The following is a 66,297-nucleotide window of genomic DNA, read 5'->3' on the forward strand; positions in this document are numbered from 1 at the left end:
CTCTCTCTCTCTCTCTCTCTCTCTCTCTCTCTCTCTCTCTCTCTTTCCCCCTCTCTCCCCCTCTCAAACAAGGGCCCTGCCAGGGTGAGATTGGCACAAGAGAAATGGAGACAGCTAATTCTCAGGGGGTCGTCTTTGGCAGGATCCCCTATTGAGCCCTCATGCTCCTCTGTGCCCGTCGCCGCCGAGGCCCAGGAGTGCCATCTGCAAACTGTGATTCATAAGCCCTCTGTCAGTCTGCCATCTACCCTGACATCATAAAATAACAAGAAGCCGCATTGTAATAAAGAGCCGAGGTTTGCAGCCTCCCAATTAAAGACCTCTAATTTATGGCTGCCGCAGCTGAGGCTTTATTTATTAGTAAACAGCTGCATTGGTTACACTTTTCCCTCCAAATGCACCAACTGGCCCCTCAGATAACCCATTAATCCTCAATAATCATCTGGGTCCTTTATGGAACCCGGGATGGATGGGTCTCAATGTCTAAGAAGGTGATTAAAAACGAATGAGTAACCTTGCCAGTCAGCTGGAGGAAGCTGTCCTCTCATAAGAACCTAGAATATGGAGGCAGCAGGATCAGGTTCAAACTGCAACTGTGCCTTGGTGGGGTGGCCTTGGGCAAGTCCCTTCTGTAGCCTCAGTACCTTCATCGGTGAAAATTGAGGGGTCCCAACTAGATGGCCTCTAAGGTGCCTCCCAGCACTCAGAGAGAGACAGAGAGACAGACAGAGACAGACAGAAAGATACAGAGAGAAAGAGAGAAAAGAGAGACAGAGAGAGAGGAAGAGAGATGGAGACAGAGACAGAGATGGGGAGCAGGCAGAGTGGTAGATTGATGACAGATGAATGGATGGATAGACACATATAGAGATGGACAGATGAAGGGAGAGGGACTTAGGTAGATAAATAGATGGGTATTGAGGTGAATATATGAATAAATAGACAGACAGACAGACAGAAAGACAGACAGACAGATAGATAGATAGATAGATAGATAGATAGATAGATAGATAGATAGATAGATAGATAGATAGATAGATAGTTAAAAAGATAGAGATATATGTTCTACAATCTAAAATTATACTCAGGAATTAAACATGAGGGGAGAGGTAATTATTTTGTATTTATTTTGAATCTAATTGTCTGTGTCTATGTTCTTTCCATATCTTCCTCCAACCCCACCCCAATAGAGAATAAATTTCTTGAGCCAAGGCTTGGTTCATCTGTAATCTTTGCACACCTGGCCCCCAGCTCAATGGCTGGCTCATGGTAGATGCTTGAGACATGGCTGTTGAATTGAATTGAAGGGAAATGAAGGGGACATGGAAGTTTGGAAAGATGGTTTTGCCTTTCTCCATCTTCCTCAAGTATGTTCACGAAAGTTCTCTGTGATTGGATATTGCCCAATTATTTGGCAAAGTCTCATTAAGTGGAGTTTGTCTAAAGAAAGACATGGTGCTTCTTGTGTGCCCCAGCACTGTGTCAAGCATTGAGGAAGCAAATAGAAGCAGACAAGACAGGGCCTATTCTCAAGGAGCTGACATTTCAGTGAGAAGCACAACACATAAAGGGGCTGGGAAGGGGTGGTGTGTGTAGGCCACAGGGGCTGGAATTGGCCAGAAGTAGACTGGGGGCCTGGCCTGGGGCAAGACAAGGTGAAGCTCACCTATCTGGACCCGGGTTCTCCACAGCAGAGGCCAGGCTCCACTGGGATAGGTATAAGCATGATGGGCAAGGTTCAGAGAGTTTAGTTGGAAATGGTTGGGAAGTGGAGTAAAGGCCAGTTTGTCATTCCATGTCAGGTGAAGATTCACTCCTCAGCATGTAAGGGACTAGCTGCAAATCTTCATTGGTAGAATCTCCCTTATCAGAGTCTTCTCCACAATGAAAAACAAAGTTCTTGGGGTTTGGGATAGGGTTTGAGGGGAAGGGAGATGGATTCTAAAAACTGGCCCTAGTAAAATCACTGTGCAGGTTGAGCTTATAATCTTAAGAAAGTCATGGGTATTTTTTGGAGGTGGCCAGCCTATCAGCTTGGTCTTGAGGTGAGATAATGTGGAAAAGGCCCTCCTGAGTTATTCAAAGTAGCATTGATATTGTGAACTGACCAACGCAGTATCACAGAATTGCTTTCTCTCAAGTCTAATGGCCACAACCCTGGTTCAGGACCTCACCTTTCACCAGAGAATACCTTCTGGTTGTCCTTTGGCCTCAAGGCTCTTCTGACTGTGCTCAGTCCTCCCCTTGACTGCTACGGGGATTTTTCTAAAACACAGGTCTGCTCATGAGCCCCAGTGACTCCCTATTACCTTCAGGATCAAATACCAAATGCTCATTTCAACCTTTAAAGTTCTTCATGACCTGACCCTTTCCTACCTTTCCAGCCTCTTTACACTTTACTCCCCTCCAGTCCCTTGCTGATCCATGTGCATTCTCCTCTTGGCAGATACCCATACAGCACACTCCACCTCCTCTCTCAATGTCTTTGGCCTGGCTGACCCTATCTCCTTGGCTTCCCTCAAGACTCAGCTTGAGACCCACCTTCTTCCAGAGACCCTATTTGTTTGCTAATACCTTGGCCTTTCAGCTTGCTTTCTGTCTATATTTGTAGGTACTAGATGGTTACTCATGGTCGCCTGCAGTAGATGGTGATATCCGCAAGGTGGTGGGCTGTTTTTGCCTTTCCTTATATACCCGGTTCTTAGCTCAGTGTTTGCCACACAATAAGTACTTATTGAAAGCTTGTTGACTGAGTAATGGGTAGACCCATAGAATTTGAAATTCACAAGGAACCTCTTTCTGCAGCCATCTGTTCCAACCCACATCTGGAAGGAATTCCCAAAATACTGGATATGACAAGTGGTCATTCTTTGGCCACTTGGAGACCTCAGCTGAAGAAGGGTCTACCCTTGCTTGAGGCAGCCTAGACAGTATTTCATTGTTAGGAAGTTTTGACTGACAGCAAGCCTGGATTGGGTTCTTCAGAGCTTGTACTCATAGTACCCAGTTCTGCCCCCTGGGATCAAGCTGAGTAAGTTTTGTTGTTCAGTCCTTTTAATCATGTCCAACTCTTTGTGACCCCATTTTGGGTTTTCTTGATAAGGATATTGGAGTGGTTGGCCATTTCCTTCTCCAGCTCATTTTACAGATGAGGAAACTGAGGCAAACAAAGTTAAGTGACTGACCCAGGGTCACATTGCTAATAAGTGTCTGAGGACAGACTTGAACTCAGGAAAATGAGTCTTCCTGCCTCCAGGCCTGGAAGTCCATCCACTCCAGCACCACCTCGCTGCCTTCCTTCACATGGCAGCCTTGCAAATCCATTGACAACATTCATTTCCCACTCTCCAAACTTCTCATTCCCAAGTTAAGCAAACCCAGTCCCTTCAACTGATCCTTATATGATGAGGTTTTTCCCCATCTTTGGTGCCCTCAAAAGGATACTCCCCAGCTCATGATGCCCTTTAATTGTATCCAGAACCAAACACAATATTGTAGATGTGGCCTGACTAAAGCAGAGGACAATGGGGACAGCACCTGGCTATTCCTGAAGGCAATGTAGCTTCAGTATAGACCAATATTATATTTGTTTTTTATCTTTCCTCCTCCACACCTTGACAGTCACATTGCTGACTCATAACAAGCTTGTAGTCCACTAAAACCCTCAGATCTTTTTCTGAACAACTGCTATCTAACTATGCAACCCCCATTTTGTAGTTTTGGTGTTGGAAGCTGCCAGGGTCTGAAGAGGATGCCCATATCAGATGAAGGAACTGGGAATGTTTAGCTTGAAGAAGAGGATACTCAGCCACAGTGTGTGAATTGACTTCAAGGTCTCTTATTAGGAGGAGGAATTCATCTTGTTTGTTTAACTTCAGGGGACAGGACTTGGAGAGGCAGAGATGCAGAAGAGGCAGTCTGCTAGCCTTGGGAGGCAGGAAGATCAGCCTCTGACACTTGACAGCTGTCTGACCCTGGCCAAATCACTGCACTCTCACTGCCTCAGTTTCCCCATTAGTAAAATGGGAATAATAATATCTAAAGTAAATTTTCTACTGTAATAGAATAATTCTCAGAGCAGGGAGGAGGGGCACAGAGGAATTTTAGGCAATATAAAGGAAACACTCTTTAAAAACTCATTTCAAAAACCAACAAGAATGGCTAAAGTACCAACCATTCTATGTGGTCATGAGGCCCAGTGAGACATATATCCAGAACAGTGGCCAATGTTAAGGTGCTTTGCAAACATCGGTTCTCGTTTCAAGGGAAGACAAGTTTGGCTCCATATGAGGGCACATTTCTAACAGAAAAGGGCAAGATAAGCTGCTTCAGGAGGCAGTGGGTTCCTCAGGCTGGAGGCTTGCAAAGTCAGGCAGCTAGGTCCTTAATGGATGGACGATGAACTTGGAATCAGAGCAGAATTCCAATTCAGCTTCAGACACATCCTAGCTGTGTGAATTACTTAACATCTCTCGGCCTCAGTCTCCTCACCTCTGAAATGGAAACAGTAACAGAATCCTCTCTCCAGGATGGCTGTGAAGAACAAAGAAGTTCATATACGTAAAGGGATTTATAAAACACAAAGACGTGGATGAACATTGATTTCTCTAGGTAAGCCGAATGATTCTCCAAATATGGGGAGTGAATTCTGGTCTGGGCCTGGTTGGACCAGATGACCTGTGACCTTCTATAATTCTGTGAAATTCTAGAACCAACCAGCATGCCACATTCTTCTTTGGTCTGTGCAGAACACCTGAGATTGAATCCTGACCCTGCCATCCCCTTGCTCACTTTCACTCAGCCTTCTCACCTTTCTGATTTCAGTTTTTCCTTCTGTGTAAAATGATACAGAAGGACCAGATGACTGACCTCCAAGTCCCACCAAGTTCAAAATCTCTAATCCTGTAATCCCTGATGTACTTTCTAGCTGTGTGACCCTGGGCAGATCACTTGACCTTGCTGTGATGGGGGCAGCTCTTAAAGCAGAGAAGGTGTTTACCTCCGGTGGTAGAAGGTACGGGCCACTGCCAATTAAATCCCACTTCTGGTCCATGCCCTTTTCCTTCTGCTTCCTTTACCCAGGCACCCACCATTTCTCCTAATACTGACAAGTTTGTCTCGAAGAGAACCATTCTAGGAGTTGTGTGAAATGACAGGAGATGAGCTGCTTCCCACCCCTAGACAGTGATATTTTGGAAGCCCCAGGAAGTTCCTGGTGCTGGCAATGGTGGCTCAGGACTGGCTGCTGGGCCTTGACAGCCCCTCCTTTTGTAACAGATGGGCATTAAGTTGGCTTGCCACATGTACTGAGTCAGACTATTAAAAAAAAAAGAAAAAGCCTAAATATATCAATTTTTATATCTATGTATATACATACACACATAGATGTATATGTGTCTTTGTGTGCACATATACATATGAATATATGACCACTACATAGATGTATATGGGTGTCTAAAATGTATATTTACATACATAGTTATATATGTGTGAATATGTTCATATATACACAGAGTATATAAATCCATACACATAGGAAACAACTGAATTCATCCTGCTGAGAGAGAGGAGAGCTCCCTGTAAATACTGCCGGCTTTAAAAATCCAATATTGCATTTGATTCATTAAGGTATTTTGTCCATCAGCTCATTAGAGTCTATTAACATAATTGTCCTTTATTAACAAATGGGTTCTTCTCTCTGGCATAAGAGCAAAACTCAAATGTCAGTAAAATACTTTGATAAACACAATCCCTCCCTCACCCTCTGCTCCCCGCTTGGCCCCTCAGTGAGCACACATAGGAAGACACATGTACAGGGGTGTGCACATACACACCCAGAGAGAAGTATTTCTGCAAAGGGATCACATCAAAAATTGCTTTGTTGATATATGGAGCAAAAGGGGGAATATATGTATTTAAAGATAAGTTCTATCATAACTGCAGATCTGCTTTCAAAAAGAGAGAGTCCTTGAGTACAAAATCTCCAAGACTGTAAATCATCATATTTATATTTTCTTGATATATAGAGGTATCAGACTGTCTAATATTTGAAGTGGAGAAATAAGATATCTTTGGCCAAATGCTTTAGAAAACGGAATTCTTCTTAAAGAAAATCACATGTACTTTACCTATTTTTACTCAATTTATTGAAAAGATGTTAGAACCTTTTTTTCTTTCCCACTATTTTTTAAATCTTTTTTTCTGCTTTATCTAATTTCCCTTCTCCTCTTCCTCTCCTCCCCCTTCCCCATCCTTTCTTTCCTAGGTGACATTGTTCTCCTCACCAAACCTGTAACTTTAACAGAGGGTGACAGGGTGACCTTGACGACAGATGTTCCGATGGCAACAGATGGCATTGGCAAACCCGAGAAGCGGCTGTACGCCGTCTCTGAGCCACCTGTGCACGGTCAGACCGAGCACATCAATTATCCCAGCCTGCCCATTTCCACATGCAGCCAGTTGGATGGAGGGGCCCAGAAGGTTTTCCCTGTGCATGACAACAGCCAGGAGGCCAGTAAGGATGCACTCAGGTGAGAAGGGTCTTCTTCCCTTCCTCCCCGCCCAGTCCCTGATGTATGAGAAGATCTGCAGGAGTCAAAGAGGTTACTGCTGGCTTCTCCAACTCCAACTGCCGAGCAGCAGGAGGAGGAATGAATGACTTCTGAGATGGTAACAAGGCTTGTTTCAGAGCAGAAAGGACTATCACATTATTCCTTAAGTTATAAGGATCTTGTTGGAATGTCTGCTTAATGACTTGGGATTGAGCCAGTATAGATGCCACTGTAGGGCTGAATACCTAAGTAATCTGGGCATATCGGATGTGAAGTGCTGTATTCACTCCCACGTCCTGGCCCATCCTTACCCAATCACTGGTCTTGTTCATCGATTCCAAGACCCATGGATTGGAACAAGAATAAATAAAGGGAGAGTAAAACACTCAGTCATATTAACAAATGTCACCATTAGACGATAATAAGAATAGAATAAGAATGATAGGTATTGTTAATTATTACAATCCTATTAGCAAATGTTACCATTGTCTACATTCACTAATATAACTTTAACAATAATAATCCCTATTATTCTTCTTAATAAAATCTAGACCAGTCATTTCAGCAGTGTTGGAAACCATTCTTATTACTATCAATCAGCAACTCATCTATTACCTAGAATCTTGGAGAATTGTCTAATACACTGAGATACTCAGTGACTAACCTAGGATCACACAAATACTATGTATCACAGGTGATATGTCACCCCACATTTTCTAAATCCAAGACTGGCTCATTATGGACCATGCCACATTGTCTCTCTTTGTTCTCATAACATGAATGAATGACTCACTCAAGGTTTCACAGTTATTTGGTGCCAGAGGCAGGATGTGAGCCAGGATATGGCAGATTCCAAGGTTGTTCTTCTATCCATTGTACCACACTTCCTCTCTTCAGTCCCATTAATATGTGACTTGTCTATGGTCACATAACCAATATGTATGAGTAGCGACTTGATTCTGGATCTTTCTGATTCCAAGACTGGTGCACAACTCATTCCATCAGCTCTCTCAGTTATTCCACAATACAATGGAGTCCCCGTTCTGGATCAGAAAGCCCAGTTCTATGTCTTGTTTACCACAACTTACTTTTTGCCTCTGATGAGTCACTTCCCCTCTCTGAGACTCAGTTTCCTCCTCTTAAAAGTGGGTGTAATAATACTATATGGTCTCACTGGGTCATTGTAGAAAAGCATGCTATTCAGGAAGAATGATTTGGCTCACCATTTTTTCTAGCCAGACTGATCCCTCCAGAATTCCCAGCTCCAATGGCAGTCCTATTCTTTCTTAGCAAAGCCATCTGCAATCTTCAGAAGGGAGGTCACATGTAAGTTCCACCTCCAATTGCTTTTGCATTAATAAGACAAAGCTTTCCAAGTAGGATCGTTCAGCCTCCCTTCTCTGAAGAAAGAGGGAGTATTGTATGAAATCGTCAGTAGACCTAAATCCAGATGGCAGTGTCATTTCTCAGAAAAAAACATATGCTAGCTATTAGGACACTTAAGCATAATGGTTTTATATCCCTCCAGTGGGCAAAGAAGCCATACAACAGGTTTGAGTCTAGGAATCTGGAGGAAAGAAAAAAAAAAGATGGTTTTACCTTCCAAAATTGTGCTTCCCCAAAGAAATGGAAAATTCACTTGATAGAACATGGAGTAATGTTCGCTCCAGCAGGATGTAAATTGCTGCCTGGTTCCACCTAGTAACAAGACTGGGGCTGGATTTATAACCCATTTGTAGTAGCATTATTTTATATAATGCTACTGAGTTTAGGACCAGTGTGTGCATATATGTGTATGCATGTTTTAATTTTGCTTTTAACTTTATTTACACTTATTTTAAAACAAAGAAGGCAATATAACAATTTTTTTTTCTTGGTGTGATTAGCCATGAGTCATTTCCTAAGAAATGAGTTTAATTAACCAGGGGAAGAATGTAGCAATAAATCATCCGAAGGGCTTGATTCTAAGTGGGGTTAAAAACATTTATTTAAAGCCACCATTAAATAAATCACAAACCTTAAGTTCTCAATTAAGAGAGGGGATCTTTATAATTTCCTAAAACACTGGAAAAGCTGGAAGGGGTAGAAGAGAAGAACTGGTAAGTTCCAGATAAACTGGCTTACTGTTCCCTGCACATAACATTCTATTTCTCACCTCCATGACTTTGCCTTGGCTGTCCCCCATGCCTGGAATGCCCTCCTTTCTCACCTCTACCTCTTGGAACCCCTAGCTTTCTACGAAGTTGAGCCCAGGGACTGCCTCCTACATTAGGGCTTTTTCTGAGTCCCCTGTCCCATCCCAGTGATTAATGCTTTACTTTCCACTGAAATGACTACTTATTTTGCATATATTTTATATCTGAAATTCATTAGGTTTCCTCTTTATAGGGGTGGTTTTCTAGTAAAGATGTAAAAGGGTTTCTTGGAGTCATAGGATAGCCAGAAGGAACTTCAGTGACCATGTAGGTCCTTCCTTCATTTTATAGATGAAGAAACTGGGAGTCAGAAAGGTTAATTCACTTGCTCAAGATTGAGCATAAATAAATATCAACAAATATCAAAGGTGGGATTTCAACTCCTAAAACAAACAAGTGCAGAAACTGTTTTTCTGTTTGTAGCCTTTGTATTCCTAGGCCTGAAGTCAGGAAGACCTGAATTCAAATCTAGCTTCAGATACTTACTGGCTGAAGGACCTTGGGCAAGTCACTTAATCCTGTTTGTCTCAGTTTCCTCATCTGTGAAATGAGCTGGAGAAGGAAATGACAAATTACTCCAGTATCTTTGCCAAGAAAACCTCAGATGGGGCCACAAAGAGTCAGACACAACTGAAAATTACTAAACAACAATCACATATTGTTTAGAACACTAGTTGACAAGTAATTAATGCTTGGTGAACTAAAATGAATTGAAGTGAATAGAATAGAATGGAAGAAACAAGTAGATTTGTTTGGGGAAGAGGTGGTATGTGTTATTGTAGGAATGGAAATTTCACTGGCCGGCATATTGAATGATCTATTCTTGAATTTCCTACTAACTAGCTCTGTGACCTTGGACATTTCACAAACTTCAGTTTTCTCATCAATAAAAGAAATCAGCATCATGGCATCATGGCATCTAAGAACTGGGAAGGTCGACAGAAGTCCACATGTCCCTTTTAGGCCCTTAACCCAAAGAAATGCCTGGTATGATGCACCCAACGAGGGCTAGTCCAACCTTAGCTCAAGGGTATGTAGTGAGGGGAAACCATGACCTCAAAGACAACCCACTGTACTTTTGGACCTTTCTAATTATTAGGGAGTTGCATCTATTGCTCTTGTAATTGCCCTTTGGGACCAAACCAAGACAAGCCTAGCGCTCCTTCCACAATGGGTCATTAAGATGTTGCTTGACTTTCTCCTCTTGTCTGTTATTCACTTATAATTCTTTCTGCCTTAACACATTAAGCCCTAGGTAGGGCTTAGGAAGCTGTCCCTCACTACTGCTGCAGCCACCTAGTTCTTGAGGTCCTTACTCCTTTTGTCTCCCAGACTGAGTCTTTAAGAACTCTGCAGTATGACTAATCCTCTCCTCCTAACTCAAAATGTAAGATTATCCTAAATTACTCTCAGGGCAGAGAAAGGAATGCTGGTCCCTCTGAACTACAAATCTCAAGATACCAATCAGATCTCAAACCCCTATTACCTCTGTAGCTCTCTGCCTTTTTCAAAACAGTGGTGAGATTCTGTCTCAAAAGTTTAGCTAACATTTAGGTAATACATCCACTTACCATTATATTATTCAGCTACTTTATTATCCATGTCATAAAAGGAAGTAAGGTTAGCCTGGGATATCCTGGTCTTGATGAAACCATGCTGACCTCTACAGCCTCCACATCCTCTTCATATTGTGCGTTAATCATCTCTTCTATGTTGAATTATTCTCCCCTCCCTCTCCCCACCAGCACTGAAGATCATTGGCCTAAAGTTTGCATGGTCTGCTGTTTTCCATTTTTGGAAAATCAGGACAATAATAGCCATCCTCCCACCTTGTGTTCCCTCCTCAGGACTCCATGGTCTTTTTATATTTCACAGAAGCAATCATGTCTGAGAGTTGACTTTGTTATTTTTGTCATTTGTTGTTTTTCCCAATACCTGAGGATGTAATTAATCTGGGCTAGAGCACTTCATGAAGAGCAATAATGTGTTCTCTTACTATCACCTTCCATGATTCCCAGTTAGTCATTTTTGTGCTAGAATTTCCAAGGCAAAAGTTATCCATTCTTTTCAGCAAAGAAAACAAAAGGGGAATAAAAAGTTGACTTCTTTGTCTTCTTTTGGCTGTCAGTTACCATCATTCCCAATCCAGCCCAAGTGGGAACACAATGGCGCCTATTTCTCCCTCAATTGCCCTGCATTCCAAATGCTTTCACCTGTGCTTCCCTGTCCCGGTTCTTCCATTTCCTCATATAAGCATACTTACTTATTATCCAGTGCTCCCGCATCCTACTTTTTCCTATCCTGTTTCTTTTGAATTATATTAATAATAATAGCTTTTACAGATGGTTAAAAAAATACTCTAAGAAATAAAATGACATATTCAAGGGCATATAGCTGAGGTTCAGATGCAGGGACTCTTCCTACTAGTCCGTATTGTCCCCACAGGTATCCCTATTGACGATTCATAGAATTTTTAAGGGGCTATTAATGAGCATTTATGGTTCCTATTTTATATATGAGTAACTCTCAATTACAAAGACTCTTTTAAAAGTAGTTGAACAGATAATATCCACCCACCCACCCATAAAGATACCCCTGGCTTGTCTTTTAGTCAAGAACTGGTTTACCAATAAAATCATAGGATGAGGAGCTAGGAGCTAATCTATCCTACTTCCTCATTTGGCAGATAAAGAAACTGAGCTCCAGAGAGGGGAACTAGGGGATTTGTCAAAGGTCACGCAGGTAGTAAAGGGTAATCTGTTACATGACCAGCCTTCATAGTTGTCCCTGGCAATTGATTTACTCCTTTGTACTTTGTAGGAATGAATGAGACCTAGAGTTCACCTCTGTCTGTCCCTGGAAATTCCAATGGGATTAGCTATGAAGCACCTTGTACAGAAGTCTGTTTATGACATTGTAACAAAAGTGATGCAATGCCTTTATGTCATTTACTAACTTTGTGGTGAAATGTAAATATGAATTATTATTATATTTATTAGCATATAAGTATTTTATTATTAATGAAAAATCTTAAAATTTGGTACAAATATAAAATGTTATTACTAGTGGTAGTATCATTAATTGCTCTATCAAAACACTTTTGCATATCTCATACTTTCCTAAACAAACCGTATAAGGGAAGTTTTATGAATGAAAGTTTTATGGGCCCTTTGTTATTAATGAGAAGACTGAAACTCAGAGAATTGAATCAATTTGTCCAAGGTAACACAGTTTTCATAAGCCAAGATTTGAACTCCAAACCTCTCATCTGACTCTCGGCAAACTATTCTTTCCATTATATCAAGCCCAATCACAGTCTTCTATCGCCATAGACAATGGATGGTACAATGAGGAAATGGGTTCTTAAATAGTATTACCCCCTGTTCCACTTCTAACCAACCAATTAATTAACTTAAAAAACAATCACAACAAAACATTTCCTTTATCTATGATGTGCCAGGCACAAAGGGGGAAACTGCAGTTGACACAAGTTAACCAATTTGTCCAACAACCCACAGATGCCATGTAGCAAGGCCCATGTTCCTACTCACATCTTCTGTCTCTAGGACAGGATTCTTTTTTTTGTTTGTTTTTTGCTTTTTGAAGGGGGAAGGTAGGGCAGCTGGGGTTAAGTGACTTGCCCAAGGTCATACAGCTAGTTTTCTGTTTGTTTTTTAAGTGTTTGAGGCCATATTTGAACTCAGGTCCTCCTGACTCCAGGGTCAGTTCTCTACTCACTGTGCCACCTAGCTGCCCCAGGATTCTTTCTAATATTCCATGACATTGACACTGGATTGAAGTAAATTATATTTAATGATGCATGTTTTGGGAGGACTCTTTTGGGGCTTCCCTGCATCCTGTCAAGACACCAGTTTGGCCACTTTTTTGTACATGATTCATCAAGGACTGGTATCACAGATCATGAAAATATCATATCTTAGAGTTCCTATTCCTAGACTAAGTATGGCTAAGTCTTGCAAGATTTCCTCATTATTCCCATTCTATGCCTCCTTAAGAGAGTGTTAGCCTTCCCTGGCCCCTTTCCAAGTTCTCCACATCTCTCTAAAATTGCCCTTTTGAAAATCTTTTTTTCCTTTTGTGTTTGCCTTGGGTCACTTATTTTTATTCCCAAGGCCAAATTCTCAGGCCCCTGCACACCCTGAAGTTCTCTGCAGTGCACAGAAGGGTCTACTTTAAAGTTAAATGAAATTCTATGTGCTGGAGAAAGCCCCAGTGAACAGGAGAATTGGTTGGTTAGGTTTCTTATTAAGTTTGAGCAGCAAACAATTGTTCTATAAAATAAGGGTGATGGGTTAGGAAGTTTAAAAGTCCCTTCAAGCTGTGTGACTCTCAGTGCTCTAAATTCCTTCCCAGCTTTTATATTCTCTGTTCTAAGGTCCCTACCACTTCTAATGTTCTAGGTCCTTGGTGAGGAAGAGGGTGGCATCCTGTACAGGTAAATATATTCAGTATGGAGTTGTAGGAGCTAGGTTCACACCCCACTTTTGATGCTTACTATCTGTTTGACTTTAGGCAAGCCATTTGATTTCCCCAGGTCTCAGTTTCCTGACTTGTAAATTAAAGAGGTTGGACAAGATGCATTACCAGAGCCCTTTCAGCTCCAATGTTCTTAGGGCCCTTTCTACTCTAATATTTCATTGCTTTATATGTTCTTTCCATCATGGATATACTGCACTCCATAGCATTACATTCTACATTTGAAAGTCCTTTCTAGTCCTAAGTTCTTTCTATGTACCTACCACACAGGTTGCTGGGAGGATCCAATTAGAAAACACAGGGGAAATCCTCTGCAGAACTTCAAACACTCTACAAGTGCTAGCACTGATCAGTTATTTTATGTTCTAATCTGCTTTGAGCTCTGATGACCTGGGATTCTAGCAAGGTCCTCAGCTCTGTCCTGAAGTGCTAACATTACATATGTATTTTTCATTGTCCCCATGCTATCATCATTCATTCAATGAGTATTTATTAAGTTTGAAGTCAGCCCCACATTCAAGGATCTTAAATTTCCATGTAGAAAACAAGTCTGTGGGGGCAGAACCAAGATGACAGAGTAAAATCAGGAATTTGGCTGAGCTCCCACTCCAACCACCTCCAATACCTGTAAAATATGACTTTAAACAAATTTTAGAGCTACAGAACCCACAAAGTGACAGAGATAAACAAATCTCCTTGAAGGCAACCTGGCAGGGTGACAGGAAGTGTATATGGCACCAGAATGGGAGATGAGCACAGTCCCACATGAGCTGCACAGGCCCAGATGCAAGGCGGCCCCTATCAGCAGCACAGAATGGCCTGAGCAGTCTTCAGGAGAGTGAATCACCAGCAGCTGTGGTGGTTTCCAGACTTCTCAACCCACAAACACCACACAGAAAGTAAAAGTTCAGAAGGGAACTCTGTTGGAACTGGGGGGAGAAGAGTACAGTCCACCCCTGCCCCTGGGTGAGAGTTGGCAGAGGTGCAGTGGCTGTAGCTGCTGCCATGTGGCTGCCTCCAGAGCTCCTGGGCTGCAGATTGAAGGGAGACTAAAAGACCATTCAGAGGGTAATTGCTCTTGCTTTGACCTGCTTGGATCTGGGTTGCAGTCTTGGATGGTGGACCTGGGGTGTGTAACCAGTGTGCCAGAGCTTGTAGTGGCTGTAGAGAGGGCACCATCCTCAGACCTCTGACAACTGTGAAAACCCCAGCAATTTTGGACACAGCTCTCTCCACACTGGAAGCAGAATTCTACTGTGGCAAAGAGCTCAAAAGTCAAGTAATTGGCTGGCAAGATGAACAAACAGAAAAAGCACAATCAGACCATAGAATCCTTTTGTGGGGACAAAAAGCATCACAACATGAAACCAGAAGAAGTCAAAACTCCTACATCAAAAGCTTCCAAGAAAAGTATGAATTGGTTACAGGCCGTGGAGGAGCTCAAGAAGGATTTTGAAACTCAAATAAGAGAAGTGGAGGAAAATTTGGAAAGAGAAATGAGAATGATACAAGAAGATAATGAAAAGTGAGTCGACAGTCTGCTAAAGGATGCCACCCCAAAATACTGAAGAAAGTGACACCTTAAAAATAGACTAACTCAAATGGAAAAAGAGGCCCAAAAAGCCAATGAGGAGAAGAATACCTTAAAATGCTGAATTGCCCAGATGGAAAAAGAATTTCAAAAACTCACTGAAAAGAATAATTCCTTCAAAATTGAAATGGAGCAAGTGGAAGTTAATGACTTTATGAGAAATCAAGCTACTTTAAAACAGATCCAAACAAGTGAAAAAATTGAAGACAATGTGAAATATCTCATTGGAAAAACCACTGACCTAGAAAATAAATCCAGGAGAGATAATTTAAAAATTATTGAATTACTTGAAAGCCATGATCAAAAAAAAAGCCTAGACACCATTTTTCAAGAAATTATCAAGCAAAATTATCCTGATATTGTAGAATCAGAGTGCAAAATAGAAAATGGAAGAATTCATTGATTGCCTCTTGAAAAGGATCTCCAAAAGAAAACTCCTAGGAATATTATAGCCAAATTCCAGAGTTCCCAGGCCAAGGAGAAAATATTATAATCCATCAGGAAAAAAAAAAACACAATTTGAGCATTGTGGGAGCACAATTAGGATAACACAAGATCTAACAGCTTCAACATTAAGGGATCAAAAGGCTTGGAATATGATATTCTGGAGGCCAAAGGAGCTAGGAGTAAAACCAGGAATCACCTACCCAGCAAAACTGAGTATAATTCTTCAGGGTAAAATATGATCATTCAATGAAATAGAGAACTTTCAGGTAATCTTGTTGAAAAAACCAGAACTGAACAGAAAATTTGACTTTCAAATACAAGAAGCAAGAGAAGCATGAGAAGATAAACAGGAAAAAGAAATCATAAGGAACTTACTAAAGTTGAACTATTTACATTCCTACATGGAAAAACATAATTGAAACTCATGAGACTTTTTACAGCATGAGGATAGTTGAAGAAAATATATATGTATTTTATATATGTATATATGTGAATATATACATATATGTGTGTAGGAGGGTATATGTGTATATAAATACATATGTGAGTGTGTGTATATGTGTGTCCATGTATACATAGACAGAGGGCATAGGATCAGTTAAATAGGAAGGGATGATATCTAAAAAATAAAATTAAGAGGTCAGAGAGGAATATAATGGGAGAAAGAGGAAGGGAGTCATAGAATTGGGTAAATTATCTCATGTAAAATAGGCAAGAGAAAACTGTTACAATGGAGGGGAAGAACAGGAAGGTGAAAGGGAATGGGTCAACCTTACTCTCATTGAATATATCTTAAGGAGGGAATAACATACATACTCAAGTGGGTATTTTACCCTACAGGAAAGTAGGGGAGAAGGGTATAAGAGGGGCAGATGATGGAAGGCAGGGCAGATTGAGGGAGAGGGTAGTTAGAAGGAAACACTTTTGAAAAGGAACAGGGTCAAAGTAGAAAATAGAATAAGCGGGGGACAGGATAGGATGGAGGGAAATATAATTAGTCTTTCACAATATAACAACTATGGAAATGTTTTGCATAACTACACATGTACAACCTATATTCAATTGCTTGTCTTCCCAGTGAGGGTGGGTGAGGAGGGAAGAAGGGAAAGAATCTAGAAATAAAAGTTTTAAAAACACATGTTAAAAAATTGTTTTTTACATGCAACTCGGAAAAAAGGTATACAGGGGTATAGAAATCCATCCTGCCCTACTAGAAAGTTGGGGGGGGGGGAGTGGGAGAGAATATAAGAGAGAACAGATTGGGGAAAGGGTATTCAGTTGGCTCGATATCTTGGGGTGGGGGTAGGGGAAAGATGGGGAGAAAATTTGTAACACAAAATATTGTGGAAATAAATGTTGAAAACTAAAAATAAATAAATAAAAGATTAAAAAAGAGAAAACAATCTGTGCTTGGATAAGCAAAGACCAAACACAGAGACTGGAGTTAACATAATATTCTGGTGTGGGAGGGCAGCTGTTGGGAAGACAAAAAAAGGTCTTAAATAAGAGATGTTTCTTAAACCAACTCATAGCACTTACTGAGGTCTTCCTAAGAGCCTCTTCTAGGCACTGCAGAGGATACAAAAATAGGACAAGTGGTAGTAGTGGCTGAACTTACAGTCAGACACACCTGACCTTAAATCTTCCCTCAGATATTTACCAACTGGGTGACCCTGGGCATGAACTTCACCTCTGTGGAACTTCCATCCATTGCCTCTTGGGCAAAACAAAATCAATGTAAACTACTTTACATATGACAGATGCTTTCAAATGCTCACATTTAGCTGTTAAGTGCATCACAGCTCTTCTTTTCTCTATGATGAACATCTTCACTTACCTCAACCAGTTTTCACAAATGGTCAACACTAGATCCCTAAACAGAAGGATTGTCCTTGTGTCCTTCAAGAGTCAGTTCAAACCCTACCTTCTGCAAGATGTTTTTTTCCCAGTCTTCATTCCTCCTCCCTTTATCCTGTAGTCCCAATGCTAGTTCCTTCCCTCTGAATTGACCTTCAAATGATAAATGTGTGTATATGTGTATATATATACACATACATATATGTATACATGTAATTATTTGTATACACACATGTATATGCACACATGTCAGAGTATATATCTATATCTGTTTATATATACATATACATATATAAAATATATAAATCTCTATATATCTATCTCTGTATATCTATTCTGTCTTGGATATAGTATTCATCTGTGTATTTTCTCCCCCAGTGGAATGTGAGTTGCTTGAGGACAGAGCCTCTTTAACCTTTCTTTCTACCACAGGCCTCTGGAACAATGCTTAGCACAATATAAGTGCATTAAGTACAGGTTGACTTGTGTCTCCTCCAAAGGAAAATGCTTTTGGGTCACTAGAGGCACCAACTCCGCATCCAAATGTCCCCATCCAAATAATTCAGAGCAGTGGAGGAAATCAAAGTTTCGAATTTTTTCTCACATGTGGAGTCTTTAGTTTCTTGTGGGTCCCCTACCTTTGGGGTCACATCCAGAACTCCCTTCTTCTCAAGAGCTTAGCATTCCTTTCACATCCCACTTCTCTCTCAGGAATGATGGATCCTAAATTGGGTGTGTAGGGATTCTCAGCTGAGACTCTGTGGGTTAGTGCTCATTCACATCCTGTGGTTCTACTTCAAGGTAACTGTTAGTGGCTTCCATGAATTGGGCAAAATTCTGCATGCATAGGCTTTTGCCACTAACATACCACATCCAGGACCCAATGTGATGATGATCTGCTCTGTTCAAAAGGGGCTAAAACACAGACTACATGCTACTACATAGGTGGTGTATGTGTGTGTGTTTGTGTGTGTATGTGAGTGTGTGTTTTAATGTGCAGGTCAGCAGAAAAGAGTGGCTTCACAAGAGTCCAAGTTCACTAGTTTATCACCAGTGCATCCACACCATCACAAGCCAATTATTTCATCTCTAATCAAAAATTTCAAATCATAATTCCAAAGAAATTTTCACCACCCTGTGACATCACCAAATTAATGGGAGAATTTCCCTTATACACCCTCTATAAGAAATTATGATACCTCTAACACTCCAGCTGTGTAATGAACAGGATAGAATACAGTGGAAATATCACCTGCCTGGTCTCAGACATGTCTCTCATAATGCAAGCAAAATTCCCCTGAATTTTCTTGGCCATCATAACGCACTATTGACTAATAATGAGTTTGCAGTCCATTAAAATATATGGAGCATGGCACTTGGAGTCAGGAAGACCTGAGTGCAAATTCAGGGGGTGGCTAGGCAGCACAGTGAGTAAGAGACCTGGCCCAGAGTGGGGGAGACCCAGGTTCCGGCCTCAGATACTGAACACCCACACAAAAAAACTGGCCGTGTGACCTTGGGCAAGTTACTTAACCCCAATTGCTTTAAAAAATAAATTCTGCCTAAGACACTCCTAACTATGTGACTCTGAGCAAGTCACTTTACCTTTGTCTGCTTCAGTTTCCTCAAGTGTAAAATTGGGACAAAAATAACAGCTAGTTCTTTGGATTGTTGTGAGGATCCGATGATCGCAGAGCACTCTGCAACCCTTAGCACACAGTGTAAAAGCTAGCTATGATGATAAAGATGATGATGGTGATGGCTCACTGGGTACTAAGTAATCAGCAGCACATGAGCTTCTGGACACTGACTATTCCTTTTTTTTCTTTGACTTCCATTGCCTAGCACTGTATGGGTAAATATGTATATATATACACACACATATAAGAGTATATATCTATATCTGTATATAGACATACATATACACACATATAAAATACATAAATCTTTCTCTATATATCCATATAGGTCTATCTAGCTACATATAGATATATAGCCCTCCAGGCTCAGAATCCTACCTATAGTTTGGATGTCCCTCCAAACCACAAGGGGAAATGGATATGCTATTAATAGAGAGGCACCTGACTGGTGCTCCAGTGAGTCATGACCACTCCAGATGAAACTCTTCAGATAAAGTAAACAGTTGGGAATTTAATTGAAGAAGAGAAGGCTTTCTGAACTAGATGGCATTGAGCTGGGTCTTGATGTATTGGGCATGAGTCATTCTCTCTCCAAGTTGACCTTCTTCATACCAGTCTTCCCTTGACATGCTTGTGCCATATTGTCCCCAAACCAAAGACCCCTGGAGTTAGTGACCATCTCATCTAAACCAAACCTTAACAAAAATCTCCTATCCAAATTGCCCAAGTCATCACTGAGTTTCTGCTTGAAGACCTGGGGTGAAAGGGTGCCCACCACCCAAAGCCAACCCGCCCTACTTTTGGACAGCTCTCATTGTTTGGATTTTTTTCTTCCTGAGCTAAAATCTGACTCTGCAACTTTCACTTCTGGCTCTTAATTTTGCCCTCTGACCAAATTAGGTCAGTCCTTATTTAATTCATGGGCCATTTTTTGTCCTTTTTATTGACTCACTTTTCTCATCTCTAAGATGAGGAGGTTGGACTGGATAATGTCTGAGGGCTGTTCACTTGGCATTTCTCATATTCTGTCTCATATTGTCATTTACATTTTTATGAGTATGTCTTTTAAAGGTCCTTTGAGCTCCAAAATGCTATGATTCTACATTGTTGAAAGGCAATTTGGCCAAAAGGAAGAATCCCTTGATTTGCAAAGAGCAGAAGAGGTTGTTGGCTCTTATTCCACTCTGAAATTGATAAATGACTTCTGTGAGTTTAGACTTTCTGTTTCAGGCATAAGGTATATGCCACTCCTGTTCTTGTAACTTCGAATCTTCACAATTGTCATTGGGGTAGGATGACCAGGGCTTCTTCCCAGTGTGTGGAAATTTATAGGACACTGATAGATTTTTGCATCTCCAGTTGCATGCAAAGCTCTCTTTGGTAGCATGGAAACAACTGGATTCGCCATTAGTGAGCAAGAAAAATTAGGTAAAATAGGAATCTTCAAGATGGCTTCCTTTTCCTAAACCCTCCCAGCAGCTGTACTCAGCTTTCTACCTCGTCCAGACAGAACTTCATTACTTCCCAATCAGGATCCCAGGGTCTTTGCCAATATCACCGCCAATTATATTTTAGCTGTCACACTTCCTCCTATCACACTTTATACCACTCAGAACCTGATAATGCACTGACTACTCACTGATGTTAATTTGAGACTGGAGTGGAAACTAGAGCAACTTGGTCCCATGGTGTTCAAACTAACAAGACATCTTTGATGTGCAGCTATCAGAAAAGAGCCCGAATTAAGATTCACGTGTAGCTAAATACTGTTGGAATTGTTTTTGCTTCCTTTAAATTCCTTTAAGGCCTTTGGAATACGTTTGAGAATTCTCTCCCAGTCTTTGGAATGATCAAAAGCTTTAGAATTCTCTTAGGTGCTTTGGAATTCCCTGAAGGCTTTTGGAATGCTCCTAGGAATTTAGGAATTCTCCCAGGGGCTTTGGAATTCTCAGGGGTAGGGGTTGGTGTAGGAATGCTTTCCAAAGCTGTAGTCCTCTCTCAGGGACCTAGGAATTCTCCCAGGGGCTTTGCTTCCCTATTCCAACCACAAAACTTTCCAGTAGAAATTTTCCATCTTGCTCTGTGAAACACAGTCTCATATCGCCCCCTTCCAGTAGTACCAGACAGGTCAGCTCTCCAGGCTTCTGATCATCTGTGTGTGTATGGGGAGGGGGAAGGGGGGTAATAGAGATTTGGGGATATTTCTTTCAAATGCACTGTCCCTTTAAAAATGTATTTGATTCCACCCTACTATATTCAGACCCCAGATTGCCCAGATTACATGTATATTAGTTTAACAAATGACCAAATGCCCCTGAATTTGGAGGGACTGCAAGTTTCCCACATCAGCTCCTTCCCTGTAATCACTGACCTCTTCAGATAACATCTAATCCGCTGCTATGCAGGGGTATTATTAAAGTAGCCCCACCAAGTATGCTGGCACTGCCTCTCACCTCCCCCACTGGGGCCCTTCCCCTGCTCATGCTCAGCCCCTCCATCCCTGGAAGACAGCAAAGCAATTATGTGGGAAGCATCTGCAGGATAGGCAGCCAGTCCCCTGCATCAATCCCTCATTTGGCAACCTGGCTCAGCTGATGGAAAGGGGGGTGTGTGTGTGTGTGTGTGTGTGTGTGTGTGTGTGTGTGTGTGTGTGTGTGTGCGTGTGTGTGTGTGTGTGTCTGAATGTGTCAGAGGGATATAACAGGGGGAGCGAGAGAGAGAGAGAGAGAGAGAGAGAGAGAGACTTGCCTCCTCTCCAGTGACAAAGGGGCTGGTACTGAAGGGTTAAACCTGCTGCCTTCCAAACCATTTTCCCCCAAAGCTGCGGCCCCCTAAATTAATTTCGGCTGGTAATCTAGATGGGGTTAAATAACTCCTCATTATTCTGTAACACAGCTGAGCCTTCTCCAAATGTTTGTTTTGTTTTGTAACCGGTACCTTCTGGTATATTCCGGTGCCAGGACTCGGAGCCCCTGTTATATTTCATTCTCACTATTTTGGGAATGGAGCTTCTGGCTCCAGGTGATTTAATAAATTGCTTTTTTTTGTGTGTTCCTTTTAACTTACCCATCTGCTCAACACATGCGTGGCTTGCAATCTGTCGGCAGTTTGCAGAAAGACAAACTGTCAGAGCGGCATTCTTTCTGACAACTTTGTTCCCAATTAGATTAGTGGTAATTTTAACAGATTTCAGGGCAATAGAGAAAGAGGTGACATGTTATTAAAGCATCAATTTTGACAGACCTCAAGCGCATATGACTTCGATGGAAATGATTTTAAATACTTTAATTAAAACTCAAGGAAGATTTCCCCTCACCACTACCCCTCCCTTTAAGCTGCTAAGTGATTGCAAAACAAATTTAAAGGGAAAGAGAGGAGCAGAGTTTGCTAAATGGACTCGGCCATGCCAGGGAGGCCAGCACACAAGCAGGGCCGCCATCATCTATGGCTCTAACATGCAGGCTGGCTTAATTATTCATAACTTCCTCCCTGTAGCAGATGCCGTCCAAAACATGGAATACAGTATTCAGAGATTGGAACACTCCCTGTGAGATTCACAATGCAGCCTGCATTTTGAAACCCTCAGAAATTTTCCAGAGTGTGTTTAACACGTTAAATATATTCAGAAGGTGGGGTGGAGGGGAGAGGAGAGAATCCTTCTTTTTTTCTTTACCCCTCCTCCTCTTGACTCTGTTTTTTTTTTTTTTTCATATGTTCCAAAGCAGCTGCTGCCCTCCACCCCCACCCTCCATCCCTCGCCCTGTCTGGTCCGATAGGCCTGGAGCGTATGTGCAGCTGTACAGCCCCGGCTGGCGTAATCAGAGATTCCTGTACCTCAGGTCACTTTGCAGGCAGACAGCCCACTAGAAGGATGTCCCATCTATTATTTAAGTGGGTTGCAATACTCAAAATTCATTAGGGGCCATGCTTTCTTTATCTATGGAATCTGTGACAGGCCAGGATCGGCTCTAGGCAGGGAAGCTCCGTTGAAAGGCCCATGTAGATATACGCCCGGGTAGATTTCCCTCATGAATTTGACAATTTCGTTGATTTATTTAACCATAAATTTCACCAATGCTTTAACGATTTCCATTTGTTCTCAGACAACACTGTGCATTTTATTATTGGAATCTCTAATACATTAATTAAGTCTTAATATTCCCAGCACATAATTGCAGAAAATTCTTTTAACTCACAGATTTCTTAGTCACTTGGGAAGTCTCTGTCATCTTGTACATGGCCTATTGAGATGAAAGTGGCCTACTATTTGAGAATTATAGAAATCACTTAACAGTGAAAGAGATTCCTGTTCTGCTTGGAGGATAGTATTTTTTAAAATGTGTTTTTTAAAAAATAGTCTTTAAGAAGTAATTATAGACAAATGCATATATAATATATATTATGTGTATATATTGTATATAATGCATTATAGGCATATATGATGAGATATACACAAATATATGCATTAGACATATGCATGTATGTATATATACATATATGTACATATATATCATTTTCATAGCTGTTTTCATGACTATGCAAAGAAGATACTAATTAAACCTTTCCTGTCTCCAATTCAGATAAGATGATCAACATTTCCAGGAGAAAATAAAAATTGTCCAGCAATCTTTCTAAGTATTAGGAGCCTGTCCTTTTCTTTTTTAAGCCAGAGATTTGGAGGGATCTGTTTTCATTTTTTCCCTGGAGGCTCTTTAAAGTGCCTAATGGGCTTAGTTGAATTCAACAAATGAAATTCTTGGTTTTCTTAGAATCTCAGCATTCTGAGTAGCAAGAGACCTTAGAATACAGTATCAATCAAAGAACAAATATTTATTAAGCATTTACTGTCTACCAGACACTGTTATACTCTGGGGATGGAAGAAGAATGAAACAGCTTCTCTCAATCTCCATTCTAATGAGAGAGACATATAAAAATGAATAAATAAAAATAAACATAAAATATATTAAGCATAAATATAAAGTTAATAATACAAATATATGCAAAATAGTTCAAAATAACACTAGCTCTGTGACCCTGGGTGAGTCTCAACCCTGATTACCTCAGTTTTTTCATCTGGAAAATGAGCTGATGAAGGAAATGCAAACCACCAGTCCAATATCTTTGCCAAGAAAACCCCAAATGAGGTCAGAAGAAGTAAGTTATGACTGAAACAATGGGACAATAACACAATTTAGGAGACAAGACACTAGCAGGTTGGGGATCAGGAAAAGCTTCCTGAAGAAGACAATGTTTGAGCTATGTCTTAAAGGAAGACAGGGATTCTTTGAGGCTGAAATAAGGAGACAGACATGTGGGAGAGTAATATTCTAGAGTCTTATTATACAGACTGGTAGCCCAGAAGGGGTCTTTGAATATTAGAATATGTGATGTAAGAAAGTGGGAAGACTTAAAATGTAAAATTTCAGATTATAGAATGTCATTATTAGAACATGAAATTTTAGAGACTGAAGGGAGGTAGAGAGATAGATTATAGATTACTAGTATCGAAAGGACCTTGGAACAGAGAATGTTAGAGGCCTAGAATGTTAGATCTAGAAAGGATGTTAGAAAATGACACTTTAGAACACAGGGTATTAGTTCTGGAGAAGACTGCAAAGGTTAGCTACATATAATGACATTTTTTTAGACGAGAAATTTGAGACCAAAAGGTTAAGAGACCGGTGCAGTCCCTAAAAGGTGGGTGGTGCCTTCATCACACAGAGCACAGTAGTCCATTAAGTAACATCACCTGCGTCATTACCAACATACTGATTTTACCTGAAAGGGTATGAAGTGGGCCAGAGTCTGTTGACACAGACAGATGGGAGTAACGCATATTTATCCTACAGGTCTAATGGCTGTGCTCAGCATTTGCTTTTCTTTTCTGCCCCAGACAAAATTAACTGCAACAGCTTAGGTGAACAGGAAAACTTAAAAGGACCAAAGGCATTTATGGTAGAGCTGAGTGTGATTTCTAAAACTAAATGAAATAAATCAAAACCCAAACTGGTATCCTGATCCTCAGTCGTCAAAAATCCTCTAAAATTCTGAGATTATTCTTAGTGTGATTCAGAATTTCTTGGTTTAGAAGAATACACTAATTAGGATAAAAGAAAGAACTCAAACCTAAATTCATGTTTAATGGGTACTGAGGTTTGAGATTAAATATTTAGAAAAATATCTCTTGTTTTTTCCCTTCCTTCCTTCCTTCCTTCCTTCCTTCCTTCCTTCCTTCCTTCCTTCCTTCCTTCCTTCCTTCCTTCCTTCTTCTCTTCCTTCTTTTCTTCTTCTCTTCCTTCCAATTTCCATGCTGTTTGGACCTTGCCAGGATCTGAAATCAGAACATCTTAAGAAAGCCATCTACCAGAAACAGGATTTCCTGCCCGACTTGACCAGAGATCATTCTCCAGAGCTTTAGGGAAGTGTGTTGCTAGAGGGATGCCTTCCAAGTCAAACCTCAGAAACTTTCTCAGTCTAGTGACTAATATTTACTCTTCCTTGTCTTCACCATTTTGAGCTGTGGATCTCTTCCATATAGAAAAGTATGTATGTATGTATGTGTGTATGTATGTGTATGTATATATACACACTTGTATGTATATGTATCTATATTCCCTTTTCATAACAGATATTGACCATATCCTCCCCTTTAGAAGTTCCTAAAAATCCTAGAGTTGCAAGGGTCCAGAGAGGTCACCCACGTCATCTTTGTATTGAAGCCATCTCAGAAATCTAGAAGCAATATCTTTTAAAGGAAAAAAAAAAGAAAAAACTCATAGACTTGATTACAAAACTTTTCTCAATTGATCCCTGACAATTTTCAGCCCTCAGTATGAAGTACTTCCTCCTTCAATCTAATGTAAATCCTTCATGTTGTTCCTATTGATTTCTTTTCAGTGGGAATTAGTAAGCATGCTGTGGTAATGGCCATCTTATGTGTTAGATCATTAGATGGATCACACATTAGCGAGAAATTGAAGGAAACACAATTCCATATGTAGAACTGAATTCTATTTATATTTTAAATACACCCAGGATACTCTCTGGGTAAGCTTGGTAAGGGCAGAACCTGTTTCACTGTTGTTTCCAACACCTCTAACACTTAGCACGATTCCTGGTATGTTCTAATAATTTCTTGGTGATTGATTGCTTGCTGGCTTGAAGGAGAACCAGGGTATGAGATGAAGAATCCCCTTTTCCTACAATTAAATGCCCACTAATGTGTCTCTTCTGTAAATTTCAATGTCTACATATTAAGTTTTCTTGAAGTGAGCAGGACTGCACACATGAAGCTAATTTATTCTTTTCCATGCTACACATTGAATCTTTTTTTTTAATTAACCCTCCTCCTAGGTCTTGTTTTAAAAATTTTCCTACTCACTTTCTGACTCTCTTTTGGCTCTTTGGTGGTTGTTTCTACACACACAATCCTATCCATTCATTTAACAAACACTAAGCATTGACTGTGAGCCAGGCTCCTAGCCTAGGTAGTGAGTGTACAAAGGCAAAAATAGAGAATTCCTGCTTGCAGTCTATTGAGAAATGGGTGTACTATAAACATGGATAAGTAGACACAACACATATTTGATGTGATGTGCCTGTCACATAGTAGGTCCTTAACAAATATTGATTGATCAGTTGATAAAACAATTCTGATGAGAGCATTTTGATTAAGGTTGTATCATTAAAATCAGATTCATAAAAATACAAAGCCATTTAAAAAAATGAGTGACTGTCACAATCACAAAACCAATGATACCTGTAGTATTTATCCTATGTGTATATGTACATATCATTTTATACTTTTTAAAGGGTTTTTTTCCCAAAAAGTGTTAATTAATTCTCATGAAAGTCCTTTAAGGGACATGGGGGAGGAATCAGGGATTATTATCCTCATCCATATTTTAATGGAGAAACTGAGGTCCAGAAATTTGAAACAACTTACTGAAGCTCATATACCAAGGTAGATAGCATCTGATGCCCTATGCCAGCTTATCAAATTTGTTCCTAATTCTCTTTTCTGTTTATTTATTTATGTTTACATTTCAAGTTCTGCTCTGTCTTCCTCCCTGCCCCAAACTACAGAAGGTCATCATTTAACAAATATTTATAAATATATGTAAAACCATACTATGTACAATCCTATTTATCAGTTCTTTCTCTGGAGGTGCACAGCATGATCCTTCATAGGTCCTTTATGGTTAAAAAAGATGAATCTCAGGAGACATTTTCATAGTAGAGACAAGCTGGAATTACCCCATATTTTGTATTATTTCCAGCAAAGTACTTATTTTTACTACAGTGTCTTCTCCTCTTTACTCCTCTCTTCTTCCCTCCTCCTCTTCCTTCCCCTCCCCTCTTCTCTTTTGCTTTTTTCATCTTTCCTTCTCCCCCTCTTATTATTTCCTCTCCCTTCTCATTTCCCTCCTTTTTTTATATTTAACACCAGCGGTCACTTGCAAGTTGAAAATGTTAGATTAAATAGAGACCAAATTAGTGCAGACCTGATTATAGCTTTCCACTAATTAGCTCACTCATTTCATCTTGATGAAGGATATTTGAGGTGAATCTCCTTCCATCTCCACCTTCTCCCCTCCTCCTCACACACCTTCTTCTATCATGTCAAGATTTAAGATCTCATTACTTGAGGACAAATCCTATTCAATCTTTGATCCATAAGTTTTAATATTTTATAGGTGCCCAAACCTGAAAATAAAATCTGAATGTTTTATTATTTTTTTTGAAGTCCTGAAGCTCCATAGCTAAAATTAGGGGAAAACATGGTCTCCATGCTGTGCCATTATCTCCTGGAGACCTTTCAACCTTCACTGTAATATGTGTGACTTGATAGATCAGATCATAAAAAATCCACAAACCATGGAGAAGGAAATTTTCTAGCACTTTAATAAAAATCTATGGTTAGAAAAAGAAATATTTAAATGTTCATTTTTGAACCTCCAGCTTTTTGTCCTTTGAGCATAGTCATACATTGCACATCCCTAGTTATCATTCTACTCCAAAGGATAAATGAGGAAGAAATAAAATAAAGGATGAAGGCGTGAAGTTAATAGAGAGCTACACAAGTCCTTTGGTTTCAAAAGACAGATGTCCTTGAAAGATTGCCCTTGGTACCAACCTCCTGCCTAGGTGATTTTGCTCAGACCTTCCTCCTCCTTAAAATTACAGTTGCGGGCACCCTTCCCAAAGGAATGTAAATTTTGATCACTGAAACCTCTAAAGGTATCTTAGGGTTCACAGGCTACATTGCTTTCTTAAAAGATCATTTCTTAAACCCACATCATACTTGCTGTCATTGATTGGGCAATAATAGGTCCCAAGCTAAGCCCCACTTTGTCATGGTTTGGGTCCAGATTGACTCAGAATGAATGTAAACAGCAATTGTTTCTATTTTGGTCAGAAACCCTTAGGGTCTTCCTCTCCCAGATTGATTATTTTTAATTAGGCAAAAAAGGCCATTCTCTGCCCCATTTATTACCTAGTCAATCACTGAAAGGGTGCAGACTCAGTCAAACTGAGACTGGTTAAATACCTTAGCTTCAAAAGGCCAAGGCCTCCCACTGCATCCAGGGCCATCTCCACTCATCCTGATCTTTATCTTGCCACTGAACCCAGATGGCTCTGGAGGAGAAAGTGAGGTTTGTCACTTTGCACAGTCCTCCCTCACTTAAATCCAATTCACTTGCATGTCATGGCATCAGCTCCCTGACGTCATGGTTTTCTTTGAGAACAAAGGTCAAACACAACAAAACAAACTACAAATCAGAAGGAGAAGGTCATAGCTGCTTCTTGTTTCTTGTCTCTCACATTTCTTTTACAGGTGAGGAAACTGATGTCCAAGAGAGAGTCATTTGTGCACGATGACAATAACTGTAATCATGGAGCTAGGACTAAAACACGTTGTTTTCCTGAAGTCATGGGAAGAAAGGGTGAATCCCAGTTCTGACAGCTTCTTTAGGCTTCTCTTTCCTCCTCTTTAAAATTAGGAAGTTGAACAGGATGACCTCTAGGTTATTCTTGCTTTAGATCTGTCCCACTCTACCACACTGATGCCTTCTTTTCTCTTTTTAGATGGTCCAAGTTTTTTGTTGAGTCACTTTTCATTCATGTCAGACTTCTTCTGACCATATTTGGCATTTTCTTGGCAAGGATAGGATTCATTTGCCAGTTCCTTCTCCAGCTTATTTTACAGATGAGGAAACTGAGGCAAACAGAGTTAAGTAGCTTGCCCAGGGTCACACAGTTAGTGTCTGAGGCCAGAATTGAATTCATGAAGATGAGTCTTCCTAAGTTCAAGGCCAGTGCTCTATCCCCTGTGCCACCTAGCTGGCCTAACGTCGAGTACCTACAGACTAAATGAGGTGAATAGATGAATGGGCTTTTTTAAAATTGTTAAGCACCTACTATGTGTCAAGCACTGTGTTAAGTTTTGGGGGTAGAAATACAGAAGTAAAAATAATCTTTGCCTACAAATATCTTGCATTCAATTAGGAAGAAACAGCACACATAGGTAGTGATGTCTAGAGAGAGGGACGTTAGTCTAGAAAGTTACAGGGGGTAGTAAGTGGGGCCAGAGGGGAGTAGATCAGTATATCTACCCGTAGTTGAGTTGCTGGGCCCATGTTGTTACAAGTGGAAGGCAGTGGGTATTGTATGTGGGCAAAGTACATAACATATAATAATGTAAGCTGATGGACAATGATGACAATGTTTACTCGGTGTTCTCCTTTCAGTTAATTTTAAGAATTACAAGTAAAGTCCATAAGCATCTATTAAGAACCTATTAGATGGCAGGCATTGTGCTGAGAACTAGAGATACAATGAAAGGAGAAAACAGAACATGCTCTAAAAGTGTTCACAGACATAGCCGAGTCATAGCCAACAAACCACCAGGGAAGCAGGGCTTGATTGCACAATGATGAGAAGATGACAACCGATTTTCAAGAATCAATCTTAAAGGTCTTCCTAGACTGGTCTGTTTCAAACAGGTCTTATTACTTTTGCCTTCCTTTTACAGTATTGACTTAAATATCTCAGGATTTCACTCTCTGTAATCTCCTATGGCTAACATAGTGGTAAACAATTAGTTGCAATTTAAAATAAATAATCACACATTCAATAAAAGCTCCTATAACTTGCATATGGTGTCAACCAAAATCCTAGTGCTGACCTCTAAATGGAAGTCCTTCGCCTTTAATTCTGCTAATCATCATGGGCACAATTTTTATGGTGCCAATTTTAAATAGATTTTATTCTCCAGGACAAAAATTGCATTTCCACTTGTTTACAGTTCTGATAACGTGCCATGTCATTCACTCCTCTCCCTCTGCACATGTTCAAGTATTCAGAATGTCCAGAGTTACATGGTAGCTTAAATGTTACTTTTCAACTGCTACTGCCCTGGCTACAAATCTGGGTCCTTCAATTTTTGGAAAGCTGTGAGTAATGCTCTTTCTTCTGGTGTGTTTAGGTGACCTCTTCAGTGATGGGTCCAGAAGAAGTACCTCTAGATGGGGCTGCTCCACTCCTCAGGAGCCCTCCAGGCATGGTCCCTGGCATGGTCCCCTGCACTCTGGCACAGCTTAGTAATGATGGCATTGTAGATCTCCTATTCTTACTGTTGATCCTCAAATTCTTCCTCCCCATCAGTCTGGTTCTTATCCAGCCAGTTGATTTTTTTTTCATTACATTTGTCAAGGTTCTTCTTGTCTTCATCAGCAATTCTGCCTTGTATTTTTTTCATACTTTACAGAAGCCTTGATGTTGAAAGCAGAAGATTTAGGAAAATTCTTGGAAGACACCTTGTCTCTCTGCTTCTCCTCCTCAGCCTTGTATTTCTCAGCCCCCTGGACCAGGCAATCAATGTCTTCTTTGCTCAGATGACCTTTGTCACTGGTGATGGTGATCTTGTTCTCCTTGCTTGGGCTGTTACCACAGTAAAAACACTGAGGATGCCATTTGCATCGATGTCAAATATCACTTCTACCTGAGGAATACCACTCAGCGCTGAGGGGATTCTTGTGACTCTGTGTCATAGCTCTTTCACCTTCATAAAACTGAATAATCACACCAGGAAGGTTGTCTGAGCAGGGGGCAAGGGTCTGTGTCTGCTTGGTGGGCATGATGCTAATATGGTTGATCAGAACTGTCTTAACTCTGACAACAGTTTCAATTCCCAAGGAGAGAAGAGTGACATCCAACATCAGAAACTCCTGTACATTTTCAGATTTATCTCCAGACAAAATGGCAGCCTGGACAGTTACACCATAGCCAACAGCCTTACCATGATTGATACTGTTGTTGAGCTCTTTGCTTTTGAAGAAGTCTGACAGACGCTTCTGGATTTGGGGGCTGCAAGTGGACCCACCCAACAGGATGATATCATGAATCTGTGATTTATCTAGCTTGGTATATCTATCTTAAGGCCTTTTCCACAAGGTTCAGTGTGTCATGGAAGAGATCAGCACTCAGCTCTTTGAAATGGGCTAGGGCAATTTAGGTATAGAAGTCAATACTTTCATTGAGGGAGTCAATCTAAATATTAGCCTGGGTACTGGAAGAGAGGGTACTCTGAATGTTCACAAGTGGTACACAGATGGAGAACAGCCCCCTTATTCACTGATGTCTGCCTTGCACTTCCATTTGAACTTGGCAATGAAATGGTTGACCATGTGGTTGTCAAAGTCCTCCCCACCCAAGTGGGTGTCCCCAGCTGGGGACCTGACCTCAAAGATGTCATCTTCAATAGTAAGAAAGGAGACATCTAAAATACCACCTCCAAGGTTAAAGATCAATGCAATTCTCTCGATACCAATCATAAGCAATAGCACCAGCAATGGGCTCATTGATGATTCAAAACAGATTGAGACCAGCAATTGATCCAGCATCTTTGGTGGCCTAATGCTGGGAATCATTGCAGATTGAGACCAGCAATTGATCCAGCATCTTTGGTGGCCTAATGTTGGGAATCATAGGCTGGTGCTGCAACTACAGCATTTGTGAGTCTTCCCAAGGTAAGATTCAGCAATTTCTTTCATCTTGGTCAAGACCTTGGAAGCTACTTCTTCTGGATAGAAACTTTTGGTCTCCCCTTTGTAACCTACTTGGATCTTAGGCCTGTCTGTGTCATTCACCACCATGACAGGCCAGTGCTTCATTTCTGACTGCACAACTGAATCATTAAATCTGTGACTAGATGTTTGCCATCAAAGACTGTGCTTGTGGGGTTCATTGCAAATCTATTCTTTGCAGCATCACTGATGAAATATTCTGTGTCAGTGAAGGCAATGTAGCTTGAGGTGGTCCTGTTTCCTTGGTCATTAGCAATGATCTCTACTTTCCCATATTCAAAGACTCCCACATGGGAATAAGTGGTGCCAAGATAAATGCCAACTGTGGGTCCCTTCAAAATGGTTGCTGGGGAGTTGGGGGTCATAGCTGATGGCTGTGGAGTAAGAAGGGCTGCTGCTGGTCTGAGTAGCCATGGGTATATGTTTTGCTACTCAGTCAGATCTGAGAGTTTTCAACATGTCTGCAAAATCAACCCTAGGACTCACCCAAATGAGGGGCCTCTGGCAGAAATTAAAAAAAAAAAATCAGTGTTTTGGAAAGACTGATTTTGACCAGCTCTCAAGCTCAAGACAGAATTAGCCTAAACTTTCAAGGTTCTTTAACCCCGTGGATGCTTCCAGTGATTGAGTTTAATTGGACTAGAACTCAGGTATTAGTCCTCGGAATCCAGTAGTAGAGAATATGGCTTCTTCTTGGACAAGCACTAATTTACAAGGTTGGGAAGAAAACAGACCTAAACTATAGGAGACCTGAGGCCTAATGTCACTTATGTCACTCCAGCTGCCTGAACATGGAGAATTTGTTCATCTCTTCTGGACGGCTTCAGCAAATCCTACTACTGGTACCCTTTTCAAGCACAGATCTCTGATCCCATGACTCACGGTTGGCCTGGATTATCTATAAGGTTCTCTTCCTACTTGGAGGTTCAAGAATCCAACAGCTGCATACAGAGTATATGTTCATCCATGTACATCTTATAATATCCATACTCTATACATGTGTGCACACATGCACATGTATAGACACGTGTGTTTATATTTACTTATGTGTACGCATATAGCTGTGGACATGCATGTGTCACATTTGATATTGCAGCCTTTCATGATATTTGTTCTTGTCCTTTCATGTTAGAATCTCTAGTTAAAAGTTCTCCCCACCTTCACGACATGGCACGATGTTTCTTTGGATGATGCTCTGTGCTGGGACTCAGGCATCCTCTACTCAAGTCTTGCCTGTAAGAAAGCAACTGTGGAACCTCAAGCGAGTCACATCATCTCTCTAGGTCTCAGTCAGGCCAACGGCATAAGGCAGAGATGCATGGAGATGCCCTCTAAGGCCCCTTCTTAGTGTAACAAGCCTTTGTTCCTCCCCACATCACTTTGCTAGACCCTAGGCTCTGTCTGTACATGTGCTGGTCTTTGCATTAGTCCCTTGAACAGTAGTTTGGGGAGCAAACTCTTCTGGAGCTTAATGGGCTTTTCCTTGGCATTCAGCGCCTTCCCTCGTTGCTTTATTGGGATCTGGGTTTTATCTTGATAATGAAGAAAGAAGAAAAGCATGTGTATGTTGGACGTGGAAAGGGAACAGAACTTTCCAGGGCTGTGTGGGGTTAAGCGCCAGGGGCGGCAGGCAGCCAGAGGCGGCAGAAACCGAAGCCATCCTCCATGGGTGTAGCTTTTAATTCCTTGCGGTTTGTGAAAGGTGCTGGATAAATTTATTTTTGACACGATTGCTCCGTTAAATAGAGGAGCGAAGGGAAAACCAGGGGCTCTTTGGTGATATGATAAAGTAATTAAAGTCCATTAACATGAGATCACCATTTTAACATGCATCTAGTGGATTGTTTGATTTATATGAGCAAGAGTCCTTTTAAATTGCCCGAAGGAAAATGTAGATTAACCCCAAATTCAGCTCCCCTTTCTTTCTCTCCTCTCTCTCTCTCTCTCTCTCCTCTCTTCTCTCTCTCTTTCTCTCTGTCTCTCTTTCTTTTCTCTCTTTCTCTTTCTTTCTTTCTTTCTTTCTTTCTTTCTTTCTTTCTTTCTTTCTTTCTTTCTTTCTTTCTTTCTTTCTTTCTTTCTTTCTTTCTTTCTTTCTTTCTTTCTTTCTTTCTTTCCTTCTTTCTCCCTCCTTCCCTCCCTCCCTCCCTTCCTTCCTTCCTTTTCTTTCTTTTTTTTTTAAGGTTCTGTATTCTTTGTTAGTTAATTACATAGTAGTATGACTGATGGAGCAGGGAGATGAGGTCACCAAAACTTCTCATCAAGGAGAGCCTAAGCATAGTAGAGATGGTCATTGATGAACTACAGCTTACCCCTCTTCATCTCTGAGGTGGGGACTCTGGTTTTCCCAGAGGAAGATCTGACAGAGGTAGAGGGGCATAGATTCAGGGCTGCGGCCATGTGCACTCATCTCTTTAAGTCAAGCCATGTCAGCAAGCATTTATTAAGCAATTATTATGTGGCAGGCATTGTGCTAAGCCCTGAAGATGCAAATACATACAGAAAGACAGTCCCTGCCATCAACAAACTTTTATTCTAATGAGGGAAGGCAATGCATAAGAGTGAGGTAGAGAGAAAAACAAGAGGGGAGAAGGTACACACCTGGGGCCATGGAGGCGAAGGCTGGAGAATCAGCGGCAGAGTCAGGAAAGGAAATAAAGACAGAACATGAAGCTGGCCAGAACACTTCCTCAAAATGAAAGTTCTGGGAGAAACTGACCAATCAAAGGAAGGGGCCACAGGAACAGAGGAATCTTCTATAGCCAGAAGGTTGCTGATGAATATGAGAAAACAGGTCCAGAGAAAAGTAAGTAGCTCAGGGTCATACAAGTGGTACCTGGAAAAGGCAGGATTGGAAGCCACTGACTCTCAGTACAAATGTAGCTTTCTGTATGTTTCTGTAGGGTGGTAGATGGTGCAATGGATAAAGTGCTGGGCCTGGAGTCTGGAAGACCTGAGTTCACATCTGGTCTCAGACACTTACTAGTTGTGTGACCCTGGGCAACTCACTTCACCCTCTTTGCCTCTGTTTCCTCATCTGTAAAGTGAGCTAGAGAAGAAAATGGCAAACCACTCCAGTATCTTTACCAATAATATCCCCAATAGGGTCACAAAGAGTTGAACATGACTGAACAGCAACAACATATTGCTTTTTGGTGGGTCCACTTTCTTTTGGAAATATCTAGAGGACCGAGGACAGAATGATGAAAAGAAAAGAAATCAGGGTATTCCAAGGTAGATTGAAGGTACTGGGATGTTTAGTTTAGAGAAAAGAAAGAAAAGAAAAGAAAGCCACAAGGGTACTAAGAAGGCAACAAAGGCTACAATTATTGTTTGCTACTTGAAAGTAAGTCATGAGGAAGAAGGAGAAGACTTCGCTTATTTAGCCCCAGGGAACACAATTAGGTGGAAATAGTAAAGAGGCAGATTTTTTCTTCAGGTATGGAAAATAAAAAAAAAAAAATGAAACAAATCTTCCTACCTGATTTAGAGCTGTCCATAAGCTAGATGGACTGCCTTAGGAAGTAGTGAGTGCCCCCTGATTGGAGGCTTTGAGAAGAGTCTGGTTGACCCCTCAGTGGGCATGATATAACTAGGGATGGCCGATAGAGAGCTAGAGTCAGGGGGAAAAAAAAAAGCTCAGTTCAAGTCTTGCCTCAGATACCTACTAGCTGTATCATCCTGGGCAGATTGCTTGACCTCTCTCATCCTCAGTTTCCTCATTTGTAAAATGGAGATAAAAATAACATTTATCTCACAGGATTGTTGTGAGAATCAAATGACATGGAAGAGGTGAAGCAGCTGGCAAACATTGAAACTCTGATTGTTAGGTAAAGGTGATATTTGTTGGGGAAGAAATTAGACAATGTGGGCCCCAGGAACCCTTGTAACACTGAGATTATTAAATGGTTCTCCGATTCTTGGTTGGAATTAGCAGGAATTGGTCACTACGCGCCGTTCCTATTATTCTAAACTGACCTTGGCATAAAGGTGTTTTAATAAGTGACTATTTAAGGAGAAATGAATAACTGCCTCCATGTTGAACTAATTAAACTTTCCCATGGGCATCCCATTTAAAGTTCTTCTCCTTTACAACGTTGTTATTTGGCCCAAAACTAAACTGCTCTCTAACCCTCCACAGTAATATAGACTTAGTCATGCTGATACATGGTTGTGTATTGGTTCAACAATTCTGGAAAGCACTTTTGGATTGTGCTAAAAAGGACAAAAAAGCCTAAAATATACCTCTAAGGGGCCTTACCCTGGGTCCTATGAACTTTTCAAAAATTTGTTTTAATAATTACTTCTGTTTTGATAACCATATTTGTTTTCTTTATTGTCTTATATATTTTATTTTGTATATTTACCAACAGTTTTTTAGAAGGGGTCTGTTGTTTTCACCAAACTGCCAAAAGGGTCCATGAAACAAAAAAAGAGAAAGAATCTTTGGGCTATACTTTGAACCAGAGATATTACTGCTACATATGCAACCCAAGAGGTCAAAGACAGAAAAGTCCTGTATATATGATAATAAAATAGTATTAATAGAGTGTTTAGGGATAACACAGAACCCAAATGGAAGCAGATAACCAACACTTGAGGTATGGTGAGACTGCCATGTAAGGAACAATGACTATAAAGAATTCAGAGAAATACTTACATGAACTGATAGTGACCCAAAAAGAAGCAGGAGAACAATGTATACAGTGAATAATACCACAATAGAAATGGAAAGAATGGCAAAAGTAAACTGAACGTGGCATAATTGCAATGAAAAGGAGTGTGGCCATTAAGAAAATATACCTGTTTCTGATCTGGGAAAGGTGGGGGACTATATATAAGGAATAAAGGCAGCTAGGGTGCACAGCGAATAGAACATTGGGCCCAGAGTGAGGAAGACCACTCTTCATGAATTCAAATCCAACCCTCAATACTTATTAGTTGTGTGACCCTGGGCAAGTCATTTAACTGTTTGCCTCAGTTTCTTCAAATGTAAAATAAGCTAGAGAGGGAAATGGAAAGGCATTCCAATATCTTTGCCAAGAAACCTTAAATGGGATCATGAAGAGTTGGACTTGGCTGAAAAATAACTATAAAATGTACATGGAATATTGCAGGTGCTATCTGATTTGTTTGACATGCTGGGTTCCCCCCCCCCCTTTTTATTCTTTGTTACAAATGAGAGATTTCTGAGTATGAGAAGGGAGGAAAGTGTTCAGAAATGAAAGTTTTTTTTAACATATCAGTTAAAAGCAAAACAATATTGGACTTTTTAGAGTGCTCCCTGCTTTGGGAAAATCCAAATTGAGAACCTTTAGGTTTGTAGGGGTGGATAAATTTCAAATGAAAATTTATCAGATCCACTGTCCTAAGCCAAATCTACTTTCTGCTCCACATACTTTGAACCTTGAGTTGGGATGGCCCATAATTTTCCCCATTGTAGCTATTTCCCTACTTTTGTATTGTAGTCTTGAATTCAAGCTCAGTTTTTTTTTTTTATCAAAATAAAGAAATGTACCCAGTTTACCTCCTCCACTTTCCAGAAACTGGTCTTTTTGCTATCAGCAGCCTGAATAGATTGGGATCATGTTGGCTCTGTTCTTTGAATTCAATGAAATTCTATTTAATTCCTTAGACTTCCTGGATTCTGACAAGGTTCAGTCCAATCACACCACCTACATAAGACTTATTCTTTTCTCAATAGTTGCTAGTGCCCTACCTGAAATTATACTGGATGTACTCATAAACATTTAGGATTGACTTGTGTATCTGTGATTTTCCTGTCCCAAAGTTCCCAGGAAAAGGAACCATTTCATTTATGTCTATTTCCCCAACAATTGGCAAATACTAAGTACTTGCTTAACAAATCCCAGTTGAACTGAACTTATTAAATGAAAATTATAAAATCGTAGTAAGTCAACATGCATAGGGATATTGGAGATCATATAATTCAAATCCACACTCAAAAGAAAAGGACCTGAGGTTTACTTACTGTTTCTTATTTAACCTTAAATAACTCAATAAGTGTTACCTGAGACAAACTGAGACTTGGGAGAACTTGGCCTAAAAAGGGCGAAGTCTCCTACTGTATCAGGGACCATCTCTGGTTGTCCGGACCTATTTCTTGCCACTGGTGATTCTGATGATTCTGCAGGAGAGAGTGAGGCTGATGACTTTGCACAGATATACTTCACTTAAATCCATTTCACTTATAAGTGAAGACATAACCCACCTGATGTCATTGGTCTTCTTCAAGAACAAAGGATGAAGAACAAACAACAAAAATGTTAACAATAATTGTAGCTAAATTTTGCATAGTGTTTTAAGGTTTGTAAAGTATTTCAAATATCTAATTTCATTTGATGAGATCATATAAGATTTGATCATAACAATGTTGCATGGCAAAATGGTATCATCTCCATTTTACAGTTCTGGAAACTGAGGCAGACAGAAGCCAAGTGATTTGTCACGATCATATAGCGGATAAATGACTGAGGTAGGATTAGAACTCTTGTCTTTCTGACTCCAAATCCAAATCCAGTTCTCTAGCCATTATGATACCAAGATGCTTCCCAACATACTTTGCTAGACCTTGAAGCAATAGAAAAAATGAGTTAGAAAACATTTATCATTGTTCAGTTGCTTTTCAGGCATGTCTGATTCTTCATGACCAATTTGGGGTTTTCTTGGCAAAGATACTGGAATGGTTTGCATTTTCCTTCTCCAGCTCATTTTACAGATGAGGAAACTGAGGCAAACTGGGGTAACTTGCCCAGGGTCACATAGCTAGTAAGGATCTGAAGTCAGATTTGAACTCGGATCTTCCTGACTCCAAGCCCAGTGCTCTATCCACTGTACCACCTAGCTGCCCCCGAGACAGCATTCCTTGCCTCGATAGAGTTATGATCTAAAAGAAAGTTTACTAATGTAGAGTGAGTAAAAAGATATTAAACTAGCTGGGGGATGCATATGTAGCTTGGAATTACAGAGACTCCATACATAGGTACTCTAAACACACGTATTCCCTTCCTTTCCCTGTTCCTCTTTCTCTACGAGCTATTTCTCTGTCTCTCTTTTTATATAGACACATATGAATATGCAAATGTATCTAATGTACATATCTACTCTATTTTTCTTTAATTCACATGTCTATAGTCATCTCTAATAATCTCTTCATTTTGGCACAGTAAATAGAAAGTTGACTTTGGAGTTAGGAAGCCCTAGATGAGAGGCCTGTCTCTGCCACATACTGATTGTAACCCTAACCCTAACCCTAACCCTAATTCCGCGTTGTGACTCTTAATAAGTCACAACCTCTTTATTGGCTTTTACAAGCATTTATATAGTAGTAGTAGCAGCCCCTAACATGTACATAGTGCCTACTACATGGCAGGCATATAATAGATAATATCTCTTTTCATCCTTACAACAACCCTGAAAAGTAGGTGCTATTATTATCCCAATTTTACAGTTGAAGAAACTGAGGCAAACAGAGGTTAAGTGACTTGCTCAGGGTCACACAGCTAATAAGTGTCTGATGCTACATTTGAGCTGAGGTCTTCCTCATTCCAAGTTCAGGACTCCATCATTCCACCTAGCTTATCCTGGTAGACATTTTCATTGCACCTACAAATTTGTTTTGGTCCAGGAAGTTTCTCCCGGTACCACCTGACTATTTTCCAATCTATCCCCCCCCTCTATCCTTCCTTCCCTCCCTCCCCCTCTCTTCCTCCCTCCTTCCCCCCATATGTATGTATGTATTTTTATGTGTGTATATGTGTACACACAGACACACACATATCATCCCTTGACTTGATGAAAGCACCCATGCATGAATGAACAAGATGCATCATGGTGTTTGTGCTTGTCAAAAAGTTTGTCCTTGCTTCTTGCAGAGTCAGGGCAAGAATTCATGTCACTTGACTCCCAGGGAAATGCTCTTTCCAAAACACTATGTATCATTTTAGTTCCCTCATTTCCACACACTTAGGTGGTACAAGGATTCATGTGGTAGGTGCTTAATACACAATTTTAAATGAGTGAATGAAATCCCAGAGGTGGACTTGCATTGATAGGTCCTTACCTCCCTGAAGGTTTCACTTAATAGAAGTCAGAATCAGTTATTTTCAGAGCTAAAAGGGACTTCAGAGTATAGAATGTTGGAGCACAGAGCAGTATGATGCTGGAAATTAGTCAAGAACATGGAAAGGGAGGATTGGCAGTGACCTTGTAGCAAGCAATCTTAGAGCTGTAAGGAACATTAGAGGCCATGCCATTCAACCCCTTCATTTGATGGAGGTGGAAACTGAGGCTGAGAGAAATGGAATGACTTTCCCAAGATTACCAGATACCAAGATTACCAGGCAGCTGAGATTTCAATGTCCATCCTCAGAATCCACTTTGTCACACTGGGGCTCACCAACTCAACTGCACCCCAAATTTAGAAAGATCAAAATAAAACTCAAAGCATGGAGCTCTCTTCTTCCCTCCCTCCCTCCCTTCCTTTCTTCTCCTCCTCCTCTTCTTGCTCTCTCTGTCTCTATGTGTCTCTGTCTCTCTCTGTCTGTCTCTGTCTCTCTCTTTGTCTGTCTCTGTCTCTATCTCTTTGTCTCTGTCTCTCTGTCTCTCTCTCCTTTCGAAAAAGAAATGGTTTTAAAGTTATTAAATTGTCCCCTTTCCTTTCCAGTCTCCCCGTACTGTATCACCACCAAGAGCCATTGTTTACATAATTTAATTAACATTTGCCGCTGCCTGCAACCTAACGCACTGTCTTAAAACATTTGCTTGAGAAGTCTCCTTGTCCCCAAGCTGTCATTTTTTAGCATGATGGATAATGGATAGAAATAATTACCCTGAACAAGGTTAGGCATTAAACGATGGGAGCTTCAAAGCATTAGCTGCCTTAGCTAAACATCTTATTTTTCAGGAAGGCAAGATGCTGCGGTGGCCATGATGGATGTGAGGGGCTGGACCCTGTTAACACTATTATTGTTGTTGCTATCATCATCATCATCATCATCACCATCATCATTATTATTATGGCAAATCTGGCCCATTGTCCAGAGCAAGTTGCTGTCAAGCCAGTACTTTCCCTCTGATTGATGGAGAACAACATGTCACTGAGGACACCGTAAATCCCGTCACTGACCAGACTTCACTGAGAGCTGGAAATAAGAGGAGCAGAAAGTCAATAGCTATAGAAGCAGAAGGAAGTGGGATCCACTGACCCTGCTAGCCCTTTATTCACCTTTCTATGCCTTTTTCTTCTATCTAAGCCATTGGGATTTTTTTAGGGGTGGTGGTTGTGCTTGGAAAGTGGGGTGAGAACCGTTGTTTTCTTTATTTTGATCAAATATTATCCCAAAACCAGAGCCCTCAATTCACATCTCAAGCTGGTTTTCTTAAAATGGGGCTCATTTCTTTGAAAAAGCTCTCTGAGATGCCACTTGGATGGATTTACCACCTTTATTTTATTAGAGGGATTTTTATTGTTCAATAAAATTTTTACTTTTATGTGCAATATTGTAAATGGCTGGGATGATGGAAAACACTGAGGGCAATCGAAAGTCGAAAGAAATAAGCAAATCAGTCCCATAAAATGCTGCCTCCACCAGCTTTACTCTTTGTGCTTGCTAGAACTCCCAAAGTGCAGATACCATGGGATGTATAGATAGCAGTGATGACCCAGGGCTCTGTTCAGTGCTGAGGAACGACTTAGAATTCCATCTATTAACCCCTGGTCAAAAATAACTGCTATCATTTCTTTCCACTGCTAATATGAGCAAGAAAATTTTATTTTTCTTCCTCTCATGCTGGGAACCAATGTGCAAAAGGGTAGATGGAAATCTTTATGGGGAGAAATTGAGGTTGCTTTAAGTGAAAATCTTAGAGCAGTACTACCCAACATTTTGTTGTTGTTGTTTTGTCTTGGTACTTTCAATAATAATAATAACAAAAATAATGTTATGACCCCAGAGTAATTTAATATACTATTCATAATATTCTTCAGTTATTTATTGCTTAAGGCACCACTGAAGAACTTTTATCACAAATCCCTTGAACTGATGTTGCAAATCCATCAAGAATTTAGGAATCCCTAAATGGAAACTCCTTTCCCAGAGCATAATTCCTGTAAAGCTGTTTGCCCGTAAGCCAATTTACAAGCCAGTCATGGGACTGGTGAATAGATAACAAACACAAATCTCTCTTCTCTAGGCAGAGAGGTGGAGAGTACTGGGCCAGAAATTTGTATACTTTGTCAGATGTAGAAATTGAAGTCAGGACTTCCTGATAGTCTACCATGATGCCTGCTTCAAACCTGATTTTTCTCCCCACTATCTGACCACATCCTTTCACTCACAATCCTAGTATCTCCCTTCAACACCTCATCTAAGACTGATTTCCTTGGGAAGTATTCAAAGCTAACTCTTCTATTTCAATGTATTCCATCCCAACCCCATGACCCTGTGACAAAATGTAAATTCCTTGAAGGCAAGAATTTGTGTCTCCATTTATATGTCCATGCTCATGACCCTTAGTATAGTGTGCAGAAAATAGTTGGGATCTGATAAGTGCTGATTGAACTGAATTCTTCCAACCCCAACCCTACACCCCCTATCTTGACCTCATTGTTGTATACCTGTGAAAACTGGACAGTCTACCAGGGTCATTCCAGGAAACTGAATCACATCAATTTGAATTGTCTTAGGAAGATTCTGATGATCTCCTGGTAGGATAAGGTATCAGATACTGAGGTCCTTACTCAAAGTAAACTGCCAAGCATTCAAACTCTTCTTCAGAGAATGTGATGGACTGGCCACATTGATCTAATGCAAAATGTACACTTGCCAAAAAGACTGCTTAAGGAGAACTCACACAGGGCAAGCATTCACATGGTGATCAGAAGAAGCGATACAAGGACACTCTCAAGGTCTCTTTCAAGAACTTTGAAATTGATTGTGTGTCATGGGAGACACTAGCACAGGACAATTTAGCATGGTGTGACCACATCAGACAAGGTGCAAAGCAGAATTGAAAGAGTTCAAAGGAAATGCAGAATGCTCAGATTTAGAGTAATCACCCCAAATGTTCACATGGACTATTCGTGTGTTACCTGAGCTCAGATTGTTCTGATCAGCCACAGTCAGACACATGGGAACTTAACTCGAGCACAGTGAGGTCATTTTGGTCCTCTTTGAGAATGAAGGACACCAACCACCCCCTATCCAAAATTTCAGTCTGTTCTGGGTAGGAGTTAGAAAATAAATCTGACTAAACCACATTAGCAATAACATTAACTGACAGTTCTGTAGCATTTTCATGTCTGGGATGAATTTTACATAGGTTATCTCGTTTGAACCTAATAACAACCATGCTTCATTATTATCCTCACTTCACAGACTGTTTCAGAGAGAGAGAGAGAGAGAGAGAGAGAGAGAGAGAGAGAGAGAGAGAGAGAGCTAGTCCATTGGGCAAGGTAACATCAGAGATGCAAATACAAAATAAACAAAATAATGCCTGCTCCCAAGTCTTTACATTCTAATAAAGGAAGAAAATACATAAAAGTGGAGTGGAAGGGGGTGGGGGTGGAGGTAAGTGAGATAAGCAGGAGTTCAAAGACAGATCAGACTTGGATGAAGTGAAGCATGGTTGGGGGCTTCCCTAAGGGGACATGCTTGGAGTGGCATAACTGATGAGAGTCACAGGCAGGGTTTGAACCCATGTTTTCCTGACGTCTCATCTAGCATGTGACCTAGCAGGTTACACTGGGCTAAAAGGATGAATGTGAGTTGCTATTGGTGTGATTATTACCTGATGCCTTTGGTCATGACAGCCTCTCTGGTCTTCTTTTGCCTCTTCTGTATGATGTGGGGGCTGGACTCCATGACCCTTGAGGGCCCTCCCAGCTCCTAACCTTTTCTAACTGTTCATGTGCCATGCCATATATATACTTCTTCTCTTCCCTTCCAGCTGCTTTTGGGTATTAAAACTTGCCCATGGGAAACTCTTTGGTGCTGTCTTAGGAAAGGGGAGCATTGATCATCTTGACCTTCTGATGAACTTAGATGCCATTGCTCTGGAGAGAACCATTTCTTTTCTTTTTGTTCCCCCTCCAACTGAATGTTCTCTGAGCTTTGCCTAAAATGTCCTTCCACTCTTACATATTGTTCAGACTTGGTGTATTTGGGGGTGGGAGCAGTTGCTTGGCTCTTATCTCTAGCAGAGGAAGGAGCTGGGGACGAAAATCTCTCTCCTCAGGCATTTGAAGGGGTTATCCATAAGATGATGAGAGCCGGATGTGAAGCCTAGCCATGAAGTCCTGGACTTTGGGAATAGATGTAGGGACCCAGCAATACCTGAGACATATGAATGCTTTTCTGCACTTATAAAGGTACTTATACCACTAATTCACTTTGTAATCTCAGCCAATTCCTATCACTTCATAAGTTCTGAGTTATAAAATAAAGTAGATAGAGACAGATGAAGTCATGACTTGCTTCCAGCTCCAGTGTGCTGGGATTCCATTAGGAGTACCACAACAAATATCACCATGTAGTGGAAAGTAGCCTAGATTTAAAGTCCTAGGACCTTGGTTCGAATGTACACTCAGTCACTTATTCTCTGCTAACCCTGGAAAAGTTACTTCACCTAAAAAATAGTTGCCACTATATGGCCTTTAAAGTCCTTTCATACTCAAAGACCCTATGATTTATTTCTCAAGTCAGAACTGTATTCAAATTCCAGTTTTTCCCCCGTGACAACTTTCTGACCTTGGGAAGATGACCTATTCTCTCTGGATCTCCATTTCCTCCTTTACAAAATGAGGGGGTCAGAGTAGATGGACCTGTACTCTACCTTCTAGTTCTATAATTTTATTTGAATGAGTTGAAGGATCAGAGCACGTTTAACCTGGAGAAACTGGGGAGGAGGGGGGATGGCACATGTCTTCAAGTATTTGAAGGATTGCCATGTAGGATTATATTTATAGGGCTTGGTTCCAGAGGGCAGAACCAAGAGTGTGAAGGAGAGAAGGAGGTACCAAAAGAGAAATTATTGCTGAGGGTCAGGAGAAAAAATGGTCGTCACCATTACAGTTCTCACAAAGTGGACCAGGCTATCTTCCAAGGTGGTGTTGATGACTTCCTCTTCCTGGGGAAAAGGGAGGCTTCATAACCACTGTTTGGGGCTGCTAGAGGAGGAATTCCTTTCATGTATGAGATGGATTATATGGCTGGCTAATGATGTCTCTCCCAACTCTCAAATCCTCTTATCCTGTGAGATGCTCTGTCTCCATGGTTTCTTACTCATTCTGCTTGGTTATCTACTTATAAGTTTAAGAAATTAACAGAAACATTGGTATTGAATGGTTTGCCTCATCCCAGTATGGTTTGGGTGTCAGATGCATCCAGCTGGACCATCTTCAACAATTTAAACCTTAGCATTTCCATTGCAATACACAAACTGTATTGTCATATAAGATATCCTCTCCAAACCTAATGTCAGGGGGACAGTTCTCCTTTCCAGCCATGCATTTTAAAACCCTTTCTTCTCTGCTGAAGAAGGATGGTTTTACATTCTTCTTCCCATATTGGGCTTTATTGCTCCCTCAATGGCATAAAATAGCCACATGAGCTGTATTCCAAAAGAGGAGATAGAGGCAAAGCACTATTTCTGCATAGTGATGTATCCATCCCACCGAACTGAACCTTTGCCTCTCTCCTCCATGTCCTTTTTTGATTAGGAAGCTAGTGAATAAGTCAAACCCTCCCAGATGTGGAATGGGGATTTGTCCAGCAGCTGATAAGTCTAGGGAGACAGCATGGTACTGTGGATGTGGCATCCAAAAACATTGTCCTGACATGTCCTACCAGACCCCATGCCATTGGACAAGTCACTTAACCTTCAGAGTCCTCAGTTTCTTCCCCTGTAAAATATAGGATTGATCTAGATGGCCTTCTAGTTCTGAATCTAAGATTCTATGCTCCCAAGCAATACAAGCATCCTGAGACAAATGCTTTGTGGGGGTACGTCAGATGAGACAACTTAGAAAGGACAGGGTCCTTTCATTTCTGAAGACTCTATTTCTTCAAGGGTCCAGCATATGGAATTCATTATTTGGGAGCTGAATTAGGGAGGCTGGAGGGGGCTAAGAGGAAGAGTGTGGTTGTTATAATGAATTACCAAACTGTCATTCTGGGAAACACAGGGGTGTCTAACCCTGATGCTCTGGCCCAGTTCCAGTGGGGGTAATTACATTCTCCTGTCCTAAATTCTCCTTGCAATCTCAATTGGACACGGTGTGGTATGTGTGTTTCCTTCACTTCCTTCTCTAAGTATGGGAGCTGGGGCTCTCTCTGCAGTGAAGAATTTGCTTCCCTGGAACTGAATTCATTTCAGGGATGGGTGATTCCTTCCTTATCCCTTGTCCCCATTAATGAGCACGCTGAGGTTCACCATCACCTACCAGATTGAGGGCAATGGGTGCTCTGAGAATCCAAAAGGGGTGTCCTTCTGAAGATGGTATATTTTTTTAACAAAATAACTAACATGCAGGTTCCCCAGAAGGAAAAGCAGCAGGACTTAGGAGCATAAAGAGCTTGGGATTTGGAATCAGCTGATTTAGATTTAAATCTCAGCTGAACTACCTACCAGATTGCTTACTAGTGACCTTAGCTAAATTACTTTCTTCGTGAGGACTTAATTTTCACCTTTATAAAATCCAAGGGTTGGCATCAATTGAGGGAATGGGTGAATAAACTCTGGTTTATGAACATAATGAAATATTGTTCAATAAAAAACGAAAAATGTAAAGAATGCAGAGGAACATGGGAAGATTTGTATGACCCAAGGCAGAGGGGAGTAAACAGATTCAAATTAAAAATATGCACAATGACTGGAAAAAACATCAAGTCAAGTTTGCAAGCACTTATTAAATATCTACTATGTGTCATGCACTAGGCTAAGCACTGGGGATAAAAAATAAGGCCCAGAAGTGGCCCCCTCCAAGGGCCTCAATGTTGGACATGCTGGGATTGTGGTGTGACTGCCTAAGGAATGCTAAGGTCCCTCCCAACAGAAAGTGGCTTTTTTGAATTTCATCTCCTAAATTAGAAATTAACCATTGCTCATGACAAGTTCTAATCTGAGGCATTAAGAGACTTGTATAAACTGAGGCAAAGTTAGATGAGCAGACTAGGAGAAAAATGTTTATAATAACTATATAGAAGGCAACTTTGATAGACTTAAAATCTCTGATCTATACAATAGACAATTAGAATTCCAAAGGACTGGGGGTGAAGTATACACGTCACTTCTTGATAGAGAGACAATGAACTCAGGGAGCAGAATGGAACATCCATTTTTGGACATGCTATTTCCAGCCAACAAGGAAATTTATTTTGCTTGATTAAGCTTATTTATTATAAGAGTTTCTCTTCCCTGCCCCCACCCCACAATGGAGGAGGTGCAGGTGGGAGAAAGAGAAAAACAGATTTTTGTTAAATGAAAAAAGTAATTTTAGAAGAAGGAATAAATGTGTCCTCCAAATATAATTTCCCTCATGCGTAAAATGGGACCTTAATACATTCCCAGTGTACTCAACTGAGTATTTGTGAGCAAATGAGAATGAAGAGGAAATTATTTTATAAAATGAAAAGTCAATCCCTTAATGGTGTTACCAAGGTCACTATGAAAATACATGAATATAAGAAATTCAGAGAAGCATGGGAAAACTTATATGAACTGAACAAAGCAAGCAGAGCCAAGATGCAGGGTTGGAGAACCTTTGACTTCAAGGCTATATGTGACCTTCTAGATCCTTGGGTGCAGCCTTTGGACTGAGTCCAAGTTTTACACATCAAATCCTTTTATGAAGGGGATTTGTTCTATGAATTTTGGATTCAGTCCAAGCCCATACTTGAGGACCTAGAGAGCCACATGTGGCTTCAAGGCCACAGGTTCCCCACCCTTGGTCAAGAACAATGCAGACAATGACTACAAGCAAGGGCAAATTTTGTTGTCTGCCATTAGAGCGTAATCTCTTTGGGAATAGGGTTTGTTTCTATTTTTGTCTTTTTATTCCTGGTTCTTAGTAATAGTGTAGGACACACTGTAGGCACTTAATAAAAATGCTTGTTTATTGCTGATTGATTGATTCCATCACCAAATTAATAGATTTTTCTTAGCCACATCTTAAAGAGAAATTGAGGCTCAGAGAGATGAAGATTCTTCTTCATCCCATTGAGGGCAGGGACAGTTTCATTTTTGTAATTGGCTCCCTTGTACCCAGCAAAGTACCCAACACAGAGTTGATACTTAAGACATGGCTGGTTGATGTTGGTGGATGAAATTGAACCCTTATAACCACATGAATGCTGCATAATTAGAATAGCCCATCTTGGATCCAGAAAAGGCACATCTTCTGCCCCTCAGCAGAGCTAGCTGACTGTGTGTGTAGAACATTGCATGTACTGACACTGGGAATTGGTGTGCTGCTATGTTTGTTAGTTTCACTAAATTATTATTCTTTCTTTTTTATTCTTTGTTGCAAAGGATATCTCAGTGAATGAGGGAGAGAGGAAAGGCACTTGAATGTTAAAGTGATATGTGTACAAAAGATATCAATAATTTTTTAAAACAGAGGTGACTTGTAATTGGGGAGAGTCCCCTGATTGAGGGGGCTGAATTGACCTCTGTCCTCCTTCCATTAACCTGTATACAGGGCTTTATTTATCACTTGTCATTTCAGACTCTTTGGAACTAATCAATCAACAAACATTTATTGTTCACTAAAAGGCACTTTCCTAAGTGCTGGGAGTGTGTGGAGGGAATGGAAATCACTCTTGATTCCAGGCTTCCAAGGATTTGTGATCTCAGCCACATAGGAATTGCCCTCTCACCTCAGCCAACCAGAGGCCCCCAAGCCATTGGAGGTGGTCTTCAGAAGTTGCTGTCAGAAAAAAATGCACTGCCCTTTGGACATGGGACTGAGCCTTTGTACTCAGGAAGACTGGGCCCCAGACTATAAAACTATGGTCTTTATGGTGTCCAGTCTATGAAGGAATACTTCCTAGTTTGATAAGGCTGGTCAGTGCATAAGGGTCCACTAGCATGATCTTTAATACTCATGGTAGACATACCTAAGTTGTTGTAGTGGAAACCACGCTGGCATACCCAGGGTAACTGTTAGCACAGATTCTTACATCTGCTTTACTAGGAAAGATAGCTATTTAATGAGCCAACAGTCTTTTTTAGTTACATTCACTAGTTCAGGGAAAAAGTCAGCAACCTCAACTTCAGAGAAAATACAGGCAGAGAAATATAGACCAACAGACAGAGCTCTGCTTGAATCAACTATATATATACCTGGATCAAGAGAACCTTTACATCTGAGCAGTTGGAGAGCTCTGAACATAAAGCTGCTCAGAATGTCGACCAGGGAATAACAAGATCCTTCTCATAAGTGACCTCCCCTCCCCCAAGCAAAATACCAACTCAGAGTATATATACACTTCTCAGAGACAGAAGGTATCACAACCCTCCTGACTCACTGCCTAAATAGAAATTAACAAAAGGTGTGAAAGCCTTCCTTCAAGCAAGCCTCCCCTAAGCAAGCTCCCCTCAATGGGCCCCCCTGGAGGCCTATTAATGGACTGGGAAGATCTTACATCCCATTAACATTACAGGTGAGAGGGGGAAGGGAAGGAAAAAGAAAAGAAATTTACACGATAATTTTGTTGTATATATATTTTTTTACAATTCTATTTATTTATTTTTTTGAAGCAATCCGGGTTAAGTAGCTTGCTCAAGTTTACATGGTCAGTTATTTCTGGGTGTGGTGCTAAGTATCTGAGCCCAGATTTGATCCCCAGGTCATCCCGACACTGGAGCTGGTGCTCTTACTCGCTGAGCCACCTGGCCGCCCCTAATTTTGTTGTATATTTGAAAACAATAGCACATTTTACATAGTAGATTTGCAGTTTCATGTGCAATTATCTTTTTTATTATACTATGTTATGGAAATACTTGTTTTTTCCCATAAATTAAAAATAAAATTTTTAAAAAGGTCACCTTTATACCATAAAAGCATTAGAGAAGGAGGACTTCAGTCGAGGAATTATATAGGAAAGGAGGAGAATGGTAGTCAATCAATTATTTATAGCTATAAGAAAGAAATTTCCACTCAAATCAACAAGTTGCAAGTGCTTATTAATAAAAATTAATAGCAATTATAAATAATACACAATAAATATTATTTCTGTAGCACTTTAAGGCTTTCAAAGTGTTCTACAGGTATAATCTCACTTGAAGCCCACAACATTTCTGAGAGATAGGTAGTCTTATTATCTCTATTTCACAGATAAGGAAACAGAAGTTAGGTGACATGCCCAAGGTAATAGCTTATAAGGATCCAAATTTGGACTCAGGTCTTCCTGACTCTATGTCCTGCACTCTCTCTACCACACCACCTAACTACAAAACAAGTAAAAGATTATCTATGTAAGCATGTATGTATATATCTATCTATTATTATAAAGCAATTTCCTTCACAACAACCCTGTGAGAATAGAATAAGATAGTATGGGGCATACAGTGTCAATCTTGGAGTAAGGAAGACCCAAGTTCAAATATGGCTTCAGATACTAGCCATATGACCTTGGGCAAGGTACAGGAAAAAAAATAGCCTGCCACAGTTTCCCCCACCTGTGAAATGGGCATAATAATAGCACCTACCTCACAAGTAGCAAGGAACTTACAATCCAATGGAGAACACAACTTGACAATAATTATTTAGAGGCAAGATAAGTATGGGATAAGTTGGAGATGATTAGGAGAGAGAGAGTTCTTTAGTTGAGAGGGATCAGTAAAGCTTCTAATGATTCTAACTTGGACTTAAAACATGCCAGGGATCAGGAGGTGGGGGTGAGAAGAGAATAGATTTTTGGCATGGGAGACAGCCAGTGAAAATGCCCAGTCAGGAGATGGTCTTGGGGAAGGAACAGCAAGGAAACCAATGTTACTGCTTCCCACTTTGGGAAGAGGTGATTGAAATGGCAGATTAGAAAAGTAGGAAGGAGCCAGAATGTGAAGGGTTTTAAAAGCCAAAGAGAGAATTTTACATTTGATTATGTAGGTAATTAAGAAACACTGAAGTTTATGGCTCAGAGAGCTGACCTGGTCCAAAATGCACTTTAGGAAGGTCAATTTGAGAGCTGAGAGGAGAATGACAGAGAGACCAACCAGCAGGCTGTTGCAGCAGACCAGACTTGAAGGGATGAGGGTAAGCACCAAGGTGGAGACAGCGTTCGGAGACAAAGGGGTGTAGACAAGAGATGGTATGAATGTAGAATCAATGACAGGTCATAGAAAAGATTGCATTGGTGGTTTGGGGGGATGGGAGTAAGGAAAACAGGATGACACTCAGGTCACGAACTAGCGTGATTGGTGGTACCCTCAACACATATAGGGGATATGTGTCCTGGATAACATATTGGTTTCATTTTATTTTGTATTTCTGTAAGTTACATCGATGACAAGGAGAAATATAGGGTGGTCTATCAAGGCCTCTCCAGAAGCAATAGGAGAAATGATCCGACTGCACTTCTTAGATGAGGAGGGAGAAGGTGGGAGATGTGCTCCACAGAGAAGAAAGCTGACTGAGCCCATGGAGAGCTGAGTTGAGGGGCTTAATTCCTTCAAGGATTGCTCCCAGGAAATCTGTTTTGGAACGAGAATAGGATCAGATGGCAGAGGGGAGAATTCATGAAGTCACCAGGCTTGGCTTGGTATTCTTGGGCAACACTTGGAAGCTGCCAGATTGTGGGCAAAGTCACTGTGCCTGGAGAGGCTGGGGATTCCTCCTTTTAGGAGGTCTTTGAGCCATAGGTGGATGACCACTTGTTTGGGATGAAATACTGGGGACTTCTTTCTAGGAGAGTGGGAGTAGATAGCCAATGAGATCAAGTATTTCTCAAATTCTCTCCCTTTTTTGATTCACTTTACTTCTCTGGGACTCATCTGTAAAATGAAAGTAATGCTAAAGAAAAATAGCAACAACTGGTTTTTATATACTTTAAGATTTGTGAAGCAATTCACAAGTGGCCCTGGGAGGTAGGTGCTATTACTCTTCCCATTTTGCATATGGGGAAACTGAGGCAGATAGAGTTTGTGACTTGAACAGCATCACAGAGTAAGTGCTAAGACAAGATTTTTGCTCTCCTTAAGTTCAGGATGAGGTCTTTATCCACAGTGCTACCCGAGAGAGGTAGGTGCTATTATAGTGGGGAAACTGAGGCAGATAGAGGTTTATTACTTGCCCAAGGTCACATGGCTAGTAAGTGTCTAAAGCCCGATTTGAACTTAGGTCTTTCTTGCTCCAAGCCTGACAGTCTGTGCCCTATGCCACCTTATTCTACACATCTCACAGGATTATTGTGAGGAAAACTGCCTTATAAACATTAGAATACAATAGATACCTTAGTATACATACTGCTTTCTTGACATATGAAAGTCAGTGCCTGAACTCAAGAAGCGTATGATTGGATTAGACAGACAGGACCAGACCCTAGAGAGAACTTCAGAAGGTGGAAAATAGAAGAGACATGTTTCTATCCATGGGGAGCCAGCAAAAAGATGGATTGATTAGTAATCCTTGAGAACCTAATGGAAACCAGGGCTGATTTTCAGTGACCCAAAGCAGAGCTCCAAAGTGGAAATGGGTGGGGTGCTAAAATAACAACAAAGAAAAAAAAACAGCATGAACCAAAAGGTACAGAAGAAGGAGACAGCAAGGTAGAGTAGATAGAATGCCAGATTTTGTGTCAGGAAGGCTTGGGTTCAAACCCCACCTCATGCTTGCTAGTTGTGTGGTCCTGGGCAGGTCTGCCTCAATGTCCTTATCTATAAAATGGGCATAATAATAGTATCTACATCTCAGGGTGACTGGGAAGATAAAATGAGATAATATTTGATAAAGTATTTTATTAACCTTAAATACCTAAATGAAAGCTATTGCTGTTGTTACTAATGTTGCTGTTAATATTAATATGGGAGGAATGGAATCAGTCACTTCTAAGGTACCTTCCAGCTCCGAATCCTATGATCCTATGAAGACTTGAGTTCAAATCTCTCTTCTTCTACTGACCTTGAACAAGTCATTTAGCCTCTAAGTCTCAATTTTCTCATCTGTAAAATAGGGATTTCAGACAATAGGGTCACTGACATCTCTTATCCCTCCAAGTTGGTGATCCCATAATAAAATATAATCAGGGTTGAGGATACAAATACAAAAAGGGGGAATAGTCTTTGCCCTCAAAGACATTACATTCTGTAGGACTTAACAAACCTACTATGTGCAAACTGGTCTCTGTAGGTGGCCTCTGAAGTCCTAGCTAACTGACATCCTGCAGATTTGTCCTCTGTAAATGAGAGGCTCGTCTTTGATTCTCTCTAAAATCTCTGCTGGTGCTAAAATTCTATGAATCAATAAATCTATGAATCTATATTGAAGGGCCCTTGGAGCACTAACATTAAATGAAGTGAAAGATTCTGGGCTAAGGATTGAATGCATTGTAAATCTTAGAATATACCTTCTAGGGAGAAGCGCTCCTGGGTTACAATGGGGAAACCATCTATTTCTATTCCCTAGGATAATGGTCACTACTTAGTAGATACCTGGGGATACCATTGTTTATACCCTATCAACATACTTTAGTGTTTTAATAAATCTTTCACATGAACACTTTTCAGGGGAGGGGGATGTGAAGGGTTGATGGGGGAGGTAGAAGAATGGCCCAGACTTACGATGTCATTGGTATAGGGGGCACTGATTAGAAAATTCTCCCTAACTGATGGGGGAATAATTTCTCTCTCTCGTCTTAGAGAGTTGACTGGGGCAATGAGAGCCTAAGATTCTTGCCCAGAGTATGACCAAGGAAGAATCTGAAACCACTATTCACTATGCCATACTTCCTCTCCTAAACAAGTCACAAGGAATGTCTGTCCCAGTATCTTATACTGAGACTAAAAGCTGATTTGGTTGAATAAATCCAAAGGCATTTCTGGGGTATTTCCAAGGAATGGGGGTTCTCCCAAAAACTTAGTCTTAAATATTTAAGGAAAAGTTTGATGGTAAGCCCCCACAGCTGGCCCTTTAATTGCCAGATGCTGGTTCTCTTCACTAGTTAATGGTGGTGACACCACTTAATTGTATATTTACAGGCAAACACGTGTCATTTCATGAAAACTACGTGATAATTACACAGGGGCTCCTGAAACCCCTGATAATTATGCAGTTACATGTGTTCCTGCTACCAAGTTCTCTCCCCACAGTTAGCTGGGTAATTAGCTTATCAACACCACGCATGGGGCTGGAGGGGAGGGGAGTCACAAACCCTACTCTCACAGTCACAGGCATCATCACTTTCAGTTGGGGGATTTTTACACAGGAAGAGTTCAAAGTGACATTGACCCCTTGATCTTGGCCCTAAGTGACATTTTGATACTCCCAGAGTGGAAGACATCTCATTGGAGGAGAATCGGGAATATTATATCATATTTGACCAAACTAAATCTCTCTTTTTTTAAATAGACATGAACAACAAACCCAGTGGGATCTTGAATTTTCTATTCATTTTGGTGCAAGACTGTTATGTCTGAGGGGCAATCTTGCTTGTGTGGGGGGTGTGAGTTGGCTGTGATATGTTGTTGAAGTGAAAAATTGTTCAAGAGAGTGAAAAGAATATCACCAGAGCAACGTATGACAGAAAAACAGGTCAGTCATGCATCAAGAATGAAATGACTCCTGGCCTGAGTGTGTATCTGTATCCTGAGTCCATCTGCATCCATTCAGTATCAAGAGAAAAATAGGAGGGCTCCCAGAATGCTAGGTGGGCCCAGAGGTCAGATTTGCAGGAAACACATGGAACAGAGTTGTGTAAGATGGGCAGGCATGGATAGATTCCAACCTCTAGAGGCCGCTGGTGGTCTAGTGGATTGAGTTCTGGGGCTGCATTCAGGAAGACCTGAATGCAAGTATAGCCTTAGTCACTTGCTAGCTGTGTGACCCTGGGCAAGTCATTTAACCTCTGTTTGCCTCAGTTTCCTCAACTGTAAAATGAGGATAGTAGGTCCAAGGGTATCAACAGGCAGTTTTCAGAAGAAGAAATTAAAGATATTTATAAGCACATGAAAAAATACTGTCACTATTAATTAGAAAAATGTAAATCAAAACAACTCTTAGGTACCACATCTCACCTGTCAGATTAGCTAACATGACAAAACAGGAAAATGATAAATGCTAAAGAAGATGTGGGAACATTGAAACACTAATGCATTGTTAGTAGAGTTGTGAACTGATTCAACCATTCCATAGAGCAATTTGGAAATATGACCAAAGGGCTATAAAAATGTACATACCCTTTGGCCCAGCAATACCATTTCTAGGACTGTATTCCAAAGAGATCATACAAGTGGGAAAGTGACCCATATGTAGAAAAATATTTATAGTAGCTCTTTTTGTGGTGGCAAAGAATTGGAAATCAAGTGGATGCCCATCAATTGGGCTAAGCAAGTTGTGGTATATGAATGTAATGGATTACTATTGTGCTATAAGAAATGAGGAACAGATGGAATTCATAATAACCTGGAAAGACATCAATATAATCTGATGCTGAATGAGGAGAGCAGAACCAGGAGAACACTGTACACAATTACAGATACAACGTATGTGTGATGACTGACTTTGATAGACTGGGCTCCTCTCAGCTACACAAGGCTATAAGATAACTCTAAAAGACTCATGATGGAAGGGGCTAGCCACATAAGGGAAAGAACTAGAGTCTGAATGCGGATTGAAGCAAACTACATGCTCTCTCTCTCTTTTTTGTTTTGTTTATTTCCTTCTTCCTTGTCACTCCCTCCGTTGGTTATACTTCTTCTTGACAACTTGACTAATGAAGGTACCTGTAGAAACTATATAAGATTGCATGCCGCCATAGTGGGGGAGGAGGGAGGAAAAGGGGGAGAAAATTTGGAACTCAAGGGATTGTGGAACTGAGTGTTGTAAACTAAAAATAAATAAATACATTTATTTTTTATTTAATATTTTTAATTAAAAAAATAAAATGAAAAAAGAATGAGGATCACAATAGCACCTACCTCCCAGGGTATCATTCGATCATATGAGAAAATATTTGTAAAATGATCTACAAACTTTAAAGCATGATATTAAGTGTTTGCTATTAAAGTAAAGCAAAGTATTCTACGTGAATTTCCTCATTTGATCTTAACACCTCTGAGAAAGGTACTACAAGTCGTGGAGATAAGCCATTTTAAAGAAGAGAAAATTGAGCATTTGACAGGTTCAATATTTTGCCCATGGTTCTACCCTTGTAAGACAAGATTTAGGACTGGGTTTCCATAACAAAAAGTCCATGATGCCTTTAAGACCCTTAGGTCTATCGACATGGCTTCAGTTCAGAAACATACAAACCCCTGTATCTTGAAATATTTTATAATTGCTGCCCATAATGCATCCTGGTGGCACAATGGGGAGAGGACTCAGCCTGGACTTAGGGGGACCTGAGTTCAAATTTTACCTCAGATACTTACTAGCTGTGTAACTCTGAATAAGCCACTTAACCTCTGTTTATCAATTCCCTTCTCTGTAAAATGGAGAGAATAATAGCACCTCTCCCAAAGTCTCTGTGAGGATCAGATGGTATAACATTTGTAAAGTGCTCTGCTCAATTAATCCGTATTTATTCATTGCCCTTTGGACAGTTTACAATCTTAATATTTGTATGACTTATAGTGACACAGTATCTCTGGAAGGATATCAGTGTTAAAAAGATGGTAGTTTAAACCAGTTAAGTAGTTTGAGGTCAATGAAACTGGTGTGATTGTCCAAATGCAGCCTAGCTCACTCTTCTCCTTGAATTTATTTCTGTACCTGGGCTACTTTCCTTTCACAATATCCATTCAGAGTGCATATGCTGTTGGAACAATTCAATATACTATACATCTGAAAACAAAACAAAACAAACATTTTGTAATCTATAATTCTTCATACACTTGGATTTTCCAGAGTGGATTGTTTGGCCATTCTCTTTTTATCAGTCCTCAATCTCACTGAAGAGTCAAAGTATCATTCTGGAGGTATCAGTACATTGTCATCCTCAATTGATAGTATGTGGAAGGTCTTGCCTTCCTTAGGGAATCTCTCTCCCATTTGGGTTAGGCTTAGAAGGTCCTCCCTAACAATGGCAAAGCTATTTGGACAGCATGTGTCTGCCTGTTTTATATCTGATATGATCTAATTCATCAATTAACCAGAGGATCATTAAAAAAATTTCAGTGTAAGCCCATCTCTACCGAGGCATTTTATATGCTTTTGGCAAACACAGGGGATATACCTTGATGGAGGGGATTTTTGCTTTAATCAATCAATTTCTAGTACTACTAGGACTTTAGTGTTTCGTACATCCCTATACACATACATGTCATCTAACCAGATAGAATATAAGTTGCTTGTAGACAGAAACTATCTCACTATTGTTCTTGCAGCCTCAGTTTCTGGAATAGTGGCTAGCATTAGTAAATGCCTAATGGATGCTCACTGACAGATCCCCATCCTTTATGAACACAAAGACAATTCTCACAAATATTTCCAAGAGATCCTGACACACTTAGTGGCTACTTATATTCTCAAGTTCATCTGCCTCATTTTTAAATTTTGTTTATGTCATTTCTTTCCACTATCATTTTCTCCCCTTGGATATCAAGAAAGTGGATGCTTTCTTCATGGGTCAGGTCCAGTCACTCTTCCCAAAGTCATCTCCTTAAGTGCCACTATCACTTCTGCAAAGAGAATACTGGTTGGCAAGCTGGTAGAATTAAAATATGTTGATTAATAATAATAATAGCTGACATTTCTATGGCATTTTGCAGTTGGCAAAGCATTTTATATACATTTTCTCATTTGACTCTCACAGCAACCTTGTGAGGCAAGGACCATAGATTATTATCTGAATGTACAGATAAGGAAACTAAGACTTGTCCTGGTCACAGAATTTATGAGTGCCAGAATCAGGATTTGAATCCAGGTTTTCCTGACTCCAAATTTGGCATCCTTTCACCTACACCACACTGTCTGTCTTGGTATCATTGATGATGGAAAAGAATCTGCAAAACCTAACTCCTCCTTTGACATCTCAGGCCAAGAAGAGAAAGTGGCAGACTCCTTGCTCCTACTGTCCCTCTGTCACCATAACCTAGTAATTGACCCTCTAATGTTCACTTCATCCACCTGCAGTAATCTTTGTAGACTCTTCCGACTGATATCATCTAAGCACCCAAGTGAATTTCCTTCTTTTTTAGAAGGAATTCAGTAGCTGATTCCTGACCTTTATCTCCATCTCAAACCTGAATTTGGGGGTATTTCAATATCCATGAGGATGCCCCATTGAACATCCAATTCCCACTTGTACTGCTAACTCTTCAGATTTCTCCATCATGCTTTTATTCAGGCACTTTCTCCAACTTCCCCAGTACAGATTTTCATCCCCCTTTTAGGCATTGTCTTTCCCCATTACAATGTAAGCTCCTTGAAGGCAGGTATTGTCTTTATTTCTGCCTGTATTTGTACTCCCATCAATTAGCACAGTGCCTGGCACATAGTAAGTACTTAATGTTTATTTGCATGCTTACCTATCTTGTGATGGCCTTCATCAACTCATACAGTCTATATCTCCACTTTATCTCAGTTACCTACAAAGGGAGACTCACACCTAAGCCCTCATCATCATGCCAAACTGTTTCACCTCCATGACTTTCAAGTTTGAATTTCTCCTTTTTGCCCACAATCTTTCATCTCTGTGCCTATTTCAGTCTTCTGAAAGCTATTCTTCATCCTGACCTCTTCTCCTGTCTTGCTTTTCTACTTGTGAACCCAGCACCAAGAACAGTGACTTACATATAGGACATATTTAATAAATGCTTTTTGAGCCAGTAATTAGGAATTAGATTTACAGCAGAGAATGTGGAAACAGAATCACACCCCAGAATCACAGAACTTCAGAGCCTGAAAAGACCTTAGAGGTCCAGTAGTCCAGCCCAGAGCTGCACAAGAATCCTTTAACATACCCAACAAACAGCCATTCAGTTTTTGTTGAAGACATACAGTGCGAGTCCACCATCTTCCATGGAAGCCCACTCTACTCTGGGATAGCTCTAAAAGTCCAACTGGTCATTCTGCAAATATTAATATCTAACTCCCATACCTCAACCAAAGTTTTAGGCTCATGACCTTCAGCCTCTTCAACTGATTCTCCTATGACATCTTCTCAAGGCATTTTACCATCTTGGTTACCTTCTGCTAGATTCTTTCCAGATTATCCATTTCATTCCTAAACTATGGTCCTCAGAACTAAAGACAAGATTCCAAATGGGGTTTCACCAGAGATAAGTGGACACATTTCTTATTCTGAACACTCTTCCTCTTTTAATGCAGCCTAAAACTCAAATAGCTTCTTTGGCTAACATATTACACTTTTGATTCACACTGAATTTTTAATTCACTAAAAAAAAACCCATACCTTCTTCAGATGAGTTTTTAACTAGCTGTACCTCTCCATTTTATATTTCAGAGAAGAGATCATTAACAAAAAGCAATGTGGTGCAGTAGAGTCTTGGAATCTTGTTGATTGAGGTTTATGAATATGTGTGCTTTAAATCCAGAAGATTCTCTTTTCCAAGCCACACAGGAATTTATTCTATGACTTGACTTGATTCGACAAATCAGGTGGTATAACAAATGGGTCAGGTAGGAGGCTGCAATGGAAAGAGTCCTGGCTCTTGAGTTTAAGTGTCAGAGTTCAAATCCTGTCTCTTATGCTTACTACCTATGGGACTGTGGCCAAGTCACTTAATAGGCATGGACCTCAGTTTTCTCCTCTGTAAAACAGTTTGGACTAGATGGTTCTTGAGGTTCTGTACAATTCTACATCAATGCTGCTAAGTGGCCCGTGATTTTTAATAAGTGCAATGGGTCAGGCAGGATGTTGCATAGGGAAATGCTGTGAATATATTGTCAGAGGACACAAAAAGGTATGATTTTCAGAACAGGAGGAAGCAATTTTTATACTATTCTAGGGGCATTGAAATGCCTTGTCCAGCCTTTGACCACACACACACACACACACACACACACACACACACACACGTCTGCAGAAAGTGTGAAGGTGCAGAAGATTTTTTAAGGCTGTTGAGACAGATGTTCCTAATGATAAGCTTCTCTCTGAGCAAGCCAAGAAGCAGGAGATGGTTCTTTGCCAAAGTAAATGCCACCCTGGACCAGTGGCTTATGAGCCACCCAACTCAGGTTGATGGTTTTCTGGAGAAGATTGGGAAAAAATAAAACTTGCAATGATTCCTGTTTCCTTCAGCTGAGCACACCCACCCACACTTGGGGAGGCTTCCAACCCAAACTTTCTGGGCACTCTTCCTAAGCCCGGAGGTATGTGCCTAGAGACAGGACTTAAAGCCATCAGCCAGCTTTCTGAAGCACAGCGAGTTCACTGTAGTGAATGAATAGAAGAGAGTGAGAGAAGCCAAAACCCATTTCCTGCTGCCACAGAGAAGGTCATGGATTGTCCCAACTATGCTTCAAGGGTGACACCATGTGGCCAGAGGCTTCTTCTGCCTCTGAGATTGCTAAGGTCCCAATCCCTCAGTGAATTTCCACCAGCAGCATCCTCCCCACTGTCCCCCATCTTTTTCAGTCCATTAGCACTCATTGACTTCCTTTGTGCAAACTGGATTGTGGTCTGTTGGTGCTCAGAGGAGACCTTGACCTCCAGCAATCATCTATGCTTCCCCAGGCTATTGTTGGCTTTGGGTCTGGTTGTGTGGGAGTGGTGGTAAGATGGAGATAAATAGCTTAGCAGACAAACCCCACTGCACTAAAGTGATTTTGTCTATCTTCTGAATTGTCTTTCTATTTGGTCTGCAAAGTCAAAAATATTCCAGAGTCCTCAGCATCCTATTCGTCTTCCCAGGTCCTGCCCCCCCTCCCCCCCGCCCCACATACCCCACTCCACACCAGGCATTCTTAATATTAGCTAAGGTTTTATTTTTAGATTTATTTGTTCTTGCCCTTTAAATAATTGATGTCAGCAATAGGTTTTGTTTCCCCAAATTGCAGCAAGATTCTCTACTCGAAATTGATGCTGGGCTTTTAAGGGGGGAACATAATGAATTAATCATTAAATCAATGATATTGAGCACTCCTTGCAAGATGTAAAAATGCTTGAGCAAGGAACATTTTTTTTTCATGGTGGCAAGGAAGAGAAAGACTTAATTCTTTTTTGTTTGTTTGTTTGTGGGGCTTTCAGGGGGAAGGCAGGGTGAGGAAGCATAGAAACCCATATGGGAGAATATCATCTAGGTCTTCCTATCTTAGAAGGAAAGTGCACACTTTAAGCTTATCAGCTATAAAATGAGTATGTTGACCTCTTTATTTCCAGTTTCCCAAAGCTTGAGAGGAATATACTAGTTGTGTATGGAAGAGAAACTATGGTAGATGCCATTACTGAGGGGTGGCTGTATAAGCCAACCCCCTCCCCCGCCCCAAGAAGTTGGTTTTATCACTGATTATTTTTATCAAATCTTCCCAGCTACTTTGCCCTAAAATAACACTGACCTCTCAGGCCCGAATTTGTTGAAGATGTCATAGAAGCTTCTCCTTTTCTAGTTCAAGATGGGCTAGATAGTGTCTGAGATGCCTTTTAACTCCACGATTCTGTGATTGTGTAAACACCCATCCAACTGAATCCATTATCTATTTTAGAGCTACAAGCCACACGACTGAACCCTCCCTGTGGAGGCAGCCAACTTCTTCCTCTTTAGGTCATATCTGCAATTCCAAAGAGACCAAAATGGAAGGATGGTAATATCTTTCCTTCTTTACTAAGGTAAAATAGAGCAAGTAATCATCCCATAGGTTTTCTGTGACTCACTGAAAATCTTCAAGCATAATCTGGATGGCCGCTTGTCTAATACATCGTAGAGGAAATTTTCATTAAAGAAGCTCAGATATGATGACCTCTGAGGTCCTTGCCCAGCTCTAAAATTCTCTAACTACATGATTCTGATACCTCTTTGTGACTCCCAATTTTTGTTTCTAGATCTCACCTGTGATCAAAGAAAACAAGCCTGATCCTCTTGTCCTCCCACCTGAAAACCCTTTGCCTTCTTGAAGTCAACCATGACATCATACTTTAGTCTTCTCTCCTCAGGGCTAAATATCCCTAGCCCTTTCAACTCAGTCATGACCGAGATTCAAGTTCAAGCTCTGCTGTTTACACACTGTGTGAATTTAAGGAAATGCCTTCACTTGGACCTCAGCACAAGATCAAAAGCCCATAGGCATGGAGGTAGAAGGAAGCTCAGATGCCAATGGGGCATTTACAAGCAGGTGGCACAGTGAATAGACTGGGGGTCTCGGAGTCAAGAAGGCCTGAGCCACGTGACCTCTCTCAGCCTTAGTTTCCTCCTCTGTAAAATGATGATAATTATACTGTCTACCTCCCAGGGTTGTCTTAAAGATCAATTGATTGAACATTTAAAGCACTTTGCAAAACTTAAAGCTTACATAGGTGCTATTATTATCATTGTTATTGTTGTTACAGAGAAAGTAACTCAGACCTGGGGAAGTTAACTCACTTTCACAAGAGAGCATAGATATTGAACATCAGTGGTAAAATGTTAAGCCAGGACCTCGAAGGCAAGGATTTTTAATTTGAGATCCATAAACTTTTTTTTTTTACATTGGTTTCCTTTGTAATCTTTTGTATTTGATCTTTATGAATTGAAAAGTATTGCCCTGAGAAGGGCTCCATAGGATTCCCAGACTGTTCAAGGAGTCCATGACACATGAAAGGTGAAGAGCCCATGTTTTAGACTTCCTTTGTGCCATGTTGTTTACTTATATGCAGATGAGGTAAGATGAGATGATGCCCAGGGAAGGTATATTGCTTTGACTCCGGATCTCCCCATTTTACAAATGAAAGACTTTACTTGTTTGAGATGGCAGTGCCTCCCATCTCTGGAGGTTTTTAAGTGCAGGCTGGATGACTACTTGATGGGGATAGTTGAGACAAGATTCCTATTTGAGGGACAGGTTGCACTAAAGGAACCTTGAGGTCCCTTTCATCTCTGAGATTCTGATTCTGTAGACTTCAGTGATGAAAGCTCACAATTCTATACTGCTTTAAGATAAACAAGCTCCTTTCTTCTCAGTTCTGTGTGTTTCTGTGGATACTGGTTCTTGACCATCATTGTTGCTGATATAATGTGCCACACTCAGATCTCTTCCAAAAGAGGCAAATCCCATGAGACTGTCATTTTTTTTTACTATCCCCTAGCACCCAGAACAGGGCTCTAACAATAGTAGGTGTTTAATGCATGACTGTTGAGTTGAATTAAATTGTTAAGATTATAGTCTTTAGGCTTTTAGGCTACAATCTCCTTTATACCCAAACCCTTCCCCCCATATTGCATCACCTCTTGCCTAGATTATTGCAATAGCATCCTCATTGGTCTCCCTCTCTTATCACTTTAACGCCAGTCCTTCCTTGACATAGATGTTGATGTAATTTTACTTAAGCACAAATTTGGCCCCATCACTTCCCTAATCAATAACCACTAATATCTCCCTGTTGCCCCTAGCATCTGATATAAACTTCTCTGGTTAGCTTTTAAGACCCTTCAGAACCTGTCCCCACTCTGTCTTTCAACCATATTGGATGTTACTCCCCTTCCCACAGTCTGGCATCCAACCAGACTGACCTTCTCTATTCCACACACCAGTCACTCCATGTTCTATCTCCATTCCTTTGAATTGGTCATATCTAGAAGGCACTCCCTTCTCACCCCTGCCATATCTAGTCCATCTCTTCCTGCAAGATATAGCATAAAACACTACCCTATACATGAAACATTCCCTGATTTCTCACAACTTCTATTGCTCTCTCTCCATGCCTTGTATTTAACACACACACACACACACACTGTTGTTTTTGTCCATTTTTGTAAAGGACCCATGATATCACAGGTAATATCTCAACTTTTGAGTGAATTGGATTTAAATGAGGTAGAGTTTGCAAAGTCATCAGCCTCACTCTCACATCAATGTCCAGTGGAAAGATAAAAGTCACAACAACTGGCTAGAGTCCAGGATGTAATGGATGACCTTGGTGTCTTTGATGTCTTACCAAGCTCTACATGCTCCATAGCACCATCTTCCACTGCCTTCGCGGTCATTGGAACAAATTGTTCTCATTTGCCCATTCCACTAAAGGAAGTTTCCATGTGGTTGGGCAGACACCCCCTTAACTCACCAAAAGGGTTGAGCTTTGTTGGTTATCCTCAACTTGGTCTAGTCCATCTGCCAAGCCAGTGGATTAGGCTATAGTCACTACTCAGGCTACACTTTCTTGGAGCCACATGTGAGTATTGGGTAAGAGGTAAAGTCAAAGGTGGATGAGCAGTCCTGAAAAGGGCTCAGCAAACTCTCTTACCAGAGGTTCTAGTTTTCCCTGAACACCCAGGTACCCTCTATTTGTATGTGTGTTTGCATGGTGTAGATATGTGTGTGTACTATATAGGTAGATATAATTATTATATATGTATATATTCTATTTTCAATTATTCTGCATTTAGGCATACTTATATGTACATGTTATATTTATATATGTGTGCATACTATCTCCTTTAGAATCCATACTTCTTGAGAATAAGAGTTGTTTCATTCTTTGCATCTGTATCCCAAGCAATTATCACAGAGCCTGAAATATAGTAGATGCTTAATACTCTTTGATTGGTTGACTTACTATATATTGCTATCATTTTTTTGGACCAGATTAATATTACTTTATTAATATTGCTCCCCTGCTTACAGTCCTTCCCTGATTGCCTATTACCCATTAAGGGGTGCGTGTGTATGGTAAAGTGGAGAGAGTATTGAACTTGATATCTGCAAGAGCTGGGTTCAAATGTCCCCTCTGATGTAGCCTCAATGGTTTAAATCTCACTTCCAATGGACCTTAGCTGTGTGGCCAGTGGGCAAATCATTGAAGCTGTCTGAGGCTCTGGTAACTCTTAAAGATCATCTCCTACATAATCTGAAAAAGTAGACTGAATTTCCACAAGCAAAAAAAAATCACTAATCCTTGACATCTGGACCATGGCTAAAGTAGGAAAGTATCTTTTGTATATTTCAAAGGCATTTTCCCAAATAAGAATTGAAATACAAAGGGTTCCAACCCTCAGTTAATGAAAAACAACAACCCTCTTCTGAATCACTAAATACTGAACATCCCCACCAGACAAGGTTCTCTATAAACTAGAAATTCTATGTACTGATATGCTTTGTGTTTATATCCCTGCTTCTACGTCCAATTTTTATATCCATTCTCTGCCTTTACCATTCCTGGATGATCAATATTCATTCATTCAACCCTCTATTTGATAAAACATTTATTAAGCACCCACTGTCCCCAAAAGCCTGTGGCATTTAAAAAGTTCTACAGACATAATTTCTGGGTAATTAGTAATTTTATTAAGAATGTTAGCATTTTAATAAAAAGAGGTCAATGGCACTCTTGAATTCCAAAGACCCTTGTGGGAATGGGTTCATGGTTTATATGCCCTTAGAAAGGTGGTGTTCCTGAGAGTGGCAAGCAACTCTGATGGGTTAACAATTATGAGGGGAGGACTTTATAAAATGAGCTCACTCCAATGAGAAGCTGAGAGTGACATAATGTCACTCTTGGTCAGAGAGACTATCCCTATACCCAGACCATCCCCAGTGCTGGGCAATCTAGGCAAAGGATCTACCTCCACCCAAGCTTGATTGAGTGGAATTAGAGATTCCTTCTAAGATTTCATACAGTCTAATGGAGAAATAAATTAGTTCAACCTTCAGAGACTTAGTTTTTGAATTGGGGTAATAGAAAAAGGGGAACACTTGATCTCAAATCATTGGTTATTGATAATCCTTTTTTTTCTCAACTTGTGGGAGAAACAGAATATTTGAATAAAAGAAGGTCTACACTTGGGGAACTTGCACTCTAAGGGGGAAGAGACACCCTGAGAATTGTCAAAAGAATTATTATATGAAAGGGCATCCAAGGGCTGAAAAGCACAGGTCATTGTGAGATCCGAGAGAGAAGGTGGTTCCTGGAAAGGGAAATCAAGGAGGGATGCCTGGAGGAAGTAGCATTTTCCTGAATGCTAAAATATGGGTAAGAATACAATCAACAAAGAAAAGGAAGAAAACCACTCCAAGTATAGGGGCCATCATGAGCTGTGATGGTGACTGACCCTCCATCTCCTTTGCTATTTTGATATCAAGCAAAACATCACAGACTCCCCCC

At 40.6% G+C, this 66,297-nt stretch overlaps 1 pseudogene; it reads right to left on the bottom strand.

Moving 5' to 3' along the window:
• Positions 1 to 30,263: 30,263 nt before the first annotated feature.
• LOC138164744 (heat shock cognate 71 kDa protein-like) lies at positions 30,264 to 32,232 on the bottom strand (annotated as a pseudogene).
• Positions 32,233 to 66,297: the final 34,065 nt, after the last annotated feature.

This window comes from Petaurus breviceps, unplaced genomic scaffold (genome assembly GCF_028583685.1).
Source record: "Petaurus breviceps papuanus isolate PSGF00001 unplaced genomic scaffold, PetGlider_PUasm1.0 207, whole genome shotgun sequence".
In the NCBI taxonomy this organism is placed as follows: domain Eukaryota; kingdom Metazoa; phylum Chordata; class Mammalia; order Diprotodontia; family Petauridae; genus Petaurus; species Petaurus breviceps.